The sequence below is a fragment of the Taurulus bubalis genome (assembly GCF_910589615.1).
Source record: "Taurulus bubalis genome assembly, chromosome: 5".
NCBI classification, from domain to species: domain Eukaryota; kingdom Metazoa; phylum Chordata; class Actinopteri; order Perciformes; family Cottidae; genus Taurulus; species Taurulus bubalis.
The window spans coordinates 3,897,140-3,969,228 of record NC_136593.1 but is presented as its reverse complement, the minus strand read 5'-3'; the positions used below and the strand labels follow the sequence as shown (position 1 = coordinate 3,969,228).

Below are 72,089 nucleotides of genomic sequence, written 5' to 3'. Positions count from 1 at the left end.
TCGGCAACCCTGTGATATTTGACCTGAATAATATGAACCACAAAAACTCCAAAGTCAAAAGAGGTTTCATGGGAGGCAAAGCTCTACGTCCCATCTGGGGTTTGATCTAGAAGTAAAAGTGCTTGTTTTTGATCCAAGGCCTCGTAACCTCAGTGGATACTCCATCTATCAAGTCAAATATCTGTTTGTAAAAGGTCCATCCGAAGCTGTGGCACGTATGCGGTATTTTGTTGCATCTTCCACAATCACACGAACTTGTGGTTGTGATGAATATTTTCCATGTTTTCCGGATGTTCTGAGCTCCGGCCAAGAGGCGCTTTGTTGAAGACATTTCTGAAGAGATTGTCATCTCAATGTTGTCAAGAATCTGCATGTGTGTAAATATTTTAGTTTTTGGAGACACATTTCTAGCTGTAACATAATGTGTCTTTCTCTCACCAGTCATTCGTTTGATCAGGAATGATGAGTTTACGGAGCAACGAGTTGCTGAGTATGAGGATGAAGAGAGACCTTAAACCTACGCATGATAGTCTCTCATTGTTTATTTTTTTCTGATCTGATAATTACAAAAGTCTGTCCTCTGTCAGAACGTGGAAGATGAAGAGGAAGTTCACACGACATGACTACAACCCCCAATGCCTTCACCTTCAAAAAAAAGAGTCAGAGCCCCGACCTCCTCGCAATTTGCATGAACTTAAACTTTTTGCTAGGAAGAGTTGGATGAAATTGCAATGTCTAGAATCAAATGAAAAAGGTCCTTCCACAAAGTATTAATTGGGGTTGATGCGCAAGTTTATATCAGGGTGTTGTGTTGCTTTTTATTCATTCAAAATGTTCCTAATAATTAACTTCTTTGTTTGTTGGAACACGTCTGATATTTACATTGTTGTTATCTCTATCTTCACGTGTGGACTTTACACAGGCATCGTGTCAGACTCACATGAAATTAATTATATCGATGAATTTCGTCCCCGATCGGGAGAAGTGGACCAGATGCGATCCAATCAGGATCCTCCTTGGCAGCTGGGACGAATCTCACTTAGGAGACCACACATCTTACTTGGCATGCATACAAAAAACACTAAAAGGGTTAGACACAAGAGCTGGCTGATTATATTTTTCCAGTGTGAACACACAAAAAAAACAGTTTTGGATTTGAGAGTGTGGAATTGGGACACGATCTGGTTTGACAACCAGGGTTTATGGTATTATATAGCAGGTAGGAGAACCCTTCCAGCTAATCCAGTGGCGTCCCTAGGCCAATTAAAAAACGGGGCCAATTAGAATTAGAATTAGAATATTAACACCTCCAGGTCGCACGTGACGTCATTCACCCAAAACAGCGGAGTCAGGCAGCAGGCGCACTTGACAACAGCAAGCTGCTGTCTTTGTGTAGTACAGCGGTTCCCAAACTTTTTAGGCCACGCACCCCCTTCTACATCCCGACCGGGTTCACGCACCCCCAATCTCCCACACCTTAAAAAAAACGCAACAGAGCCTATTTATAGCCGCATAAAATCGGACCAATGCGAGAGCTGTTTGCTCATTATAGATAGATTTAGTCCGCTGTATACATTTCAGTGACACAAGGCGTCACTTTTAAAGAGCATTAAGGGCCGTTCACACCAGACGCGACTCTCAAAAACGCGTCGCTAGCAAAACCATTGTTTTCCTATGGTACGGCTATGGTATGGTCCTATTCTCCCGGTCTTTAAATGCCGCGCGACGCGTTTTTCTAGCGTTTTTTCGGCGCGCTTACAAGTTGAAATATTCTCAACTTTAAGCGCCTTCCGCGGAGTCGCACAGCTCCCTGGATGGCGAGGACACACGCACAGGCTGAAGCAGATTGCATTTCACATTTATTTACTTAAACACAATAAGCCACGTAAAGAACAAAGAGTGGCACATGCATAGGCTCAGAAACAGATATAAATAAAAAAGGAGGAGTCCATGAGGATTTTCACATGCAGCGCAGCAAGAGAGATAGAGAGGGAGAAAGTGAGAGACTCACGTGAATGAGACTGCAATTGTTTTTAGCTGTTTTGTATCTCTTCCAATTTTGATCTAAAAAATGTAAGGGGCTTCTGACTTGCACTGGCATGCTTGGTGTTCAGGTGGCGGCGCAAATAAGAGGCTTCAGACAGCTGTTAGCCAGAACCTCACTGCACAACACGCACTGGCTTAGTGCAATCTGCATCGCCAATCCAAGTGAAGCCCAGACCCAGATAATTGTCATCATATTTCCTCTTTTTTTCCCAGTCTGATGCTCACTCTCGTCTCCTCTTTCTTTCTCCGACTTAATTGTACATGATGACTGAAGAAAGAAGTAAAGTCAAGTGTAGAGTGCAAGTTAAGACAGATATACTGTACAAGACAAATGTTTAAAATAAAACTAAAGATAAATGAACAAGGAAAAAAGATGTAAAGAGTACATTAGTAAAAGTTAAGTACAAGAAACAGACCTGTAAGAGTTACAAATGTTATGTTAAAGAGTATGTTATGTTACATAATGTTAAAGAATATGTAAAGAATAAATACATACGAGTATGTAAAGAGCATTAAATGTACAAAGTAAAACAATGTAAATACTGTACATGACAAGATGCATGGTTCATTAAACATCTCAATGTGTACTGTTGCTGAATGGTTGCTGTTGGTATGTTCAACATGATGAATGGGGCATTTTTGTGCCTGGGCTATTGAGGGAAGTTTGTGAAAATTGCTAGCCTATTTGGTATTAACTGGTAACCATGAAATGCCTCAATCCAGTCCAGAAGAGCAGGTACCTGTAGGGTATGTGGAGAGTGTTTCTATGTCTAAAAATTTCGCTGCTTCACACATCTGGGCTAAGCCCCAGATGTGTCAAAATCCTAGAGACGCCCCTGAGCTAATCCACATAGAAATCTTCTAAACGTTTCTGAAGTCGGTCCCTCGAGGGTCTCACGGTCCAGATAAACTTCCTTTTTCATGAAATATGTATCACCACAGATAGGGGGGCCAGATGGGACCCCCTTAAAGATGTCATTACTCTCATGAGAGACCCACCGCACTTTTTCAGTCTATTTCGATGCGTTTGGTGAAGCGGTATTGATTGACCAATGCTCCCAGTTTGTCTGTTTCACGACAGATTCCCATCACTCCCGACGGTGGGCGAGGAAATCAAGTAACCAATAGTCCTACAATATTGTTGATTTTTTTGTTTAAGGACAGACGGAGTCAATCTGGATCGCTCACGTCTTGCAACTGCCTATGAAGTGGTGGGAAAAACAACTGTTTGGGAGACATTACTTTATGATTCATGAGTCAGTGTTCTTGATGGCATCTGTTGTAAGGAACCCCAGGCTGCAGCACACTTAAAATGAACTTGTTTTATTACAAATCAGATTTATCTATTTAATCGTCAAAGGTTCCAGATCACCGATCCGAAAACGTAAAAAAAATAAAGGGTACAATCAACTATTATGAGGCTGAAGCTCATGTATGGTCTTTATCCAAGCGTGGGTCTGGCTTTGACACCGGAAATAATCAGAATGATCACTTACATCCAGAAGTATGCAGAGTTACGTCTATTTTTTACAGACTAGATGAACTGGTGGATTAGCATAGCATATCTCCGCGCATCATAACTTTGAAGCTCAGTTTCGTTTTAACGAGAAAACTAGCGGCGACACATAAAAAGGAAATAAATGCCAGTTCAGGGAGACTGCGTTTAAACCATTAATCCCTGGGGGATTAATAAACGACACAAAATGTGTTTTGAGTTATGAAATCCATGTGTTTGTCAGTTTCAAGTACACTTTGAAAGATAACATACAAAAGAAAGATTTAAAAAAAGCAATCTCGCTGAGAGTCGGGTCAGAAGAACAAACAATCAGAGGATCAGCGGTTGAGTGGATGCAGGTGTTGAGGTTACGAGCTCAGATCCTGCTTCCGATTTGAAGTACTTTCTGAAAGCCAATATGTCGGCGAAAGCTCTTACCTCACACACTCTGCGGGCCTCATAATAAGTGAGGGTATTTAAGGTCGCATCACTATGACTTCAGGTACGGCACCAAGAGCATCTGAACATCCAAAAGATTCAGCGAACAACAACGTGAACACTAACATGTTCATTACTCGCATAAAAAGCTAATCTTTAATGACTGGACTTCCTCAGAGATTGGCTTTATATGTTGCATGTTCAAACAAATCATAATGAGAATCAAATTGACCCAAATGCCGGTTTTTAGTACACGTTTAGTACACGTTGAGTCAGAGGATTTATTCAGGGTTCATACACATTCTGACCATTGGATTTTCATGACTTTAAACCAAATTTCCATGACCAAACATTTTGTGAAATCTGGGTGTAAACATGAAAAAGTGAGAAAATGTAGTATTTAAACTAATAATGAGAATGCAAAGCATACAGTAAACCTTAAATGACACAAATGAATGAGAGACAATAGTTTGATTAAAAGAATAAACATTTATAGAGATGCCTGTATGTATGCCTGCTTATATTTTGAGCGTCTTTCTTTTAAAAGCATATTCATTATTTCAACTTCAGCGTAAATGAACGTCATGAACACATGAATATAACACATGAATATAACACATTTACATGACCTTTCCAAAACGTTTGGGATTTAATTTTTTTCAAGGACTTTTCCAGGCCTGGAAATAACCATTTTAAAATTCCATGACTTTTTCAGGTTTTCCATGGCCGTAAGAACCCTGTTTTAAAATCAAACCAATTTTTTATAAACCTGGTTGAACCACAGACATAACAGATTGAACCCATTTTTGTAATTTTCTAATCTTGTGAACGCACGCACACAGGTTTGCGTCGATGCAGTACTCACCAATGTCAGCGGGGCAATTTCAGCGGCGTCTGATCTCACAGAAGTTAGCGTGATGTAACGTGGATTCCTACAAAACAGCTCGCACACGAGTGCAACCGCCTGGCGACGATAGAGTGATGTGTTCAACATGGTCGGCGTCAGCTTGGATTATATATTTTATACTTAATATCTGGTCGGTGACGCTTCCCAGTCAGCTCGCTCTCGTCGACTATTGCGGGTTTCCGCCCAATATTCCATCGCTGTTCCTTTTGCACTACGGGATTTCAAGTTACAAATCCCTAACATGTTGGAGCCAGTGTGTGGCCAGTTGGCTTTCCAAAAACAATCTGCCAGATTCAATAAAACGTGCTGAAGAAACTTTCTCCTGCTGTAGTTTAATACAAAAAAACAACATCCACTGTATGAAAATGTATGAACATTCAAAAACAAACACATTTTTGCATTTAAAATGACTTTCCTTCCAGATGCACCGTCACCTCTCAAGTCCCCACAAGACCAGAGATGTCCCTTATGATCCAAAGTTATTTTTGGTGCATGAAAGTGTATATTTGTATGAAGTAATTTGCAGTTTGTCATATTTAGGTTATCTGGTGCGAGCGGTCATGGAAGATAGATTGAGTCATACTCATTTACAATATATATATATATATATATATATATATACACATATATGTATATATATGTATATATATGCTCGTTACATGCGTAGTGTCCTTTCAAACTTCCGTCTCATAGGAAGTTAGTTTTAGGAATCGAGCGTTAGCAACTCAAGTCCCTAGAAAATAACAGTTGTTAGTCACTTGAGTCACGTGACCCGTTTGACATGATCAAATGTCATTGTTTAATTTTAGTTTGCCTTTTTTTTATGAATAAATCCTGGAAGGACATTAAAGCTGAACCTTGAACCTAGCTTTAAAAGGTGCTAAATTCAAAATCGAGAACTTATCTATCAACATGGTGATGGCTGAGCCATGAGGTGGATCTCAGCTATTGGCGCTAACAACGCTAACAGTTATTAAGCTAACATATGAGCGCGGTGGCCATGACCTAGCTAGTGGGCCACGCTCACACGCAGTAACATGCACTAAAAAGAAACAAAGCACACATTACAACTTGGCTTACAGCACACAGATAAGGAGAGCGACTCCATGCTCTGCTCAGGTAAACATTACTCCACGATATCTTTACACAAATCGCTGTTTGCTGCTAAATCAATGCACTGAAGGAGGAAGAGAACCTCCAAGGAAACTGAAACTGGAACTGGAACCGCCTCGGCTTCATCACCTTTCCATGATCAACTACTTTGCTTAATTCTCTCCAGACTTCTGTTGGTGGAAGAGGTGGATTTGTTGTGCTGGAAGAAGCGTTGCATCCCTTGCATGCAGATACACAACTTTTGGCTCAGGACATTTTGGTTTAATGATTGAGCCAAGAGGTGAATGACTAAAGAAGCCCAAAGAAGACGAGTTTTGTAACCATGAATCCCCCGGACCAAAAAGTTATGAAAACCACGTGTTTCCCAAGTTTTGAAAGTACATTGAAAGATATTAAGTGTGTACAGGTGTCTAGGTTATAGGTTCAGATCCTGCCTCCCATTTGAAGTACTTTCTGAAAGCCAATGTATCAACAAACGGCTGCAAATAAGCCTTGAAAGCACTTAACTCTCACACACTGGGGACTAACAGGTAAAGTATTTCAGATATTGCATATTCTCAAACAGAGGAATGTCTGAAAAGCTCAGAAAAAACAACATTTGAGGAAAAACATTAAGAAGTTCAAAAGCTTAAGCGTTTACAGGTGCAGAGGTCGAAGGTTCAAGTTGATCGTTGAAAGCTAGTGGGCTCAAAAAGCTTACGGATGAAGGGAGTTTTAAGAGAGAGGAAAACTCACGCCGGCTACAGTTTACATTCTTGTGTGGCGCTGAGATCTTGAAAATGACGAGAAGTGTTTTAGACTCGACGGTATCCGGCAGTATCTTCACCAGAAGCTAATCGGATCCCCTCTGCCGCTGATGCAAAAAGCAACGTGTGTCCTTGGATGCCGATAACACAACGTCAAGACTGATCTCCGTCCTCGTTCGGCTCGGTCGGTGTTGACAGTCCGCCGTTGTGTTGTTGGCCTTTCCGATCCGGTCGACGCCGTTTGCTCTCGAAGATGAGAATGAACAGGAACACGAGTAAGCGCTTCAAACATGTCAACACCACACTCGTTTTAAGTTGCATGTCACATACTCGCGTGTAGAAGATTTAAAAATGAAATTCAAGGTGAGCAGATGCATGTGAGGGTCCAGCAGGCCGACTTTATAACTCACTTCATCAGGATGCAGGTCAGAGCCGAGCTCACCGGACCGAGTCGATGGTCCTTGTTGCGTTACATTCACCATTTCATCCAAATTTATTGGGAAATTGCTGCTTTATCTTTGCTGTATCAAGACCTTTTGGTACTTGAGAAACGATTCGCGGTAGATTGTTTATTCACGGTTCGTTCTCGTCTAAAACGATGTATGTATTTTTCTTTTTTTGGTCAATAAATCCGTCAACTGGACCCGCTGTCCTTGTAGCCTGCCACATCTCCATTGTTTTCCAAAAACCTATTAAACACACATCGTTGAGCCACACTTTTTGCACTGTGTGACTGGAGTTCCTTCATCACCACTAACCCACACGCTGCAGTTTATTTTCACTCGATCCCACAAACACCGCCTTGCTGTCGGTCACGGTTTGAAACATTTTTAATAACGATTCGTAACTGTTTGAAACATGTGGTGAACGTTGTAGAAACAAAAAAAAGCACCAAAACTACTTTGTTAGCTTGAATGAAAAACATCATTGTCTGTCTTGAACTTGAACTTACTACAACATTTAAACAAAACATAACAAAAAAACGCAACATAAGTACTTGGTTAGGTTTGGGCAGAAAAAGCAGTTGGTTTTATTTAGAGGATAAAAGTTCTTGGTTCACATGCCGTCTCCTGGGGGAACGCTCTGTGCGTTTTGACCCGTCCATCGTCTCGACCGCCTCCCTTCACAGACTCATTTGAGCCCGACTTATGAAACGTCTAAAGCAAACGTAATCACTGACAACATATGTTTACCTCTACGTTTGATTCACGATGCAGTTTCATTGTTTGACGCCGTTTTTGTTAAGGAATCAGGGCTGGTCTGTCAGATTTTTCTCGACAACCTTTCATTCAACCAGACGCTTTGCTGACATCGACACGCATGGGCTGAAATCCAACCTGGGACTCTGCGAGGCTTTTACGATAAGTTGAGCATAAAACCTGCCAATGGTAGCCACAGATGTGGTTAAAATGAACGGCAGCGTGGTCAGAACATTCCATTTTCATTCTTCTGGCTTCCTGTTGCTAGATTGCACCGCCACAATCTACCACAATCTACACCAACCATTGCTCGCCAATCGCCTCTGTGTAAAAAGGTTCTGATGCAAGAGGAACCATGTCAGTGACGAGCCGTGAATGGGAATCGTCCCAGCAATCTTTCTGATGAACACAAAACTACAGCGGGAGAAAATGCTGTCTTTGCTTCTGGCACCAAGGAGATGAAAACGCACCTGTCGAGAATCAAACTGGACACCGTTGTATCCGGACCTGGACTTATAACTGGTAATGATAAAAACATTTAACGGAGCGCTTCTATTTTAACCGCCGCAGCTTTTCCAGCCTTCACGGCATTCGTTCAGCGAGTCCAAGAAACACACCGACCACTTACATGCGTTGTAAGTCGCATCACGTGATGCTACTCGGCCAATCAAATGTGTGTATTTTCTTAACACACATTTGTTTGCACACAAATTTCTCTTTTTAGAAGATGAGAATAATATGGATATCGTGGCTTTTTTTGATCGACCACTTCACACATTTAAAGCTGCAGGACAATTCAGGTTAAATATATTTTCCAAAAATGATGTACTTTATTTGAAGTCACATTTTTCAAAAGCTTTCTGGGATGTATTACATTTTTTAATCCAGCCCATATTTTACTTGAAAAATAAGAAAAACATTTATTTTTTATTAGAGTATCTATTATAATTCATCTAGTTCAATATGAAACCTGACTTGAACTTTCTTTCTTTTATTTGATATTCAGTTGTTTAATTAATACATCCAGATGTTGATACGACTGCCAGGCTACTTTAAAATATATTAATTGTCGCAGAAGGTGTGTGTGTTGGTTTTTTAAATGTGTTTTATTCATTACAAAAACCAACGTAAGAACTTGTGCCTTTCTTTTGTTTCAACTCTGTTTTTCGCCTTAAAAAATAAAAGCACCTTATCTTAAAAATAGGAAACCAGATACATGTCGCTTACGGCAGACAAAAAACATGCAACAAAAACAACAAAATTGATTGACAAACCGCTTCTAACGTCAGAACACATATTGAGTTACTTACACAGACTTTTGCATGAGGAACTTCTCTCTAACGGGACCTCGATGGATATTAATTGAATACCGCTGACCACTTCGCAGTTTCAAGCTCCGGGTCTCCGATCGTGCGTCGGCATTTGGTGTTCTAGTGAAAATGTGTTGTTGCTCTTCATGAAGGCCGGTGTCTGACAGAAGTGTTGACGAAGCAGAGAAACGATTGTTGGAGCATGTTGGGTTTTTCTTTTTGTTGGAAAAAAGCAACGTGGTTTTGATAATAGCGTGTCTGTGCTGTCAAGCAAAAATGCATTCCCGTTGCTATGAGGATAAATAAGAGGTGGCACGAGATGAGGAGAAGACATTTTCAAGAGCTCAAAAGAAAAAGAGGTTTGATTCATGAAAGAAATTGAAAACGTCACCAGATATTTTCAGTTCATGGTCTGTAATCACGAAAGTTCCAGCCTTTTATTTGGATTATTTACATGTGTTGTAAAGGCCTCTGGCACCCTCTCAGTGCAGACAGAGAAGTCAGCGTAATCACTTTCATCACACAGTATACACAAGTCATTAAAAATAACAGCAAAGCCTATTTAACATCAGCATGTAGAAATCAGACAGGAACAACAGGCAAAAGACGGGGGAAAGGTGGAGAAACAGGAGGATCGGAGGAAGAGAAGTAAGAAGAGAGAGAGAGAGAGTCTTTATCTTCCTCTGAAGGTAAACAAGAAACCCAGACTGCTTTTATTCTTTTAAGCAAATTACACTAAACGTCTTATTTTGGGAGCCAAGGATGCATCAGCCTGAAAGATTGTGTTGCATTGTGGGATGTAGCTCACCTTCACAAAAAAAATGCATTGATTGGTGATTATTCATGGGATTATAACAAGTATATACACGGTGGTACAATGTATAGGCTGTGCAAAGGTGCTTTGGAGAACATCGCTGTACAAGTCAGTTCCATTTGGCGTGAAGTGAGCACATGGACCGTCAAGGTCAAACTTAGGTCAATGAGCCTCCCCTTCCAGCAAGTTGTTCCTACACCCGCTCATACAAGCCACCGAGCCATGGGAGCGCCAAGAACTCGTCCTCTCATCGAAACGTAGCGGTCGTAGCTTTGCACACGTGGTCGATGCCGTGAAACAACGGCCTGGTTAAGTTGAGGCAAAGGTCACGGTTTGGATGAAATTAGTAAGTTGGTTTCCGTTGATCTACGTGACGTGATGTAAGCTACCGTAAAAGTCGGGTTACAAGCCGCTACTACCTTCGGTCAGTGTCCCCGTTAGCTCCCCGCTGTAGCCAGCTAGCGCTCCTGGTAGCGCTCCGCTAGTTCCCCGCTAACTTCCGCTAGCGCTCTGCTAGCTCCCTGACAACCACCGACGCTAGCGGGACCAGCCCCGGCTCGACACCCGACTTGGGCAGAGGGGACATGGGCAGCAGCAGCGGCCAGTAGCTAAGCTAAGAGCTAGCTAGCGCTGCTCTTAGCTTGCTACAGCGGGGGCACTGACCAGAGGTAGGAGCGGCTTGTAACCCGACTTTTACGGTAAGTACAAATAACTCAACGTGGACATTTTGGACATGAACATCGCTCTAGGGTCAAAGTCCTGTGTGTGTTTGACGTTGTGGCTCTTCATACTACGTCAGCTGACTTCCTCCTTTGCTCAATCACAGTTACCACAGCCGCGAGAGGTCACACCGCCTGACAGTTAACATAGAAATATGGTCGTACGCTTCTGGTAAAAATGACATATGGTGTCGTTTTTTGGGGGGGAGTCTGTGTCAGAGGGAAGGGAGGAAGAACAGAATAGTGCTCATAAACAGATCAAGACCTGTGTAAATCCCTTCTGAGGTTACTTCTTTCCTTCATCTTGAACAGAAGAGGGAGGTTCAGGAAGAGGGAGAACGAGAAAGAAAAGGGAAGGAAGAAGGGAAAGTTGAAATAAACAAAGGAAAACAACAGATGGAAAGAGAAAATAAGAAGGAAATTAGAGTGAAAGACAGAATGGAGCAAGGAAGAGAAGCTGGGATGAAAGGGAAAAGGAAGAAGAGATGAATGGAAGAAGTCACAGACAAGTCAAGAACATTAAAATAAATAAAGCAGATGAACACAGGAATAAAAATAAGAAGAACTTAGGGGAAAGGAGTCAAGACCGAAGGAAGGAAGATACCTTTTGGATCAAAATGATGTCCCGTTTTGGTTTTGTTCACTGAAAGGCCCTGACATCTTTTTTATTTTCTTGATCAACTTTTTTACTCCAACATGAACACAACATTCCTGGACATTAGCTTTTATTTCACATTCGAGATTCTCCGTATTTTTCTGTTTCATCGGTGCAAAAAAAGTTGGCATTGCACATTTCTGTAAACCACAGGATACGTTGATTATGAATGTTTCTGAACGCAAAATATGTTTCAGAAACATTCAGCCACATATCACACAAACATATGCCGAAAACAGCGGTCTACTGGGTGAAAGTCCTGTGTATCTTTGACCTATCCACTAACGGTGGACTTTTTTGCTGGGTATACTCTGACTTTCAATAATGGTCTTTTGATATAAAAAAAAAGAGAGGGTGTAAACAAATACATTCAACAGATCCGTGGTTTATTGTGCAATGACGACATTTTGCTGTTCTTACTGGTTTGGTTCAAAGGTATTCACACGTTTCCAATCAGGATTTTTGCAATATTTCATTTAACATATTATGGCAGCTGTGGGATTGTTTGCTTAAGTTTCCAGGCCACACTACAACTGCCTTTATGAAGCTTTTCACTCATTATTATTAATACCTCTTAAGGATTTTTCTAGACTTTACCCTTTAATTGTTGCATATTTAATAACTGTTTGCAGTGGACTTTTAGCGGGTCCATTTAGGGAGATGGCAAAGGAAAAACTTTTAATCAAGATCAACAACCTCATAATTAACCTGAATGCACCCTTTACCAGAAAAAATAAATCGATTTACTCTGATTGATCCCTCATAAAGTACAATATGTATTTTATTTGACATTAACTGCCTTGCAAGACAGACATGTGTGGAGTATAAAAATGGGAGTAATGCTAGTGGGCTAAAATAATGTCCAATGTTCGTGATGACACATTTCTTCAGTAGTGGGCAGATTTCATTTCATAACCTTTCATAGCTACAAAAGCAATAATTATAATAGTTGCGTTGAAATAATAAGTACTGAGGAGAAATACATAATTACAGACATTGGCTTTTATTAAGTTTCTATTGGCAGCAATAGCTGCATATTCTTACTTGTGAAACCAAGTTTAGCAAAGTGAAGTCATCATGTAAAACAATAGGGGTTTTGTTATAATTGTATAGAAGCCTAATTTTTGCAAGTTTGACATGTTTTTATGATTGATCTGAACTATTTTATGGTCACATTAGGAAGATGAATGTGCAATAAAACCCTATATGTTGTTTTATTCATAACTCATAATGAACTAAAATGCGTAAGTAATCATTTGAAAAAAACAATTAACCATTTAACAACCGGTAATACAACTTTAAGACAGTGAACATGTGTTCTTAATAAAAATAAATAAATGTTTATATCACCACAGTTTTCCTCTCTTTTTCTAACCTCTGATTCCATGTTGAGTTCTCAAACTTAGAACAGTTCACATTAATGTATTGCTTGAGATGCGGGTGTATAGTGACTAAATAATAAAAATAACCAGAATTTATATCATCTGAACAATGCAACAAAATCAGGTCGTATGAAAGATGTAATCACACTATCCTGCTGTTTAATACACTGCGTTAGAGACGGGCAATAACTCAATATTCATTATAGATGCATCAACGCTCAATGGAATAATGTTGTGGTGGTGGGTTGAACTTTTAAAATCAATAAAAAGTGTGTCAATTACCTGAATAGAATATACAATAGTTCACTGCACTCAAAAGGTATCACTTCATCTTTTGTGTCCTCTTGTGTCCTCAAATAACTGTTTGTCTTTCTGGATGGGCTGGTGCTACCTGCCAATAGCAATAGAGTCAATCGTGACATCGTAACATCGTGACATCATGACATCATGACATCGTGACATCATGACATCGTGACATCATAACATCGTGACATCGTGACATCATGACATCGTGACATCATGACATATTGACATCATGACATCATGACATCGTAACATCGTGACATCGTGACATCATGACATCTTGACATCATGACATCATGACATCGTAACATCGTGACATCATGACAGCGTATCATGATATTGTGACATCATGACATCATGACATCGTAACATCGTGACATCGTGACACCATGACATCATGACAACGTGACATGACATCAGGACATTGTGCCATCATGACATTGTGACATTGTGACATCAGGACATCGTGACATCATGACATCATGACATAAGTGACATCAGGACATCGTGACATCAGGACATCGTGACATCGCAACATCGTGACATCATGACATCATGATATCGTAACATCGTGACATCATAACATCGTGACATCATGACATCTTGACATCATGACATCGTGACATCATGACATCATGACATCGTAACATCGTGACATCGTGACACCATGACATCATGACATCGTGACATCGTGACATCATGACATCTTGACATCATGACATCATGACATCGTAACATCGTGACATCATGACAGCGTATCATGACATTGTGACATCATGACATCGTAACATCGTGACATCGTGACACCATGACATCATGACATCGTGACATGACATCAGGACATTGTGCCATTATGACATTGTGACATCATGACATCATGACATTGTGACATCGTGACATCATGACATCATGACATCGTGACATTGTGACATCGTGACATCATGAAATCGTGACATCAGGACATCGTGACATCAGGACATCGTGACATCATGACATCGTGACATCACGACATCGTGACATCATGACATCGTGACATCAGGACATCATGACATCATGCCATGACATCATGACATCGTGACCATAACCGTCTTCGAGGAGGCGACGTCTTCTTTTCAAGAGGTTGATCCACTTAAAAAAAGACAACTACGCTCTTCGTGATAACGGACATATGATTTAAGTCTCTATCCAGACATGGTGTCATCATGAACACTATTTCATGTTTCACACAATAAACATCCTTAAATCGCAGCCTATTCACATTCCAGTAGTCGTCATTTTTATTTGTCTGCTGGTAAGTTTAGAGCATAAAAAATGCCTCAGCTTCTGTTATTTTTTTGGCGGTCTTCCTACAGTAAGTGGCGCCATTCAACGCCATATGACTCCATAAACCAGCAAACACAACTTCATATTTGGCGTTAAAGCGTTGGGAGGGAGCTATAAAACATAACCCCCCGATCTAATCTGTATTGTTTTACTAACGTAATGTTATACCGATGCGAGGGAAGAGGATGCCGTAGGTTGTAAAGACTGTAAAGCTCTCTGAGGCAAAATTTTGGATTTATGATTTTGGGCGATATAAAATTAATTGAATTCAGCGTTTGTAAAATATTCACATCCTACCTCCTTGTCTCCTTCATTTCCTCCTCTGCTCGTGACACTCTTAAGCCTCTTAGAAGTCCTCCTCCCTTTACTCTTGACATATTTTCATCTTCGGAGCTCTCTTAGGGGTCAAGTGAACCTTTATCTTCATCGCAACTGTCAGGGGAAATTCTTAGAAAACGTCACGATTCTCAGGAATGTCTTTGTACCAAGAAGCTTTATGAACACAAACCATTGATTATCACTGGTGTCCTCTCAGGTGATCGTCTCCCACTGTGATTGGAGCAGGAGAGTCAGTAACAACTGCGGTTGAGTAATCTGTGACTGAAACCAAGGGGATGGTCATGTGACGGCCTGGAGGAACATTTCATAGTTCTGCACGTTTAACGTAACTTTCTGCATCAACTGTTATTTTTAATTGAAAGTTCCAGTCGAACAATGCGTCTGGTTGCTTTGCAATTACCACCGAGTTACGTTGTTCTTTCCAGGGACTCTAGCCCACGTAGCCCAAAAAATTAAGATTTATTTTTATTAAATCATGCGATTCAGCCAAAATGTTGCATGAAGCCCGGCCCGTCACCTTTTTTGTTTTGGGTTTTGGTCTTTCCATTTTTATTTCAAAAGAATTCGCACCCAGAAGGTCTCCAGTGTCGCCCGTTGAGTCACGTTGTGTCCAGCTTTCCCAATCGGCTGTCAACTGCAGAGCTCTTCTGTGTGTGTGTGTGTGTGTGTGTGTGTGTGTGTGTGTGTGTGTATAAAACGTGTTGCTTTAAGATGTTTGGACAGCGGCCTGCTGTTTTACTATCTCCCTGTGGCTCTGACAAAGCATTGAGTCAGTCTGTCTCCGTCACTGTGTTTCTCCTCTGTGTGTGTGTTACTGTGCGTAACTCATCAGTTTATGGTGTGCTCTGGCAGTACCCTGCTGTTTTAGTATTTTCCTGTGGCTCTGACAAAGTGTCAAGTCTGTCTCACTACTGTGTGTGTGTCTGTGTATGTGTGTGTGTGTGTGTGCAGCTCCTTGCTGTTTGATGGCCTCCTGTGCTGTTATCCACTTCTCTCTCTGTCCATTGCTCTCTCTCTCTCTCTCTCTCTCTCTCTCTGTGTCTGTCTCTTCCTCCTCAGTCCACACCACCTGAAACACAGAGGATATATCATTAACAACAGAAGTAGAGAAGCAAACGTCTGCAGCAGCAACAATCACAAATCAAGAATACGGAGACAGATGCGTGGAGCCTCGGCTCGTCTTCGTCGCCAACTAGCTAGCTAGCTAACTAGCTAACTAGCGTACAGTTTGCCATCTTCACCGCCTGAATCTGACGACAAGGCCATTGGTTCTGCAGGTGTTTGGTCGGAAACAAATCGGAGAATTTCTTTTTGCGACCATTATTATTGCAATTCATCATGACAGTATAACTAGAATGCGTGCGGCAGATTTCATGGCAATCCATCCAATGGGCCGTGGGTCGCGGAGACGTCTCACTCCACAAATGCGAACCTCGTGTTGGCACGAGAGGACGCGCCACCTCGTGTGCATGACTGCACCACATTTCATGGCCGTTCGGGGCAACAAATGTTGATGTTTCAACCTGGGCAAAATTGTTGGAACGACCCGCTGACAGACCGCCTTTGAAAGCTATAAAAACCACAATGAAGTGAAGAATTACGGTTTATATGTGTGCATGCGATACAGAGGAGTGCGCATTGGCTTCAGTGAATTCAAGACATCATTAGACTCACGGCGTTTGTTTGGACACAAATTCTCGAATTATTAGCTATTTAGTTTTGTGCCAAAACTGTAAAAAAAAAACACAAAACCACAATAAAAAAAAAATACAAGGACATATTTATTGTTTCCAAGCGGGCAGAGAGGGTCATCGGCACCATCAAAGCGCCAGGCTGACTGATTTAATTGGAACAATGTGTCTGCAAATATGTATCACAACAGCATAACAATAACTTTAGATCCAGGGTCCCTGTCCCGACGGGTCCCGCATCAAAGTCTAGTTTTGAGACCTTTGTTGTTTCAGTTGTTAAATACTTAGAAATTAATGTTTCTCATGGCATTATTCAAGGCAGTGCTCCAGCAAAGAACAACCTTATACAACCTTATCCTTATAATGGACTCAAGTGGGACACGGCAGACTCAGCGTCTCATTTTTTTGTGACTTTATCAGAACAAAAATAATGAAATATAACTGTGTTGTGCATTTACCTGTCTGATCTCAGGTCTTGACTTGCAGATCTATTCCAACATTAAATGTTTTTTTCTCATTAAAAGTTGCAGTATTCGAGCTTGGGAGCATTTCTGTTGCCTTTGAACGGGTCTCAACATTGGCGCTGCCGGCGCCGGGGCGCTGCCGGCTCGCAGCTAACGGTGCTCACAGTGCTAACGGCCGTGCTGACAGCGCTAATGGTGTCCACAGACCTAACGGTGTCCACAGAGCTAACAGTGGTGCTCACATCGCTAACGGTGGTGCTTACAGCGCTAACGGTGGTGCTGACAGCGCTAACGGTGTCCACAGAGCTAACGGTCGTGCACACAGCGCTAACGGTGTCCACATTGCTAACGGTGTCCATAGTGCTAACAGTGTCCACAGTGCTAACGGTGGTGCTGACAGCGCTAACGGTTTCCACAGAGCTAACGGTGGTGCTCACAGCGCTAACGGTGTCCACAGTGCTAACGGTGGTGCTGACATCGCTAACGGTGTCCACAGCGCTAACGGTGGTGCTGACAGCGCTAACGGTTTCCACAGACCTAACGGTGGTGCTCACAGCGCTAACGGTGTCCACAGTGCTAACGGTGGTGCTGACATCGCTAACGGTGTCCACAGCGCTAACGGTGGTGCTGATAGTGCTAACGGTGTCCACAGAGCTAACGGTGGTGCTGACATGGCTAACGGTGTCCACAGAGCTAACGGTGGTGCTCACAGCGCTAACGGTGTCCACAGCGCTAACGGTGGTGCTGACATCGCTAACGGTGCTCACAGCGCTAACGGTGACCACAGAGCTAACGGTGGTGCTGACATCGCTAACGGTGTCCACAGTGCTAACGGTGGTGCTGACATCGCTAACGGTGGTGCTCACAGCGCTAACGGTGCAAACTGTGACAACGGCGTTATCATCAGCAGCCTTGAGCACGCGGTGTGGAACGGAGGCCGTGATGGCTTATCCCCACATCGGATCAGGTTATCAAACAAACACGGGACTTTTCACCCAGGAGACGGCTGTGCGTGTCCGTTTGAACCAAAAAGTCGCCGTTGAATTATTTTAAATTGACATCCGAAACTTAAACCACGTGACAAAGTGACTTATTTTAGTCAAAACCAGTAGTTTTGTTAAAACTGGGACCGTAACCACCGTAATCCATCGAGTTCAACAATGTGTTTTATTTTACAGCTGAAGGAGTCACTTGCCCCGGTGCGACCGCACTGCCTGCACTATATTATAAGAAATAATCGCAGCGTGTCAATCATATTTATGCTTCGGCTTAAAGTTTGCATCAAACAAGACACGAACGACGTAAAGATTTACTTCAGACTTGACAGGTGCTGGTGTATTTACGTCGCGTTGGCAGGAGGGAAACCAGCTGGCTGCTTACAATCTTAAAACAGATGCATGAGATGGATATCAATCTCTTCTACCTGCTCTCTGAAGGAAAGCAAATAAACTTAATTACTAAAAGGTTGAACTATTCCTTTAACATGTCACATTTTAAGAGGTGAGGAGGAATTGAGAGGAGGGGGAAAAAGAGACGTTCTGGAAGATCCCGGAAAGCTTGAAATAGCGAAGCTGAACCATTTTCAAATATTTGAAGTTTACGGTTTACAGATTTATCGTTGTCCCTTTTGAAGATGATGAATCGTGGACACATCACATGTGTGTAAACGGAGCCTGCTGGGATTAAAATATTTGAATCGCTTTCTGATAGATTTACTCACTTCCACTAAAATAAAACCATTTTCATGCTCGGATAAACAGCTTTAAATCAATCAGAAGCGCGCTTTAAGGCGACTGTTTAAAATGATGTTTTTTGCTACATAAGTAGACCGAAATAGAGCTATTTTGTCTCTTTAAGAGGGGTCATGGGGTCTTTAGGGGGAGATGGCAGGTCAACAGTAGATGTCATGGAGAAGTGGCGTACGTCGTCCGAAAGCTGGGATGATTCATTTGAGATGCAGCACAGAAATACAAATAAATAAATAAATAGGTTTAGGTTGTTACCATTTGTATCACAGATTTCACGCTAAATTTAAATTTGAATACCACTTTGATAACAAATGACAAACAATACATCTTTCTAAAATGCCACATTAAGAAACCACATGGAACACGGTAGACAATGTAGCGAACGTCCACAGAAAGATGACGCAATAATATTAACTGATGAACTTCTTTCACAGGGAACGAATAGGTTCGACTCTCGATTTCTCAAAATCAAGTTATGAACTATAAGTTGAGGCCGACTCGACAAGGTTTTATGACCCGAACCTCCAGGGTTTTACGATCAGCCACATTCCAGAAGACACAGAAGCATCCAATTGTAATAAACAATTACTTGATATTCTAGCCGTATTAAATCCCCGTATTTTATTTATACTATATATATATATATATTTTGTGTGTGTGTTTATTTTATCATTTATTCATTTATTTTCTGTTTAGTTTTACAGTTAGTCTCAAAAATATAAAATGTTTAAAGAATTTGATCATTTGAGTTATGTGTGTATATAAAATAATAGGTCCCTGTACACCTTGTGATTCTGATTTAATTAATTAATTATTATAATGTTTATACACTATTTTTCCAAAATTGTGTGCTGTGCAAAATGTAATATTCTGTTAAATTCTGTTAGTTAAACTAATGGTGGCTTATGGCGTGAACTGAGGACCATCCTTCAATGATAGTATAATGTAAATAATAATTAAATTATGAATAATCTTTACATATATTGATATTCATTTATTATGATTTGTTAAATCTGCTACAAGCAACAACGCTACAATTTGTAAAAGGTATCAAACACTTTTGAAATTTAGAGATTTCTATAATTACATTTGTTGTCAATTGGATGGTGAACTGTTTAGAAAGCCCTATTATCAATATACCAATATACCAATATACCAATATACCAATATATATATAGGGGTGCCCAATACGTCGATCGCACCAGTCGATCATAAAGGTAGTGCGGGTAGATCGCATCCCATTAAAAGAAAAAAATCACCACGGACGGTGCGACTAGATGACGATCAGTGGCTGCTGGACTTGGCCTTTTTAACCCATCTGACCAACATGTCGAATGAGCTTAATTTAGAGCTGCAAGGAAAAGACAAAACCGTGGTCGATATGATCAGCTCAGTTAATGCTTTCAAACCAACATCTGTCCTCAAAGCTGCAGCGCCATGATTTGTGGAACTTCCAAAAGCTGGCGTCAGACAGCTGGAGGCGTAACTTGACAGAGCAGCTTGACAAGTGTCTGTCAGGGTTTATTCATGTGAGTCAGCCTTTTCCCACATGAGAAATATTAAGACCAAACACCGTTCCACCATGACTGCCTGAGGCTGGATACCAGCAGCTACTGTCCGGGCTACGCAACCCTGCTGGTTCCATTCAGTGAAGTCATCAGAGTAACATGAAATGACCCAAAATGTACAGAATCGTATTGTGTCATGAGGATCTCACGTCTGTGGCTGCGATGATCTCAGAGAGAGATCAACAGGTAATTGTTTACAACGACAAGTGAAAAAAAGTCTCAGCTTTCTAGTCATTCCCAATGTATGTTTTAGGAACCCCACAGTATGCAGAAATGTTCAAATACACCATTTTAGAACAGGTGAACATCACTTAATTTATACTGCATACTTTTTTTTTTTTTTACAAAACTGCAAGGGGTTAGCATCGAGTGGACATAGAACCAATTGATATCCACATAGCTTGAGGTTTGAGATCAAGAGACGTTCGAAAACCACATGGTAGTTTCCCCTTGCGTAATATTTGATATTTGGCATTATTCAGCCCCCTTCTGACTACCTTGTATGACATCGTTGGTAGTCGTAGTTATTAAAGCCAGAATCTTCACTCTAACTTTACCTTCAGTAGTCAGGGAGATTCATCAGTATCACCGAACCTTCACCAGTCTGTTTTGAATCTGGACATTTACTCAAGTACTACACTTAAAAAGAACAAATTAGATCATTACAGTATTTCATACATTTAACTCCACTTCCTCTCAGAGGGAAATGTGCTACTTTTTACATGATTAGATTTATCTAACAGCTATTGAGTTGCTTTGATTTTCCATAAAAAGCGTAGTAAGCGTACTGTTGTAGATTAAAGGCCGCGCTTACCCTCACACATGCTTTCAGTTAGGCAGCTGATTAGACCGAGTACTGTATGCTGGGATTTATGTGAGGTCAACATGGACTGATAAAGTTGTAAATCAGCCCACCGCAAACTAACAGGAGGGAAAATAACTCACGATAATAACTTGTGTGTTCTTCTAATTATTATCTTTAAGAAAACGTTACCGTGACGAGATTAGACACCCAAAGTACAGTTTTCCTGTGAAGGATTTTTGAATGCAGGACTTTTGGTTCAAACATACCCAGCATGCACAGGAACGTCCATTACAAACAATTTGCAGTGCATCACCCGACATCAAAAGGCTTCCGCCGTCCATCAATTGAATCGCTCCAACACCACTGACCCCCTTCTAGTTTTTGTCCTCTGGGAGGCGCTACTCGTCCCACCAACGGGTTTATTTCACACTATGCTGTTGACACTGAACTCCATCACAGACCCACGCACACAACACATAACTGTGATGCGGAGGACGCTGTACGATTAGAGGGAGAGCGTTGCTGTGAATAAGGTGGATGCTCAGCAGGCTCCCACATGGAGAATCGTAAAGCTGTCCAGGAAAGACAAAGGACAGAGTGCAGTCCAAAGCAGTGAGATTAAACTGAGACACAACTGAAACAGAAGGGCAAGACAACATGCTTTCATTCCAACTCGGCACACTGACTTAGGTTTAGGCAACAAAATCACAAAAACACTTATTTACTCATTTCTTCTTAATCAGCTGATTACAGATCAAAGATTCCATCAGCCAATCATTTCACAGCTGTCTGGACTCCACAGGGGGTCCTCACACTTTTTTCACCGCCTTAAAATATTTAATGTTACGATGGGGCCTAATCTCAGAAGACTATTTACTTTTCTAATCCAAATGTCAATTCAAGTATCAAATCACTCAAAATGAAGGCTGTTTCTCAAAATCCGTTCTTCTCTGTTCTTCTGTTCTTGTGTTCTTGTGTTCTTCTGTACTTGTGTTCTTGTGTTCTTGTGTTCTTGTGTTCTTCTGTACTTGTGTTCTTGTGTTCTTGTGTTCTTCTGTACTTGTGTTCTTGTGTTCTTGTGTTCTTGTGTTCTTCTGTACTTGTGTACTTGTGTTCTTCTGTACTTGTGTACTTGTGTTCTTGTGTACTTGTGTTCTTGTGTTCTTCTGTACTTGTGTTCTTGTGTTCTTGTGTTCTTGTGTTCTTCTGTACTTGTGTTCTTGTGTTCTTGTGTTCTTCTGTACTTGTGTTCTTGTGTTCTTGTGTTCTTGTGTTCTTCTGTACTTGTGTACTTGTGTTCTTCTGTACTTGTGTACTTGTGTTCTTGTGTACTTGTGTACTTGTGTTCTTCTGTACTTGTGTACTTGTGTTCTTGTGTACTTGTGTACTTGTGTTCTTCTGTACTTGTGTACTTGTGTTCTTGTGTTCTTGTGTTCTTGTGTACTTGTGTTCTTCTGTTCTTGTATTCTTCTGTACTTGTGTACTTCTGTACTTGTGTTCTTGTGTACTTGTGTTCTTGTGTACTTGTGTTCTTCTGTTCTTGTGTACTTGTGTTCTTGTGTACTTGTGTTCTTGTGTTCGTGTTCTTGTGTACTTGTGTTCTTGTATTCTTGTGTTCTTCTGTTCTTGTGTTCTTGTGTACTTGTGTTCTTGTGTACTTGTGTTCTTGTGTTCTTGTGTTCTTGTGTTCTTGTATTCTTGTGTTCTTGTGTTCTTGTGTACTTGTGTTCTTCTGTTCTTGTATTCTTCTGTACTTGTGTACTTCTGTACTTGTGTTCTTGTGTACTTGTGTTCTTGTGTTCTTGTGTTCTTGTGTTCTTGTGTACTTGTGTACTTGTGTTCTTCTGTACTTGTGTACTTGTGTTCTTCTGTACTTGTGTACTTGTGTTCTTGTGTACTTGTGTACTTGTGTTCTTCTGTACTTGTGTACTTGTGTTCTCTTGTGTTCAGAGCGCTGCAGCTGGAGTCCTCACTAAGACCAGGAAAGTGGATCACATCACTCCAGTTCTGAGGTCTTTGCACTGGCTTCCTGTCAAACAAAGAATTGACTTTGCAGCTGGTTTATAAAGCACTGAATGGTTTAGGGCCTGAGTATGTTTGTGATCTGCTGCTACCTTATGAACCATCCGGCCCCTCAGGTCGTCTGGGACGGGTCTACTTTCTGTTCCAAGAGTCAGAACTAAACATGGAGAAGCAGCGTTCAGCTTTTCTGCTCCACACATCTGGAACAAAGTCCTGAAAGCTGCAGGTCTGCTGAGACCCTCAGAGACCCTCAGCTCCTTAAAGTCCACATTGAAGACTTTTCTGTTTGCTGCTGCCTTTAACTGAACCAGATTCAACTACTGCATCTCACTACTGCATTTTATTTCTTAAACTGCACTGCAACTTTTATTCAACTTTCATTTTAATTTTGCTTTTTGATTTGCTTTTTTGTGCCGTTGTTGAGTCACGGAATGTAATATTAGGATGTTTTCCAGCGAGAAGTTAGTTGTTTAAGCTTTAAATCTGTGGTCAATTTGTCAAAAATCAGCCTACTTAAAAAGATACGCTGACGATTTGAGGTCCCACCAGCACCGGGCGCTCAGCGCTCTGCGGGAATCTTTGAAATGATCCGCTGCCTCCAACGTCTCTGTAGCGATTAACCATGAGATATCGTTCGGTTTTGGAGGATCTAACGAACAATCTTTGGTCTCAGAGTTTACTATTTGTTCACAGTAACGTTAAACCAGTTTGACTGAGGGTTAAGATGTGTAACTTCATATTTTCAAGGCCAAACTCCAAAGTCTGTAAAGTCTGTACTTGGCATACTTGGTAGTGAGAAATGGTCAAAGTCTTTCCCAATTGAAATAATGACACGGACGTTTAACTTGTAGTTACTTGTCAGCCTGCTGCGTCTGATACGGAGGCTAAAAGACGCCTCGTGTCAGCGGATCATGGAGTCAGGCGAACTACACTCTCCTCTTCCCCCGCAGGAGCTGAAGAGCAGAGATGACGAGGGGAATGGATCCCCCCCGTCATCCCCTACCTCCTGAAATGTCCTACTGGTAACAATTACCCATCGTGTTGGACAGAGTTTCTGTCACACTGACGGCGTGGCGAGACGCCCGCATGAGGCAGAGGTTCCCGTCGCGTTCGAGGCAGGTGGTGCTCGAGGCAGCGGTGTACTTAAGGACCGTTTCTGCTGCTCTTCATGCACTTTAAATCAATTTCACCCTTCACATAAAACTTCAGCTGCAGCTCATTCTTTTTTTTTGGGGTACTTTTTCCAAGTTGTACTTCACCCGAGGAGCTTACTGCCAGTGTGAAGGGTTGAATTCCACTCGGTACTAAAAATGTGTGGAACTGATGTTCCACTCGGTACTAAAAATGTGTGAAACTGATGTTGGACAAAAGCATTCCTATAAACACTAATATTATGCAACTGTGACATTGACATATGCTCTGCATGACCCACAATGCCCTGTTTCCTTCACTTGGTTTAACCTACTGGAATCTCCAGTTTCTCTCACTTCATCAGCTAAAGGCTTTGACCCGGCTGAAGAGAGCCATGAGTCAGCCAAAGGAATGCACACACACACACACACACACACACACACACACACACACACACACACACACAAAGTATTTACTGCAAAAAAACCTCGAGTAGCAGGTAACTTCAGACAAATACAGCAGTAGGAAACACCGGCACACCACGATACTGTATTTATGTATTTCACTGGAATTATTTCAGCCTCAGATGTTTTTTCACAGCTATATTTATTCGTGAAAAAATGCACAAATAACCTGCCAAATAAACAGAAGACAATATTCCCAGTCTTAAGCACACCGATGCATGAAGAATTGTTTTAAATGGCGCTCTTTGCTCGTTGCCGCCTTTATTAAATCATCTTTGGCCAATACGTGAGCAGATCACGTGACCACGTGAATATAAATGATGTGCAGCTGCCGGGCCCCGGATCACGTCCAGGTCTCTCCAATTACTTTGAGCCGACGAGATTACAGATGTGAACAAATCACTCTTTTCATCTCCCTGAAAGCGAAGCTCCCTCCTTTCCTCTCCGCGGGGCGCACCGGAGGCTGGTGATGCGCTGCACCTCGGCCAGGAGCCCCGCAGCTTTCTGCTTCTCCAGATGACTTGCCCACAGCGGAGGCGTTGATTTAAATGCTCTCTTTTCCGGGCCGGCCGGGCACCGTAACAACGGCGGCAGAGCGGAGAGGCGTCGCGAGCTGCCTCCTAGACGTCTACCGGTAAGAGCTGCTGCCTCCTAGACGTCTACCGGTAAGAGCTGCTGCCTCCTAGACGTCTACCGGTAAGAGCTGCTGCCTCCTAGACGTCTACCGGTAAGAGCTGCTGGTTCCTAGACGTCTACCGGTAAGAGCTGCTGCCTCCTAGACGTCTACCGGTAAGAGCTGCTGGTTCCTAGACGTCTACCGGTAAGAGCTGCTGCCTCTTAGACGTCTACCGGTAAGAGCTGCTGGTTCCTAGACGTCTACCGGTAAGAGCTGCTGCCTCCTAGACCTCTACCGGTAAGAGCTGCTGGTTCCTAGACGTCTACCGGTAAGAGCTGCTGCCTCCTAGACCTCTACCGGTAAGAGCTGCTGGTTCCTAGACGTCTACCGGTAAGAGCTGCTGCCTCCTAGACGTCTACCGGTAAGAGCTGCTGCCTCCTAGACGTCTACCGGTAAGAGCTGCTGGTTCCAACGTCCACCACTTTGGCCTCGCTTCGGATCCCTTCACTAGAAAGCTACGCCCCCCGTCTGACATGGACCGGCTGCTGAGGACTCTGCAGCACCTCCACACCTCGCTGGTCCTTCTCTCTCTCTCTGGAGGTCGCCACTGACTCTTCAGGGAGGCTGTGATGGACGTCCTCATCCTCAACTCGACTTCACCGGTGCTGGTGTTTAGAATTACAGCAAAAAACATGGTTCCACATCGCAGCTTGAGGGGAAAAGTCTTCAAGAATTCAAGGAAAACATTGGGTGAGTTATTGATACACAAATGGCCATTTTGTGGGAAGAAGGCCGGTGGCTAGAGAGGGATAAACCTCTGGATTCCACAGCTGTAACTAAACTGGGAATTTGGTTCTCACGTGAAACTACTTTTCACGACTCTTCTCTTCTCGTGGCAGAAACGTGAACAGTTCATTTGTTCCCGACATGCCATTCGAGGGAGTGATCGCTCACTTCATAAACTGCTCGTGGGTCTTTTCCTTGAATTAAAAGCAGATCATCCGCTCGGTGAGAATCCATTTTTCATCCACTAAAAAGATAAAAAGAGGGCAGTTCAGAGAAGAGAGGGAAGATTGAGGGAGTGTGGACCAGGTTAGCGAAAGAGCTCAGATAAGAAGAAATGTTTATGCAATCTTGAAAGCTAAAACCAGGAGAACCTGATGAGTTCCTTAAAAGCTGAAGGCCAAGGGTCAAGGACAGTTTAGGTCTTCCAATGTCAAGAGCTTCTTTCAGAAGTAGTCTTAATATTGGCTTTGTTTAAATGTTGTACCTTTTATCTTTTGTAAAGCAGTCTCTTATATACAATACGCAGAAACACAGACATAAATATTTGGCCATTCTTCTTCTTTTACTCCGAACGGAGAGCTAACGTCTGGCTTAAGCCTCCGCTCCACTCGCCTCTGGGACTCCCTTGAAGCCGAGGTTTACGTTCCATCATTGGAAGACAAATTAGCATCCACTACAGCGCTTGTTAAATTACATTTCATTTAGCTGACACTTTCATCCAAAGCAACTTACAATGTGCAAGTGCATTCAACCACGAGTACAAACTCAGAACAACAAGTACAATTTCTTCAAGACAGCCGAACTACAAAGTGCTATCAGTAAGTGCCATTTAAGTGCTACTTTCTTTATTCAAGGTGTAGTCGAAAAAGATGTGTTTTTAGTTTGCGGCGAAAGATGTAGAATTGAAACACTCCGGAACTTTAACAAAGTTAATGAACAAGTCATTTGTTAGCATGCAAACAAACTACAGCCCCCATGAGAGTCTACTAGCAGGCTCTTACATCATCGTACCACAGTTTATTTCGTGGTACCCAGCAGCACTCTCTTGTAACGCCGTTTTAGCTGTAATCTCTGCTGTGTAAAAGCTTTAACGGGGCTTATGGGAAATGCTGTTGTGGAATGAACGGCATATTAATGTTCCAAGGCTGCATTTGTAGCAATTTCCCTCATTACAAATGTTGATGGGATGTCAATGACAGTGTGGTTGAGTTGTTGGTAACAGTGCTGCTTCAGATTCTTTACTTGGAAGCTGGATCACTTAAAACATTACTTGAGACGAGCTCGCTCATTACAGAATCAATAAAAACAAAAACGGCAATTTTAATGCCAGAAAACACTTAGTAAAATAATTCCCCCTTTTAACAACAAACTGGGCCTCATGTACACTCGTAAAGCTTGTAAAATAAATCATAATTTGGAGTAGTGTAATGCTGTAAGCCAATGAAAGATATGACGTCCTGCTCCATAAAAGCAGCGGGGCAGCACGGAAGGGCCTCGACCTCGGAGAAGAAAACATTTGTTTTAATTTGGAGTGATGCGATCAAGTTCACGAGCTGGACTTAAATCTACATTTATGGAAGAACTTGGGATGCAGCAAACGCAGAGGCTGAGTTTTCTTTTTTCAGTTCAAATGCCTCTTTGTTCAGCTGAGATAATCAGTTGGAGAGATACTGATGATGTCCTGGGTCATAGACACTCAGGGCCTTCTCTTCATCTGTGTATATTATAATTATCAGCAATAACACATGAGCAACCATGTTGCCTTTGATCAAGAAGCATGCGTCTTCCAAACTCTACGTTAAGTAAAAAGAGCAATCTAACTAGCCGGTTCCTCCGCCTGACGCACAACCAATGAATCTGAGTAAAACTAAACACGCCATGGTGATAACGAAGAGGAACTTGTTCGATGACAGTTGCAGAAACTGAAGAATACGTGTGTATTTCTTTAACAACATAAAGAGAAGCTGAGCTCCATCAAAATTGACTTCAACCCTGTCTCCTACAAAATGACGTTTCCAGACCACTAAACTGGACTCTTACAGTACCGTAAAAGTCGGGTTAAAAGCCGCTACTACGTTCGGTGGGTGTCCCCGCTAGTTCCCCGCTGTAGCCAGCTAGCGCTGCTGCTAGTTCCTCGCTAACTTCCGCTAGCTCTCGCTAGTTCCCCAACAACCACAGAAGGTAGCGGGACCAGCCCCGGCTCGACGCCCGACTCGGGCAGAGGGGACGCGGGGAGCTCGCAGCAGTAGCGGGGAGTTAGCAGCAGCGGGGAGCTAGCAGCAGTGCTAGCTTGCTACAGAGGGGAGACAGTACCGTAAAAGTACCGTAAAAGTCGGGTAACAAGCCGCTACTACGTTCGGTGGGTGTCCCCGCTAGTTCCCCGCTAGAACTCTCTGCTGCTAGCTCTTCACTAACTTCTAGCTTGCTTCAGAGGGGAGCTAGCAGCAGTGGTAGCTTGCTACAGCTGGGAGCTAGCAGCAGCGCTAGCTTGCTACAGTAGGGATAACCACCCACGGTAGTAGCAGCTTGTAACCCGGCTTTTACGGTATGTTTAAGGGAAACCTTTTTTTATTTATTATGGTTGCCGTTTCAAACAGTTCGACGCATTAGATTAACTCTGTAAATTGAAACAAAACCAAAACAAACAAAGAAAAGGCACTAGTTAGTTTGGGTTAGTTAAAATAATTGCTCGGCCTTAAATGAATAGGAAATTGAAGAAAACAAAGAAACACGACAAAGATACTTGGTAATGTTCCGGCTGCATATGTACTTGGTTTCAAAAAGGACACGGACAGCAGTCTTCTTGGTGAAAGTCCTGTCTTATTTGATCCGTCCACTCATTTCTGACGCTTCAAAAGCAAACACAATACATAACAAAATATGTTTAGGATCCAATCTGACTCCAAACTCATAGGACGATTTAATTAAATCAGTAAAACCTTTCAGACTCATTCGCTCTCCCTTTAATTATAATCAGTAGATAGAAAAATGATTTTTTGTTTTGTTTTGGAATATTTACCTATGATATAGTACAGCCACGCTGGCTCTTTCATCATGTGCCCAGAAGTTTTACAAGTAAAGATTGTATCTACACGTTCTGGAAGTTGTTTGTCAAGGATTTGTACCCAAAGATTAGCTGGAGGAGGCCGAATAGTGAGAGGAACAGACTACTGTGTGGTCACCGGCGTCCCTCAACTGCTCAAGACTGGGTGGTTGTAACGCACAGCTGTGTGTGTGTGTGTGTGTGTGTGTGTGTGTGTGTGATCGCTTCAAAGTTTTCTATGGAAATGAAGCCTGAGGGTTTTTTTTGCAATAAATTCCTGTTTAAATATAGGTTTAAAAAACTAAAAAAAACATCCCAGTTTGATCTGCTGCTTTATTAAAAGTTGCGCAATATTGATTGTTGCGTTTTCAAAGCGTTTGTTTGATATTTCTCCAACTGTGTGAAAATTATAGAAAGTCTTGAGTCTTCAAAGCATGACGCAGCGTTGCAGAATTCATTTCAGATGGGTTATAATAATAATAAATATGGCTCAAACGCCACCGCTTTGCCCTCCACCAGACCCGGTACGTCTGCGTCTGCCGAGTCCAACGCGGAGCTTTTTCTACAATTAACTTCCCTTATAGCTTGCTAGCATATTTCTGAGAGGTGTCTCCTTTCACTCTGGCAAACGGACATGGGTTGTGGTTTTGAGTGCGTTTGAAACACTCACCTCTCACGGGTGAATGGAGTCCATCTCTGATGATATGCGACTGTTCTGCTTATTGACAAAACAACAAAAGAAAAAGACCAGAGTCAGAAAACACAAACATGTGCTGTGAGCGTCCAAATATTCTGTAAAATTGGCCTCAAATTACGATTGAACATTTTCGCTCACAAAAAGGCAGAAAAAGAAGTTCCCTGGAAGTTTAGTTATTTACTGGAAATCTTTTGAGAGTCAAATCAAGGTTATTCATTGACAACTATAACTATACGAATGAGAGCAGAAGATCAAAAACACTTGAAATACATTTGTAGATTAAGTATTATGATGGGATGGCATTATGAGCATTGAAGAACTATGATTAAAAAAAGCATTATGTCACGTAAACTGAAATGCATCAAGTAGACGTGTGGAAGTGACCTTTTGACCTCATATATTTAGGCAATAAAATTACACGTTTAGGGTTAGGAACAGAAGGTTAAAATAAGTATAAATGTTACGTAGCTTGAGTTAAGATAAGTTATTAAGTGTGCTATTTTAGTAAGCACACTTAAAATATGTACGTTTGTTAAGTAGCTTAAGTACATTAGTACATATACATGTAAAAGTAACACAAGTACAAAAGTTAAGTGTGTTATGTACATAATGTAAGTTAAGTATATTTAAGGTAAAGCAACTTAGGTATGAAGTCTAAAAGCTGCGTTTGTTGCATAGCTTAAGCTACATCGTAAGTTAAATGTATATATATATATTTATACATATATATGTATGTATAATATATGTGCTGTATGCGGCACACACATATATATATATATATATATGTATATATATATATATATATATATACATATATATATATATATTTGTACAGTACAAATACATACCGACCTAAAATATTATGGATATTATTACATGTTCCAGTGAAAATGTAAGTAAGATGACTGGAATTTGCCTATTTCTGTATTAAATGATCATTAAAATGTAAGAAGGCGACGTCTTCAAACAGTTTGTTTTAAATGTCCGACCCTCCACAAGTCAGTGACGTTCAATTAACCACAAAAACAACGAAATGCAGCAAAATCTCTCATTTGAGGCGCTGGAACTTGTTGAGTTCCTGATGGTTTGTCTGTCGTTGTGTCGTTGGAGGATGAAGCGACTTCTGATTTCAGGCTTCACGCTCTTATCCACGCCAGTAATATTGATTGATTGTCGTGGAGGGCGGTCGCTGCAGCGCCGTTTGTGAGCAGCGAGTCCCTCCCACCGCTCTGCGTGGGCCAATGAGCACGCTGCATTGGGCCGACTGGTTCCCACTGATCTCAAGCCAGTGGTTCTCAGAGAAAACAGCTGGAGGCTTTAATATCTCCTTTTTTTAATATATATTTACTGGTATTCATATGTTGTTGATTCTGCTTTTCCTCTGCAGCTGATAATGAGGCCAGTCTCACTGTCAGAATACTTATGAGTGAAACTTTGTCTATAAAATGGTACATTTCAGACAAAGTGATGAGTTTGTGTTTATTATTGGCTGAATGGAAACATTTCATCATGCAGGATTTGTAGTTACGAGTCTTTGGGGGAATTATTAATCTGGTTTTATTGTGTTATTACTCAGGTGAGTGGTATTTTTGTATGAATATGGACGTATGAATGGGTTCAGCAAGAAAGAAACACATCTAGGGATCATGGTGCTGCAGCGGTCCCTCATTAAAAACTAATTGATGCATGTTATGAATGCTTAATAATACAAATAAATACATGAACATCTTTCGGGAAGAAAATGTTGACGAAAATGAATTGCTTGAGCTTGAGCTCGACAGTTCTCTGATCAGTTATTGACACTAATTATTAATGTGTTGATCTTTTTGATTCACAATATCAGAAACATATTAAAAAAAGATCCCTCACAGGCTTTTATCCCAGAGGGTCTTTGCTGAAATCTGCTTGTTTAGTCCGACTAACAGTCCAAAGCCCAGTTTACCAGAATATAAAAAAAGAAAAAACGTGACAAATATTGACATCTGGGACATTGGAAAAAGAAAACATTTGGAGTTTTTGTTTAATTAACGACTTAAAGAAGTCATGGATTATCATCAGCTCATTTTAATTCATGTCTTTATTGTTATACCGGCATGTGGTCATGGGTGTCGTCCTGCGTGTGCTCTAGCTCCTCTTCCTCTTCCTCCTCCTCCTCGTCTTCCTCCTCGTCTTCTTCAGCTTCGCTGTTCTGTCTGTGCTCCTCCTCGTCCTCCAGCTCTGAGCTCGACTCCTCCCCTTCCTGCCACGCCTCCTCGCTCTTACACTCCCCTGCCTTCCTCAGCTCTGCACACACACACACACACACACACACACACACACACACACACACACACACGCACACACACACACACACACACACACACACACACACACACACACACAATGACCCAAAATGTTAGAAAAATTTGGAAAGTACAAGTTGATCTAGACACGTCAAAGCTGCTCGGATTCTCCAAGGTCGCATGAGAGGAGCTTCCTTGTTTCCTCTCCTATCTCCTTAAGCAGAGAAAACACACACTTTTCCTTTATGGTTGAAAAGAAGAGAACTGATCTAAAGCAATGATTGAGAAAAACAAAACTTCCCACAAGTGTCGTGTGATGTGTGTGTGTGTGTGTGTGTGTGTGTGTGTGTGTGTGTGTGTGTGTGTGTGAGAGAGAGTACAAGTTAGAACAGCAATGCATCCATGATAAAAAAAAGAATGAATCACTATTTTACGTATCCTCTTTATATTCAGATGAACTCCCTGAAGACACACCAAAGTGGAGACGACACACAATTATAAACCTGCCTAAGTTTGGGACATTTATTCAAATTTAAGTTATTCAGAGCAAAAAACAAAAATAAGATATAATCCAAAAGGATGAAAGGAGCCCTCTTTAAAAAGCACCATTTCTCACAGGTCACAAAAAATGACCAATAACACAGAAATGTATAATAAAGCACTGAAAAAAATCAAGATATTTCATATTAAAGACAAGATTAAGTACATTTTAATGCCAACAAAGCAGCCAAGTTACTTCTTAGTTGCAAGTACAATATTATTTATTCTCAATTGAAGTGGCCATGATTATTTTCAAATGATGTGTATTGCATAGTATACACACACACGGACAATACACTTGTTTACAGTACTGTTATCTGTTTGTCTGTGCACTTTATTTGATATTCTATTGTAAATGTAATGTTTCTATTGCACTGTGTTGATTGTTGTTGTTTGTTGTTTGCCGAATGCATGCACCACCCGCCAAGACTAATTCTTCGTATGTGTAGCATATTTGGCAAATAAATTATCCTTATTCTGATGTAGTGAAATATTGATAACATTCAGGTTTACAGTTTCAATTATTTTCAGTAAACCAGCACACATTATGTGAAGACGGCTGCTATAAATGGAAGTCCCCTCGTTTCTTAAAATAAATAAATTACAAAGCACATTTGCAAAAATATTTTAAGAACCTAAACAAATTTGATATGATTAATAAAAAAGAAAAAGCGCAGAAGAGCTTCACACTTGGTTGTCTTAGCTTGATGTCCACTGTTGGTAAGGCAGGCATGTATGTGTGTGTGTGTGTGTATGTGTGTGTGTGATGTAAACGCGAACTCTCGTTAAACCCTCTGATTGACTGTCAGCATGTGTTTCTTGTTCCGTCCAGACCTTTTAAAAGACACTTTAACTACAGCCTACACTTTAACTGCAAACTATATCTTTGAGCTTTCCTCACAAAAACGTAGATGCGCTGGAAAACTCCTCAATAATTACTGGAGAGGTTAATATCTACGAGCGGGTCGCCTCGTAAACGTACTGGCAGACAGCAGACGCTGCATGCGGTCGGCAGAGGAAAGGCGTTCGGTTCCCGTTTCCTTTGGTTGCTGTTGGACGACCCGGCTGCTGTTGTGCAACATCTCACAGAAACACACCGACTGGCCGCTCACCAGGGCGTCACCAGGGCATCACCAGGGCGTCACCAGGGCATCACCAGGGTGTCACCAGGGCATCACCAGGGCATCACCAGGGCATCACCAGGGCGTCACCAGGGTGTCACCAGGGCATCACCAGGGCATCACCAGGGTGTCACCAGGGCATCACCGGGGCGTCACCAGGGCATCACCGGGGCGTCACCAGGGCATCACCGGGGCGTCACCAGGGCATCACCAGGGCGTCACCAGGGCATCACCAGGGTGTCACCAGGGCATCACCAGGGTGTCACCAGAGCATCACCAGGGCATCACCAGGGCATCACCACGGCGTCACCAGGGCATCACTAGGGCGTCACCAGGGCATCACCAGGGCGTCACCAGGGCATCACCAGGGTGTCACCAGGGCATCACCAGGGCGTCACCAGGGCATCACCAGGGTGTCACCAGGGCATCACCAGGGCGTCACCAGGGCATCACCAGGGCGTCACCAGGGCGTCACCAGGGTGTCACCAGGGCGTCACCAGGGTGTCACCAGGGCATCACCAGGGTGTCACCAGGGCATCACCACAGCGTCACCAGGGCATCACCAGGGCATCACCAGGGCGTCACCAGGGCGTCACCAGGGCGTCACCAGGGCATCACCAGGGCGTCACCAGGGCGTCACCAGGGCATCACCAGGGTGTCACCAGGGCATCACCAGGGTGTCACCAGGATGTCTCCAGGGCGTCACCAGGGCGTCACCAGGGCGTCACCAGGGTATCACCAGGGGGTCACCAGGGCGTCACCAGGGCGCCACCAGGGCGTCACCAGGGCGTCACCAGGGCATCACCAGGGTGTCACCAGGGCATCACCAGGGTGTCACCAGGATGTCTCCAGGGCGTCACCAGGGCGTCACCAGGGCGTCACCAGGGTATCACCAGGGCGTCACCAGGGCGTCACCAGGGCGCCACCAGGGCGTCACCAGGGCGTCACCAGGGCATCACCAGGTCACAGAAACTATGTGTTCTTGTGAAGTTTAGGAAAAACATCACGGATGGGCCGTGAACTAATATTTCACTATGACCCAACGACACTTCAGGTCTCTAACACCGAACCCCTGGTGGAAATAAACTCAAAGAACACTGAAATCTCTTCCTGTGTGGCATCAGACACATGACTTACGTTAGCCAATGGAGTGTTTGTGTCACTAACTCAGGGCTTTACGGTCCGGTTATGTTTTGAGAGTTGGTTTATTTGACTAAAAAAAAGACTCGCAAATTCCTCAACTATATCATATTTAAGTTTTTGTTCTTTTAAATCGTTTTTTTAGCATATTGATTATACCTTATTATACCTGTCTGCTGCCGTAATCCTGGAAATTCTCCTATTAAATCAAATTGTAGAGCCTCAAACCTTAAACTATTTAAATATTCAAGCCACTAGGGGGGCGAACGGTAGAGCAAGTTTGGACGCGTTCTGCCACAACAAATCCAATGCTGTGTCTCTTTGATCCATTTATTAATTTGCAAAGTCCAATATACTTGAACTGAATAAGTCTTACATGTTGCAACACGTACTTCAAGACAGGATACAGCACTACCACCTTGACCACGGTCGAAAACTATTTTGCTTCCCATCCACACACCTGTTCCCATCACCTGGCACTCACTTTTATGCTCTTTTAACTGAATGTGCCACCCTGTGTCCAAATACAGGAACTACATGTCCCCACTACACCCAGTGATGCCCTCAAACAATAAACCCCATTTTGGCTCCAACTAAATCTTATCTCTTATCTTAACCCAGTGGTCGCCCGCAACCCTCGCGCCCCACCTGTAATACCTACGCGCCCCACTAGAGGGTCGCGCCTCACAGTTTGAGAAGACTGTTAGTTAATTTCTTGAACGTTTCACACTAAAACTGCGGCCAGATCTTTACACTTTTCACATATCTTACTCTGTGGAGACTCATAAAACAAACATAACTTTGCTTTATTGTCTGAGTACTTCATTACTTACTTACTATGTTTATGAAAATGCTCGTAAACATAATTTGGAACCAATGACAGAAAATGAAAAACATGGTTAAGAACAATTCATTTCTATAAGCCCCTATATACGTCTACACAGCACTATACAAGACACACATAAGTGTATTTTCTTTTTGTGTTATTGGATTATTATAACAATTTGTTCATAGTCGGCGTCTCTTGGGCCAAATCCATAACTTCACAATGGAAGCAACTGTGTGTTTCTTTGGCTCTGGAGGACTTTATGCTAAAGGAAAGGAATACATTTGTTCGCGCATGGCCAATACAAAATATAAAAACTCGACATATTCCTAATAACAATGCCCCCCCTCTCACGTTTTATATGCGTAATATGTTATGCATATCTGTGTGAGGTTTTTAAACTTCAGTCGTCTTGTTTTTGTAAATGTTTGGATCCTGGAAATCAGTTATGGCTTTTCTTTTGCCCAAACATTTTCAGTGGCGACCCATGTGAACACCATTGTGACCGATCCATCACAACACTTTAATATTAATACTCCAATTCCCAGCAATGAAAGGTTATATATAGATATATGAGCTATATCAGAACTGGAGATCATTTCTTTACTGAAAGAAGAGCAAAGAACTGTACGGAAGAAATTGTGTTTTCTATCTTTTCCCCTCCTCCACCCCGACTGGCTTCTGTAAGAGTTTGATTGACAGCTGGTTCATCCAATCACCTGCTATGTGTCTTTTTGGGCCTGTCCTCGTCCCAACGTGTTGTTGAGTTAGCGTGTTTGTTTCACACGTACTGTGTGTTATGAGGTTGTGGTCGTTTTGATGTGTTTCTGTGAGATCACGTCCACCAGCAGAGCAACGAGGAAACCAAAAGTCACCGTCGTAATGTTTAGGAGGCGGGGCGGTTACGAGACGCTTTCACCACCGCGATGACGCAATATGAGTAAGAATGAGCTCACGTTGAGATGGATACGGAACATAAATGTCAGTTAATTTCTCGTAAGACTTGATCTATGTAATTCATTTTATTCAGGCTTTTATTCAGAGAAGTATCCTCATGACATGTCACAGCTAAAGAATGTAGGTTTCACAAAGCAGTTATTTGCTCGATTGGAACCAATTTTATATGTTGGGGCCATTTGGATTTCGGACTTTGGGGCTCAAATCTGTCCTCAGCCTTCAGAATGTTTAAAATAAAACACTGAGGTTAATGTAAAGCGTTTTGGATATGAATTATTCAGCTTCCTCCGCTCTAGTTTTTAAACCACACGTGTGGCAAGCAACAAGTTCAGAGGTCACTACACACACATACGAACAATACTAGATTAGAGATTCCCGTGGCTTTCAGAGGCTCAGGTTGACCACATCCATCAGACTGCAGGTCCAGAATCCAACAGCAGCTGGGAGAAATATTACTTGGCCTCGCTCTGGGTCCTTGTCTTTGCTGTTATCCGGTATTTTTTCCCCGATATGATTATATTTAACATTGCATCCACTACGTGACATGGACAGGTGTCAGGTGATGATGACCCCGAAGTCCAAACGTCCCAACACTCTGATTTAAAAAACATGCAAAACTGATTTAAATCGTCATTCTAGTTACTGCTTTGTAAAAGTAAATTACTTTTCTGCATGAAACTATGCTTGATTTACTTTGAACCTGCACTCAGACCACATTGTATGATTATTTATTATGTAAGATTAACTTTGTAAATCGTTTGGAAACCTTGGATTGGCGTCTATTTTACACAACTTTTAAGAAATCAGCTATTTCTAAATGTTTTAAAGATCTGTTCTGGGATCTGTGGCACTCTGCAAGGAGGGTTCAAGAAGTATTTTACATAGTTCAAGAATGAATGAATTAATCATATTTTTATTCATTTAGAGACGATGTTCAAGACCAATCGATAACTCTTCGAATCTGCAAACATGCCTAATATCTTTTTTTTTATACATTTCTCTGTTTTTACTTGCTAAAGAAGGTAAAACAAAAAAGCAGAATGTAGAACTTCTAAATTACAAAACATATGAAAAATGTCAAAAATATTGTCTTCTTCCCACAGCTCACTTACACGTCATTGCACATTATGTGCAGATTTATGTAGCTCTTTATATAATTCACTGAGTGCATAATGCAGATTGTACCATATTTTCTGTCTTGATAAAAACTGAGGAGCTTGACCTTGAAAGTACTTCTGTTCTGTTCCCTCTTTTTCTTTCTTTTTTCAGCATTTTTCCATTGGCAGAATTACTTTATTTCAGCAGGTATTTCATCACGGGTTCATAATGAGAAAAAAAAAAGATGTGGCCCCAGTGACTTTTTTTCATTGAAACATCAAATAAGCCTCACATGTCTTTCAGAATACAGCGCAGAGAGTAACTTCAATGAGGAAAGTCATATTTCATCTTCTTTCCGGCATATTTCTCTTGACGTGACAATTCCATTTGTGTCTCCAGGAAGCTGAGACGCACACGTGGCTCCCAGAGACGAGCTAAAAGGGACGTGAACTGCTGACCGGACCCCGGCTCTACATCTGAAGTACAGCGTCAAATATTCCAGAACATGTGTTCCATAAAACATCTTTATTTAGTCAGAGCTTCAAACTCAAAAATCGATCAGGACTGTCTAGTTTAGGTTTAATCAGATTAGATAGACATATATATATAAATACATGTGTGAGGGTATGGGACTTATTTATAGTACGGATCTGCTCCTTTTAAAATACTGTCACTTTATCAGTTTTACATAACTCTGGTCTAAGACATGACGGTTCAGTTGGGCTTCAGATCACGGACAAGGATCCTCAGCTCGAAGGGACTTAAGGGCCCTTAAGAGTTGAGTTAAGAGTATTATTATGCATTACATACCATTAACAGAATATATATCTGGGTTCAACGTCACTAAAACTCTAAATTGATGTTGAATTTACGTTGTTCTAAAATGAAAAACAATATAAAAAACACTTCAATGTTTAGTTTGACTGAGTCCAACATGGCTACTGGTTTCATGCACCTCATGACCTTCTGGCTTCTGTATCTTTGTGTGAATACTGCAATCAATATGTTTTGTTTTTACTGTACTGTAGCTTTAACATTGTAGAGCTTGTGGTAAATAAACTGCATTAATATCATAAATAAACGACCAATAATGAAAGAAAATCAGTTTGGCATGCATCATCAAACAGCTGGATAATAAAGGCCGATCTGTATTGGTTCAAAGGTGTTGGATTTGTGTGTGTGTGTGTGTGTGTGTGTGTGTGTGTGTGTGTGTGTGTGTGTGTGTGTGTGTCACCTGAGGAGGTGATGTGTGTGTCTTCTGTGATCTGCTCCAGTCTGCCCAGCAAAGCTTCGACGTTGGCTTTAATCTGAGTCAACTCGGACTTGATCCCCTGAAGCTCTGCACCTTTCCCTGCTGGTAGAGAGGTATAGATGGATGGAGAGAGAGAGAGAGAGAGAGAGAGAGAGAGCAATAGGGGTTAACAAGTCTGCAGAGAGCGAACCAGACCTTTGCCTTTGTAAAAGGTCAGAATCTTTCAAAGACGGTTACGTTTTCTGGATTTTTCTTGAGGTGATGATGCACTATGATGTCTGTTCCTATTAGACAAGGGCTCGGCCCTGGAAGAGATTCACTGGATCTAGAGACGTGTTCGTAAGATACTCCAGCGTGACTAATGGAGCCAAAGCGAGCCATGAAATCAACTTGCCACAATTCATTTCATGATCACCAACAAGAGACGTCTTAATGTCTCGTCCTCGCCGCTCGCCCCTTGAACTCTATGGGGAAACTTCCAGAGTTCAGAGGAAGATGTGAAGAGGAGGATTCATTGGGACCGAAGAAAAGACCTGAAAAGACAACTGAAAGTCCGACTGCGCTTGTGTTTGTATTCGTTTGCTGTCAGAACTGAATTTCACCTCCTGAAGAAGGAGGTTTTTAATGTGTACAATTAAACAGCAACGTTGCTTTAAATGTTGCAGCCGCAAGGAATTGTGCCGATTCTAAAGGAGATGAGAAAGGAAGCACTGAAGCACCTTTCTTTGACCAACTTCTTCCCATGGCGGACACTTTGATAGACTATTCATGGCCTCAGCCATGGACTGAATACTACATTCTCAATCAGTATGTGCTGCATACTACGTAATAAATGAACGATAAAGTATGATTTGACAAGCGATCGCAGAAAAATTCCAAACAAGCGTTATTTGGATAAACTCAACGGTTACTTTTTCGCATGAAAACAGATTTAAAGTTCACAAAGTGACATAGTAACAGCTTGTAATCTGCCTCAAAGACTCACAAAGACTCAAGGCACCCAGACGCAAGGCATTGTGGGGCAGTTGAGTAGCGCTCACGTCTCACACTCGTATATTCTTGCTTGTGCATTATAAATCCAGGGACAACTACGCACTACATACCAGATATTACATCAAACGTTACGTTAGCACACGCTAACACCTGGACCTTCTCAAGATGGAAGATCATAATTTTTTGGGGGGTTGAGGGGACTTTTCCTGAACTTGTCTTTTCATCTTCCTGCTGGATTTGTTAGATAGAACAACTAGTACAGTTGCGGTTCCTCCAATCCTCCGCCTGTGGTTGGGTACAAGTGGAAAAGTCCTAAATGACGGCAACAAAAGTCAGGGAACCCAAAAAAAAGGAATCATCTGGGAACCATGAATATGTATTCCAGATATCACAACAGTCTTGCCAACACAGACGGAGATACCCTGCTGTGGGTCAAAGTGATGGATGAACTGTTTTGAACTGGTTACACAACTTATTCATATTTCTTATAACCGCAGCTCTGTTCAATTCCTTTTGGAATGTATACTTTCTTTTGATCGCTTCCGATCAAAACGATGGTTTCTTATTTGTGTTGTCTGTCGGGTGACCACAGCCATGCAACACATTCTTATTGGTGCTTCATTTTTACTTACTTTGCAACTTTATAACTCTTAAGAAAAACCTTCTAAACATACAATATATTTGTTATATTTTACATTGACGATGTAAGTTGTGAAATGCAACATTATATATATATATATATATATATATATATATATATATATATATATATATCTCCGGTCTATAAAAACATTTTTTTAAGTCCATACTGGCATCTTGTTATCGACGCCGAGACAGAAATTGGGCTCTCTTTCCCGAAAAATAAACGTTATGTTTCATTATTTACGAGGAAAGGATGGTTGAAGCAGTTTTCCTCCCTGTATTGGACACGATGATGATATTTACGGCCGGGCGACCAGCTCTAGACTCAAACCTTTTCAATGCCGCATATATATCACCCGGCCTTGAGATTCATTGCTGCAGAGTTATGGGCCGGTACTTACTTTGCCAACAAAAAGCTGTCTGGTGTACGTGAGGCGGGATCACCATTTGTTCCCATGTATTTATAAACCTCAAAGTTAATCCTGCGGAGACAATTCCAACGTGTACTCGCTCATCCTGCTGACTGAAACTGTCATTGCTTTTCATTGTGTTCTGTTCGTGGCTGTTTTTAATTGATAAAGCATGTCTTCTTTGAATGCTATTGGATTTAGGTTGCGTCTGCATTTATTGTATGTATATACAATTGACAATGAGGGTTGTGCTTTCCAAGGTTTCAAATAAAATAAATTAATGAGCGAGTAAGTCTAAGTTAAACATTGGAAACACACAAAACAGGGTTTGGATAATATTTTTTGTCTGCTTTTCTATTTACAAATGTATTTATAAAAAAGATCTTTGCCGTAAAAGTCGGGTTACAAGCCGCTACTACCTTCGGTCAGTGTCCCCGTTAGCTCCCTGCTGTAGCCAGCTAGCGCTCTGCTAGCTCTCCGCTAGTTCCCCGACAACCACCGAAGGTACCAGGCCCAACCCCGGCTCGATACCCAACTCGGGCAGAGGGGACGCGGGCAGTAGCAGCAGCAGCGAGGAGCTAGCAGCAGCAGCGCTAGCAGCAGCAGCGCTAGCTGCAGCAGCGGGGAGCTAGCAGCAGCAGCGGGGAGCTAGCAGCAGCAGAGGTAGGAGCGGCTTGTAACCCGACTTTTACGGTACATGGAATTTTAACCATATGTTAGACATTTGATTTACCTGTATAATGCATCCATTGTATTTTTTTTGGGACATATTTTGTTTGTTCTGCAAATAAAAAAGAAAAGAGAAAACTATTGAGATGTCTCTAGTGAACCACTGGAAAGAGGCAGAGAGAGAAGAGGTGATTAGGGAGAGACGGACCAAGTGATGAGTACATTAGTGGCACGAGAGAACAACTGAAGCCATGCAACACATCTGGTGGTTGTTTTTGCTTCACTACAATTAACTCAAAATGACTACCATATTTCCCAACTGTGTGTGTGCGTGTGTGGTTGTTTCTCAATCCACATTCACATCTCTGTCTCTCTGTCCTTTCTTTCTTTCTCTTCTCCATCTTTGCTTCGACCATAGTTTCGTCTGGTGTCTTGCTGCTCACACACACACACACACACACACACACACACACACACACACACACGCACACACACACACACACACACACACAGTTCAAGCACAAGGAGGCAGAATAGTGCCTTCTTCAGGATGAATTCAATTGACTCATACATGGTGTCTCGTAGCTATATCATCTAAAGAGGTCATACACCTTCATATAAGCCTTCTGTTGAAAGTCTGTTGAAAGTCTGTTGAAAAAAGTCTAGGATTCGAGATATACATATTTTTTAAAGAAATTGTAGGGAAATTATTGGGGTCAAAGGCCCATGGGAGAAAAAAGCTTATGGCTGAAAGCCTTGGGCCTGAAATCAGCAGCCAAGGTGGCCACTTGAGATTAAAGTTACCAGTCACTCTGAATTTCCAAAAATATAGTTTTCTTGAAATAAAACAAACCAAATGCAACAAAAACTCACTCCCAACTTGTCAAACACAGACGCTCGGTCAGTGGCCCCCAGCTTCAACATATGTGGCTCTGGGTGGGTGTCTTTCAAAGTTAGCTTTTGTCTTCTACAGAAAGTTAGGGTTTAGGCAACAAAACCACCTAGATAAGGAAAAGAGTCACATTAACAGGTGACCGGCAGTCTAATTTTATCGCGTTAGCGTGGAAGTAACTTAAATGGCGTTTCTCGATCAAGGCGAATGACTCATGTTTCGCGGTTGTGTAAATTGAAAGAAACAAATCATCTGCATATAAGTTAACTGTGTTCCCATTATAAAATGTATTTCCTTACCTAATAAATACATTATTTAACAAATGTAAATCCGTGCAGGTCTCAAGCATCTGGCTGGCGAGGCTTTATGCATCGGTCTATAAATCACAGCTCTACAGTGCAGGCGTTTCCACAGTTTGACATTGACGAGAGGATCACCTGGGCAGATCCTGGTCTCCTCTGACGGGATAATTGATATGCCATGCTTGTTTAGTCCGTTGGCAAGCACTTTAAATACCACCTGTCTATCAGATTTGTGCAATGCGTTGGGTCCAAAGCCGGGCACGCCTCCTCCTCCAGTTTTAATAAAAGTCAGATGTTGTAAAGCACTTGGGGTAAAAATTTAATTCTCCCTGAAATTCGAAACATTTCGGAGGACAAGAGGAGCGAAAGGCACAAGGGAATGATTCAAATGTGGATGTTTGACAACTTAAACTCAAAGTGTGGCTGCTTGGATCTTTCTGACAGGATTTTAGAGTCCTGGTGTGCGGGGAGTCAATGAAACGAGTCTGAGACGTATATCTGAACGCGATACTTTAGTTTAGAGGTCAACGTGCTGTACAACTTTGTCTTCACTGGTTATTTATGCATCTAGTTAACTAATCCAGAGAGTTACTTTGAGCTGCAGTGGTACATTTGCAGAATCAACACCATAAATATGAATTTAAGGTTTTATATTAAAAGTGATGCAAATTATATTTGAGGGGTATGACATGCAAAGACAAAGTCAATCCACAAATAGACTCAGATTCAATCTAGAATGCATGAATTGAAACAATTCTGCATGGCTCAGTGGTAGAGCAGGGTCATCCTTCAATCAGAGGAGGATCGGCGGTTGGATCCCCGGTTCTGCCATGTCAATGTGTCCTTGGGAAAGACGCTTAACCACAAATTGCTCCCGTAAATTGGGCCTATGGTGTATTAATGTGTATGTTGGGCATGATGGGCATGTGGCATCCTGCATGGTAGCTCCTCCCATCAGTCTGAATGAGTGTGATTGGGTGAAAGATGACACGTAGTGTTAAAGCGCTGTACAAATACAGGTCCATTTACCTTTTAAGCTTAATACAAAAATATGCTCTCACACTGAAACTTAAAGACTTTATGAACTTGAAATAAAAACAAGTCGTCATTCCTTCATACGACATAATTAGTACGTCGTCAATGGCGATTATGCTGATTTGGTGCAAACATCAGCAGAACATGAACAAAATAGGTTGCGTCTCAGAGCCTTCCCAAGCGACTCAAATCAACATTTTATGATCTGCCACCATTATTGTTAATGTCCAGTAAAGTGTAGGCAACTAAAAGTCATTGGTTAATGTTTCTTTTTAAAATGATAGCCAGCAAAAAGGTAATGTTGACGCAAACCCCTATCTCTCAAAATTTGTCAAAGAAGAACTCCTTTTTGAGGATGTTTTGTGTTGCTGTGTCAAAGTACCATTACTTCTGTCTTTGATTCAGATCGAAGACATTCTTTGCTTTGAGCAAACAACCAATAGTATCAATGTTTTCTGATGAAGACCGGCTTGGTAAAAAAATTATAAACAGGACGAAAAGGTACCTTGCCAACAAATGAGTTAGAGGAAGTCAAAAAACATGTTTTTAAAACATCCATCATTCTGATGTAAGCTCACTGTATCTATCATCAGAGCTGTCGCTGCTCATTTAACACCAGGAGCACATTGGAGTCTCTGTTTCAAGGTTCGGGTACATGATAGCCCGCCCATGCCTCTGGCCCCCTCCGTTTCCCCCTGTACCGCCCTCGACGAGGCCGGGGTGAGCGTTAGCCGAGCACAGTGGGAGCAACACATTAACAGAAGGCTCCTGCATGGACCGGTCTCCGTCCTGTAGGTACGGCAGGACTGCGGAGATGACCGTCCATTCATATGGTTCTATCTCTTGGACATCTCTGGCTCATTCTCAGGGTCTCATCCCCGAGCTAAGTGATGCCCCGGGTAACGTGGTGTTTTCTTGACCCTTGCAGGCCCATGGATCGGTCGGGATTAATGTGATTGGGTCAATGTTTTGTCACATTTATCAGGCTCCAACCACTGTACCCAATCAGTCCAGCAGATATATTGTAATCCTAGTTCTATAAGCAAAAGCCTCTTTGAAAGGGGACCTTCAACTCTTACCCCACTCGCTGAAGAGGGTGTATGATGCTGGACAGTAATGTGTGCTGCCATATAAACGGGTTCAGACATATATAATTATACCTTTTAAGTGCCAAAGAATTGTGAAGTGGGAATAAGAGAGAATGAGGAGAACATAGATTCTGCGTCCAAAATTCACGGCCAACCACCAAGACTTCTGAAATCCAAACTTGATAGAGCGCCAGTCAAAGCAAAAGTCTAAACGTTCCCAGCGTTACCATTGTCTGCATCTCATTTCCCTATTGGATTGTCACCACCATGGTAATTATGTCAGTTTTAATTTTCATTAACAACACCGTTTCTTGTGTGAATTTCTGCAAAATAAATCATGTAACTGAGGAGTCGTGCAGGGCGATGCATTAATCTCCAAAAGTAAAGCTACTTCAGTTTTCAATCAACAAGGGGAAACACAGCTTAAATCAAAAACTGCTGTTTGTAAAAAAAAAAAAAAAGAAACAAGAAAAGGGAGCTAACGGGAATCAGCATTTCTCTCCAGATCCACGTTATAGATCCAGGAGAATAAAATAATGGGACAACAGTCGCAGTGAGGCTTGAATGGAAGGTTTGGATCACAAGGGTGGAGGTTGTTGCTAGGGCGAGGAAATGTAAGAGGAGGAAAAATAAACCGATGAGGGACATACAGGCAGAGAGAACGAGTTTGATGCCATGTGGTGTTTTACATCAGATTATTGGACTTACCCCAACAAGATGATTATACTGGTGTACTTCAATATATTGAATTTTTACATTCAGAATCCAAAAATGTTACTATTTCCCTGTTTACTAAAACTGCCAACACAACAACTAAATTTCAACATAATTTACTGCAATTTCTAATTTTACCAAAACAATTAGCCTTGTTGCTACTTCAGCTACAGCTATGTAATGTTATTGTTTACCAAATACTTAAACCGATACAACCTTTACTGAGATCATTGCATTTATTATTGCATGTTCCAATTGACCCTTCACAAAAGTCCCGCCCTTCAAACGCAGACTGGCATAGCATAGCATAGCATAGCATAGCATAGGGGGGGGGGGGGGGGGGGGGTCCTACAACTAGCTCAGTTTTACAAGATTTTCTTTTCAGGCTGGCCTGCAGGATTTTGAGCTCGTCGTGCTTAAACGTTGTGTAATAGTGATGATCTGAGAGGTTGGACCAAGTTTCTAAAACGCACAACATGTTTACGTTAAAACTCGTGGAGCTAAAATTACCAGAGTGTGTTCGCACATAATTTACTAGATTTTGCACGTCTATGCTGCTGAAGGTAAACTGAATGTCTACACATGCTGGGTTGGCTTCATAGTTGAAGTTGTTCCTTAACTTCAGTGTCTTTGTGACGTAGTGGTTCACTTTGACACTGTGATCCGTAGACCGAAGCGTCTATCTTTATCTTATTAACCTGTTTTTACTGGTATTTCAGTTTGACATTCCAGATGCATCCTTCAAACGCATATTGTAGACCTTTTCACCGGCTTCTCTTTTAATTCTTCCAAAATTAGATTATATTTATTAAGTGAGTGCAGTTAGTGACAGTGTGGGCTCGATGGTAACAGTTGGTAGAGGGGGGCGGGGCTTAGCAGAGGGTCAGTTGTAGAACTCATCACTAACATTTATAAAGTTTTCAAATAATTCACATTTGAACAAAACAAATATAATACATATACATTGTGTACGGGTGACCACAATTTGGAATATTTGTTTAATTTTGATGTGTATACATTTTACTTGGATTTCTTTGGTATTTTATCACCTTCAACTGTTTCACAAAATGAGAATTATGTTATTTACGGCTACTATCGATGTCAGAATTAATAAATAGTGTCAGAACTTTGGCTAACAGATACAAAACAACTTTTATTTGTCACGTTTTCAGAAACACCTTTGAATCAGTGGTGTTGACGGACAGACTTACATCTCCGTTTGTTTCCGTTGCTGGTGGGGAGGACGGAGGCGTTACGCGCCAGCAGTTTGACGGGCAAGGATTTGACCCGTCGTACCAGAGGCACCGCTACCCGCTGGCGTTTGACGGGCACCACCCGAGGGACCGGAGACACCCTGCCGTGGAACTCAAACAACCTGAAGAGAGCGAGGAGAGGGGAGACAGAAAAAGGAGGGAGGCAAAGAGAGGCAACGAAGAAAGAAAAAGGAAGAGGGTTGGAAAGGAAGGGGAAAAGTTGAAGAGGAGAGGTCAGATGAGGAGGAGAGGGTGTTTGGAAAATTGTTAATGGGCTAGTGAAGCGCTTTTTTAGTCTTCCGACCACTCAAAAAGAAAAAAGAAACACACTGTTTGCCTTTGAAAAAAGGTTTGCTTTGCGAGTTAACTTAGTCGTTACCTAAGTATCATTATCTTCTACATTTCAGTTGTGTTCTATGGGGCTGTTCCCTCTATTCTTATGTTCCCTCTATAGATCGCTCCACCACTACTTCCCCTCCCTCTTTACACCTAGTTCCACCAACAGATGGAACTAAAAATGTAAAACACTTCTGGTTTTGTCTCTTGAGAGGCTCGGCCTGGATTTTCCTCCGAGGCCTTCGGCTGCATATGTGAAGAATCCAAACAGCTTTTTGTGTTGAAAAAAATATGTATGTTATAGATGAACACATCCCACTTTTCCCCCGATGCCATGATCACTCTCATCTGTACGCGCTACCACGCTACTCTCCACTGCTCGTTTTATCCCCTCTCTCATTACCCCTCATCTGAGCTGCTTGTGTCTGTTTCAGATAAGCGATAACAGAGGTCAGTAAAGAAGTCTGCTGCTGTTATTGGGTTACTCTGAGTCTCAAAATAAGGATTTGTACTACAGTTTAAGTAATGCATTAATTTACTCTCGTCTCAAATTGAGCGTAGAACACAAACCAGAGCAGAGGAACAGCTGGCGGACTCGGTCTTCTCATCTTTACTGAGGAAACTTCTGAGAAAATCAAGATGTGTGGTGTAAGAAAATATGAGACTGAAGTAAATGTATTCCATGTCAATTTTTCTTTTCATTGAAAGCACACTTTCAATGGACTTTCAATGCTGTCGTAGGTTTTGTTGCCGAAACCCTAACATTTGGGACGGTTTGCCATTTTGTGGCCTAAACCGAGCATGATTTCCTCATGTGTTGGACAGGCATTTTGGTTAAATGCCTGAAAAATGAAACCAACACACTTCACAAGAGTTTCCATGAGACGATTCTGAAGAAAATAAAAAAAAAGTCTTCCTTCAATGTCCAGCATGAGTGACCATAGTTTGAGTCAAGACATTGACTGGAAGTCAAAAGTTTAAACTTTTTGTACCCTATAGAAAAACAATCTACAATAATACAGATAAACTACGTTTAGGCTATTAGCATCACTTCAGTTCATCATTATAATAATGATAATAGACTCTATTTGATACACCCGGTCCCAGTGGGTATTGGCTAACTCATTGGGTTGAGGATGATCTGATTTGGGAACCATACCGTATACTCATGAAGATAAAATCCGAGCGATGCACAGACTCAGATGCACACTTTGAGACGGCTGACTGCATCTCAAGACTGGCAGGAAACTGTTACACTAAAGTTTTGAACATTGTTTCCCTGAAGAAAGTAATCTGTGGACCACATGTTGAAGAAAAAAAAAATCAGAGGTGAAAAACAATAGAAAAAAACAAGTTTGAAAGCTGGCAATGAAATATCTGGCCATCTCGAGCCTTTGGAGGATACTTTAGTTGCACTGTCCAAAACCGATCCAACAGACCTTGTGAAGCACACGCCAAGAACTGCTGAAAGATATCAGAAGCAGAAATGCGCAGATTTGGGTTTTTCTAAGAAGTGTGTTTAGTGTTACTTTGGGACGCATTTTGCTGAAGGTTGAATGTTTGGTCTGAGGGTTACATTAACGCCTCCAGATTTTATGTGGAGGAAACCTTTGCCATTCTCACTGTGAGAGGAAACTTTACAGATGTGTTGGGTGATGTTCAGGATATCTGTAAGAGCAGTAAATGAGAAATCATTGCTCAAACTATTCAGAGGTTAAAGACCTATGGGAATTTGTTCCTAAACACAAAAAACTAAATTCAAAAAAATTAAGAAAGGTATGTATTGATAGCCAAAGTGCAAAACCTGCAAAATGATCCAGGAAAAGTAGGGGGAAACTCCTATCTGCCCTATTTTTCTGTTTGCATTTTTTATTGGGTATTCTTAACAAATAGCATTCTGTAAGAAAACAAGTTTTTTTGGGTATTCTCAAAAGTGTTTTTTTTTCAGATAGGAGGTTCGATTGTGCAGAAGAACTTGAAATTGTAAGTTGAAATTGTGTGGAATTGTATAAAGCAAGTTTTTTTCTCATTCTTGGATAATTTAACATAGTTGGTTGTAGGTTTAACAACTCGTATAACTTTAATCCGTTTTTAAGGCAGCAAGTTTAGTCAACTTGAAATGTATTGCAGGAGCTCTTTGGAAACAATTAAAAAGTAATGGAATTTTCTCGGCTAAAGTTCGTATTGTCGAAACATTTTTCAAGTCACAAGACGATTGTTTGACCTCATAGCTACAGTTAAATATACAACCTCTGCACAGTCCCTGCTTTTTAATGTTTAGTGGCCAATATTAAGATCATTTTCATCTGGCTCACACAAAGGGTCTGTGGTCTTCAATATCTAATATTACAATGTGTCACTTCATGGGTAAAAAAAAAACTAACGCGGAATTTCTGGAATGGTAACCAAACCAAACAAATACAAACAAATGAAGAGTCCCTTTCTCCAATGAATGAATATTTGGGACAGACGGCAAAGTTCTAAACCAAAAAAACCTCAAGGCTGCTCTGTGATTTTGTTTTTATGAGGATCAAAACAAAACAATTGATCATTATTGTGAAATTCATGTCTTTTTTAAGTGGTGGTGTGGTGTTGTTTACTTCCTGTGAATTCTTTTGAAAAAACACTATTTGACACATTTGGCTGAGAATTGGTTGGGGGTAGCGATCTTACGCACATTGCAATGTTGATGCTGAAACTATATATATATATATATATATATATATATATATATATATATATATATATATATATATATATATATATATTTCTCATAGAGCCCTACTGTATATTGATAATGTCATAAATTGGGCATCACGTTTGTCTAGGATGTAGCCAACTTCTCGCCCAATGTCAGCTGGGATCCACTTCAGCAGCGACCCTTAGAAAAGACAATAGGACAATCATCAAGGAGGGATGAACATTAACAATGTTTAAATTGGGCAACATCTCTGTCCACCATTCGTAGCAATCCCTCCGAAAAGAGAATGCACCGTAAACCGTTGATTTCTCATGACATTTTTCGGTAGTTATCTACGTAATCTGGAACGAGGTCATGGGCGGAGGTGGATGGTTCCAACAAACAGCGATCTTTCAGCCAGGAGACCGCAGTACGTTCCCTTCGTGAAACGAGAAGTCAATTAATGTTTTTGTCACGTATATTTGTCTCCTTTAGTGACGTCAGTTTTGTTGTTATTTCGACCCCAAATGACAATCTATTCCTCAACTTAACCAAGTACTTGTTGCCTCAACCGAGCTGAGTTTCCTGCGAAGACTGAAGTTTATTTTGAAAAGACTGCCTTTTGTAAAATGAGGAGTAACCTTTTTCGTAGGATATGATACGAGCTGCTGTTTGAAGATACATTACCCAGTGCATGCCCCAGCAAGGAGCTGACTGGCAGACTATATTTACTGAAGTTGAATAAAACGATCTGCACACCTGCTTGTTTAAACTTTGTGTTGGCGTAATTGGTTTGACGTTTTTCACACAGAGGTGCGTTGGGTACCAAGAAACCGATTAAACTGGTCACGTTAAAACAATAACTTCCAATCTTGACATAATTATCCAAATCGGACAACACGTCTTTTAATACACCGCCTCAGTTTGGTCATAGTTAATAAAAAGCAGTAAAACATGCAATGAGTTGTGAATTCTACCCGGGTCACGAAAGTTGACGATAGTTTGGGAGATCTGTGTGGAATATGATGATTTAACTGAATGATTTTGACAACACCAACCTCCCTTTTGGCTCAACTATTTCCAACTACATGAGACATGTTCCATTGCAGGCTGTGTTTTAATCATTTGGGACAAGAAGCTTTTTTTTTTTATAACAGCAGGTCCAGATGGTTATGTGCTTCACTCCCCCACCTTAAAATGTGTCTCCACAAGAATAAGAGTAGACAAAAAGAGAGGTAAAGAAGTACGTGGCTTAATTTAAACATTTGGACGAAACTGATCTGCGACACTTAGCGAATATTTAAAGCAGACGGAAGTTTTAATTGCAAGATTTACCGTTCAGATCATACTTCAGGAGTTTAATAAACTTCGATCAGAAGCTGAGCAGGAATTTCATGGCTGCCGTGCCCCTCCGTTTGGCCTTCCACGCCTCAAAACATGGTCTGCCCTGCAGCCATCAGGACTTCTCCTGCTGATTTTCTTCAGTTCTCATTGAGCAGCATCGAGTGATCAGAGCAAACTAATGCAGAACTTTATACTGGAGGACCTGCGTTCTTGTCCCAAATGTAGACGTTATGTTTGAGACGTGTTTTCCGTACCTATAGAACTAAAATATAACCACAAATCTTTGATCCATATGGTTCACACCTTTACCTGTATTAACTTTGTCTGTTGGCGAGCGGCACAACACAGTAAGAGAGAACTATAAACACTATTTAAACAGATAAAAATAAACAAATTAACTATGGAGCCAACTTTCATAGCATACTTATTGTAAAAGTTTATGACGCAAAAAAGTCAACAAAATTGGGTAGGCAAAAATCATCCGCCTCTATTTCACAGATATTGTATATTAAAGTATTGCAATAAACACAAAATCATCACAAACTTGAATTCATTATTTTGTGGCCTTTTGGCTGCCTTTGATGTTGGGAATACAAAATAAGTAAGTTACCAAAGACGAAAGATACATAAATTAAAGGGTAAGTGGGGGAAGAAAAGATAAGTAAAGTGTCTTGCATAGATAGCATGTATAGCATACATTACATTCATGGGCTATAATAGGGAGTGTGTGAGACCGCCAGATCACATGAAAGGTGTAAATCAGTCCTGAGATCTGCAACCTAGTTGTTCAACATGTTTCAACATCTGTTAAGACAGATGTTTGTCCAGTAAAGCTCAGCATGATTTCTCAAATTCTGGTATAGGGGCTGATTTGGTGGGATGGATGTATAGAGGTTAATTAAACCAGCTGGTGGCCAGGAGATCACCAGGTTGAATTCTGGTCTATTTTGTTTTTCTGAGCGATGGGATGAGGCGCTCACACATCTGGAAGGAGGGCTGAGTAGCAACGCCTTTCCTTTTGACTAAATAGAGCCAGTTGAGGGGGTGATTAGGATGCCCCCTCCCTGTGGAGGTATTCCGGGTACATCAAACAAGACGTGGACCTCGAGGCAGTACCAGAAGGTTCTGGAGAGGGTTTATATGTCCCAAAAGCAGTAATCCGACAGTGCGGAAGTTCCAAAAACTGCATTTCCTCAACAGGCCAATGGAGGCTGACTGCAAGAGAGTCAATCCTTATAGACTCCCATGTTAAAAAGCCCAACTGTATAGCTGAAATAACAGCCTGGTACAAAAACTGTTTTGATTTCTATAGCTAATATAATAATCATATTAAGGCTTTAACTTATGTTTGGGAAAGTGTAGATGGACTTGCTGTAAAGCGCCTTTCTAGTCATCGTTCACTGATTAACACACTCGTTCATACACTGACGGCAGAGGCTACACCTGCACATCAGGAATAAATCAATATGGACTGCAGGAGCCGGGGATCTAACCACTGATTTGTCAATTGGAATTATGAGTGTGCAATTTGCCCTTAATTGGGTTATTACGGGCCCCTTTGAGTGACAGGTAGGTGCCGTCTCAGGTCGCCCACCGCCAGCTGGTACACGAGGGTCCGCCTCAACTCCACCAACAGTCCACCTCTTTGCTCATTTTTGGATTGGTTGGGAGTTAGGGCTGTCATCTCTGCCGTAATAGCGACGACCCAACCTTCAGTTCCCAGCAGCTCTTCAGACAACTGTGTGTAACGTTGCGGAGACTACGTCCATCTTTTATCTAGTCTATGATAACCCGGTTTGGCCCGGGACCACCTTGGAGTTCCCAAAGAGAAGCTGAAGGAGTAATTAAGGAGATGTCTGGGAGGGTGTCTGGGATACTTTGTTCAGCCTAAGGATCGAGCAGAGAATCAAATGTACTTTACTAAAATTACACACCAATGCTGTGCTTCATTTGTCAATGTAATCCCTCAATGTCCAAGATAACATTAGACTTCTAGTAGATAAAGTCATCAACTTGACTATTTGCTGTCAGATACTAAACCGGCCCCCCTCCCCTGTCTGTATACTTCTGGCCCAGGTCTGTTTTTCATGAACTGGTCATGGCTCTTTAGTACAGAATGAAGGGAGATTCTGATGCTAAGGCATGAAATTATATTGTAGACAATGATGTGCTTCGGACTTTGCGCCAACATTTCGGTTAGGGCCTCTGAGGAATTTTGGCTTGGAAGAACTTGACTTGAGCTCTGTCCTAAACTCCATCCAGCACCGATGTGATGAACTGGAACACCGACTGGGAGTCAGGCTGCTAGAAAGCCAACAATGTTGTGTAATACGTTCATCTCTGCTGCATTTTGAGCTGTGTTAGCTTCAGTCTGATAGTCATTTACTTCTCCTCATCTCAGTAACATCATCTGAATGGGAGCACGGTTCTGGAGCCAGGCTAAACAAATCTCGTCTAAAGCCTTCCTGGAAGAGTGAAGGCTGTTATAGCAGAAGATTAACGACGATAGTTTTGGATAGATGTGGTTGGTTTGGGGCGTTCACTTGCTTTCAGCCATTTACCTCTGCTGATGCTCCGTCAGGCCTGGTGTGCAGCTGCATTCACTTCTGCTTGTTTCAGAGTACTTTTGCTTTTAGTCTGGTTTTCAGTGAGACACACAATTGGTGAGATTGAATTGATCATTCTGCTGCTTGGCCATGCGACTACTCCTTAGTTGCCTTGTCGGTTTGCTTCTTTTGTTAAATCCCGCCTCTCAAACGCAGATAGTGTAACATTGGCCATTTCTGACTAGGTGGTCTGACAACTCTCTATACCGCATTCAATCGTTTCAGGTTTTCTGGATGTCGTTAACCGTTGAAGTTGGAAAGAGATATGCGTATCTAAGATGTTATGTTTCTACATAAATATCTGTGGAGCTCACACTAGCAGAATGCATTGGCACATCATAAACTAGCGTCAGCACTTCTGCGCTAGCTAATGAAGGTATACAGAATTTTCTTTGACCCTTCAGTCAGATAACAGCTGGAGCACATTATGCTTTCTTGATGTTTCTGGCTCACAAGTGGGTCATTTTGGTCTGACAGTGTCACTGGGTCACCTGCTTAAATATGAGGATATTTTGGTTAACTGTGGTGAGAGATTTAAAAGCATAAGAACTGCAGAATCTCCAGAGAAGTTGCCAACAAAAAATGTATTAGAATTTTTAAAAGTGCAAATTCAGTGCTGTGAAAAGGGGAATGAGATGTCTGCACCAATAATCGCAATCAAGTTGAGAAAAAAGTAGTGGAATTTTTCGCAAGTTTCTGAAGAAACAACACAAGCAGTTTGGGGGTTAAGAATAGCATTAATCTAATAAAAAGGAACAAGAGTTTTCTAACAATTATTTAAAAGAGCAGCATTGACGATTTTCTGATACCTGCACCAAGTTTCGTCAAAAGACGCCTGCAACTTAAGTAAGTCTTTGACCAAGAATGATTAGTACATATGAATGTTTAACTCTCTGACCCCATAATGAATTAATTGAATCCTTGCTATATTTAGGTGGTTGGTACATCACAATGCACTGTACCGGGTGAATCAAGCTTCAACATGTGCAGATCAAAACTATAGAATAAATTCAACGACTGTTTCCTACAGTTACAGCTTTTCATTCAAACAGTCAGCACTCCCTCATCGTCCAATAGTCCTTCCTCTTAGAGAATAAAAACATTGTACAAACCAGTGGTAGAAGTTTCTGAGAAAGAGCTAACCTCCAGGTTTTCGTCATGCACAAAAAGAAATCCAAGGGTTAGGGTTAGTGGGTGAAGTGAAGAATTTGGAATAAATGTCTTATTTGCGAGAGATACATAATTTACTGAGGATAATCCGGTTGGGTTGTGACAGGTTACATCGACAGATCGAAGCCCAGAAATGTACCACAGTGGTTGAGGGAAGCATCCGAGGACCGGGAAGCCTCGCGGTAGATGGATAAGGATAAACCACATGGACCGGAAGTAGAATGCGGGTTGAAGTCCCAACCCCAACAGCAGAATGATAAACGTTTGGAGCCAGAACCCATGCTGTATGCTCAACAAATCCCATGAGGGTAAAAATCTCTGGCTGAACCGTCTGTGATGACAGGCAATGTGAGTGTTTCTGATGTATAATTCAGAAGATAAACGGACCACAGCTCTTCTTCGGTCCAAGGGGAGAAACCTAGATTGCCCTTCTTCTCTGTATCAGGCAGCTTTGTTTCAGACGGACAAAGCTTGATGGGCTTTGACAGGAGTCAAGAGAGGGTTTTGGAAGGGTTGCTGTTTCTCTCACGAGCACGACTGTCTTTCTGTGAAACACCAAACCTCGGCACCTCAACGGTTTCAAAACCTCTGCATACAATGACACTGGATAACCCCACTTTTCTTTCTTCCCAGGCTGAAATGCAAGAATCCCATCCTGAGATCGGAGGCATTTGTTGGTTTTGACATCCGGGATCATCTGGATACATTGTCGCTGATTCATCTCAGCTGGACATATCTACTTTCTGTCCTGCTCAGAACACACACTTAAAAAACAATAAAGCCTCTCATGAAAAGCAGTGGAGATGTACAGCACATGACAGGATCCAAGGATTCCTTTGTTCAAGGAAGTTTAAGGACGAGGCAGACTGATTCCGTTGTGTTTTTTTTTTTTTACCCTCATAACAGTGTTTGCTTTGATGACTACCCTCATCTGGTCTTGGCGGAACATTAATAGTTCCCACACTGTGACACAGCAGCAGAGGTCAATGTAAATGGATTGAATTTGGCCAGATGTTTTCTCAGATTGGCAAGAGGTGCAGGTACAGGGAGAAGAAAAAATGAAATCCCCCCCGTAAAGCAGATAATCCCCCGGTCATGTAATCCGTGGAGAATCTTTCGTTTGGCGTTCTCTCTCTCTGTTTGTGTCTGATCGGTTCAACTGTGTTTTGGATTGTTTTCTATTTTGGAACGAGTCTCACTGTTCTTGGACGCCATTTAAATCAGGTCTTCTTATTTGATAATTAAATTATGCACGAGGGGGGAAATTTGTCAAACAATTGCATGGCTTTTGCTCCCACTAAGCCAAACAAAAAGAGGTTAAAAACACACCTGCAGCTGCCAGGCAAAAAAAACAAAACATCTGTGCTCTGATTTGCAGATAATAAAATTGGGTAATGTGCAGACATTTGGCGTAACATTGTCAAATAAGCCTCACTGCAAAGACAAAGATCAGTGCATAGAGCCACACACAGTTCCAGTGAAATTGAGAGCGTCTTCAGAGAGTTTGGTGGTAATTTACTGACAGACCGGAATGTTTAAATAACAGATAGGGTTTCTCTCCATCATGTGTGAATTCCTTGCCTGAAGTATTGAGGAATGTCTCGGCTCACCTTGGTAGTCGGGACCTGTGGCTGTAACCTTTTTCTTTTTTACTATGTTCTCTACAGTTATTTTTGCCACGTGAATAATCTCATCAGGCACAAAGAAAAGGGCAAGTTGTGTGCATGTTTGCGCTGTAATATCCTGAGCTCAATGTCTTTTGTGAATGGGAGCTTGATGGGGGTTGTCCGTGATGACCAATCCTCGGTGCTGAGAGGAACCGAGGTCCTTTTCCTTGTTCGGTTCGCCACTGAATTTGATTTCCCCTCCTGCCCTACCAACTCATCAGTGTTCGTTCAATAAAATCCGTTCCTACCCTTACCTTGCCGTCCCGTGTCTGCGCTTGGGTCCAGCCCAACAATAAATGGCTTTACAGAGCAGCAAAAAATAATGGGTGTGGGTGGGTGGATTGCATTTTAAAGTAATAATGTAATACGATTTTCATTGCAATAAATGTCTTTTAAGTCACCTATCCTTCACCGACTGAGTTGATCACCATCACTATGGTGATTGAGCCAGTGGCTCACTGACAAAAGTATTGCAATATTTATAAATTTGCAGCGTTATGAACTGGGTATCTAAAAACAAACAGTGTGCAAAATGAACATTTAGTGTTGCTGCAGCTTCACATTTAAGGCATTTTAAGTGTCAGAATACAACAACGGCCTGACAGCGGAGTTCTTTGAAATATTGCGGGGAGTAAATGAAAACAGGCATGACTGCAGTGAGGTGAAGATCTGCAGGTGACAGGCTGCACAGCAGAGTAAAGCTATATTAACGCTCTGATTGTTGAATTTTTAGCACTTTGAACTGTGCACAGACGGATACATAAGGCTCATCTTCTACAGTTCATCATATTCTGGATTTACTTGTGTGTGTGCTCAATTTGCATCACTGTTTCTTTGATTTTATTCCTTCCTCTCACCTGATTTCTAAGACCTACGAGCATCTCATCAATCATGTTTGGTTATTGTTAAAGATAAACCCCCATGGTCAAGACGAAGGGGGAAAAAGTGCTTCAATGGGCACATTGGCTCCATTGTTAGAGCTCGACGTGTTGCATTGCGCCTCTAAAGAACATTCTGCCACCTGGCTCTGAGATTAAACTCCCGCTGATAGCCATAAACACCAGAGCCAGGAGTCCAGTGCTCAAAATCCGGCTGCAGCTGATGGTGCCGACACGACGGAGAATAATGCTGGAAGAACCCCAAATACCATCCTGTTCTCTTACCTGTCGTAGAAGTCTTCTCTGTAGTAGTCGTAGTCAAACTCGTAGCCACTGGGGAAGAAGCACAATGACGCAAAGTGATAGCACCAAAACCAACGTCAGGCGGTGCGTCCCGTAACACGAGCATGACACCACGTTTAAAACACGTTGTAACAGAAACACGTTGTTGATGGTTTCCCGTGCAGTTTATGTGTTGCATATAACCAAAATTTAAAAAAACGCAATAAAGGCAATAATTACAAACTGTGTGGGAGGCCAAAAAGAAACCACGACATACTTCTTACCCCAAGAGACGGAGAGAGAGACATAAATATGGACAAGACAAAAGAGAAACTGGATTCTTGTGAATGATGCATATTATGTGTCATGTTTATGGACATATTTTACAATTGTCCTGGTTAAAGGGTTTTGGTGGACACAACAAAATCAGAGGTTATAAAACAACTACATAAGTGTAAATCATGTTGGAGCCTGTATTTATGCTATTATGTGATCATCATGGCTGCTGGATTTCTGTTTTTTTTTGGGGGGTTGTCTGTCAGTCCCATTCTCATAGAAAAGCAATATATATGGAATTAATTTTGCAAATTTGGCAGAAACGTCCATCTGGACATGAGGATGAATTTAAGAGAAATTTAAGTAGTCAAAGTGACTGGGACCCCACATCCTTCACATTCTTGTGACCGCCATCTCTCAGGAATGCCTCGAGGGAGTTTGACAGACTTGGATGTAAACTGTTGTTAGACGGATGCGTGCACGTTTCTCATGAAAATAGATCAAAGTGAATCAAATGACTTTGCAATGCATATGCGATCGCTCCTATTGACAAACCCTTAACAAATTCTACAGATCTTGAGATTTAAATATGTGACTGCTGTCAGAATGGCTGCCAGCTGTCTTTTGTGTCTTTCCTTGCCCTTTTTAAACCACCACTTTGAGACACAAAAAATGTGTTTCATATACACGCTTTTCAATATTTTCTTTACCACCGTGACACATTTGAAAGAGCATATTCTAGTAAGTATTAGCACTCAAGAACAGGTAAATTGTTTGTTCCTTTTTTATATTAAAAAGGTTTGGAGCCATAAACCCTTTGTCAGGGCCGATGCAGATATTTTAAACAATAAAGTGTGACTTTTCACAATAATATGGACTTTGTCAAGCATAAAAATCTTTTTAAACACTACGCAAACCATCTCAGGAGACAAACAAAAGTCTAACAACGATTCATTTGTGTCCAGGTTTAGCAGCTGTTTAAAGCGTTGCATCACACCTCTTTAATACATGGGAAAACTCTGAAACTGATTACTACCATAACAAGGATCAATTCAAATTATTAAAGTGTCCAATAAAAAAGAGATAATAATAATCTAACAAACTGTTCCTGCAAGTCTAAAATACTCATGACAGCCGTGATTCCTGGAGGTCTGATAAGTTAAAAATAGAAGCCGTAGAATTGTTCAGGGTGTCATTTAACACCTTCAGGTCTCGGCCTCCTCCTCCTTCGGGTGTTGTTTAACACCTTCAGGTCTCGGCCTCCTCCTTTCCAGCGTAAAACCTCAACCCTCGTCCATTAAAGTGGTTTGGATATTCAGTCCCTCGAGATCAGCTGCATTTTCTTATGTTTTGTGTGGCCTTTACACATCTGAGGGTAAAATATTCTCTCGTTGGCCTTAGAATGCAAGCCTTGAAAAAGCACCTGCACTTGTTAAGAAACACGGATCTATCGGACAATGAACCCAATTACATGGCATTGTGTACCTGTAGAGAGAGGCGGCTGATCGCTTCAGGATTTTGGGTCTGTTTGGCCTCGGTTCTCCTGCCATGTTGATATCTGAAAGACAGAAAAAGAAAATAGCAGATGGACGCTTTCCACAGCTTCATGAGGGAAATCGACCAAAAAACAGGACCACTAAAGGGATGATTATCAAAAGGTCCCTTCAAGAGGGTAAAAGTGAAACTGAAAAAAAGAAAAGAAACCGGGGTTAAACATAAGTGAACTTTTGAAGGGAGATATGGTGGATGATGTGTCGCTTCTATTCTCCAGTAGAGGGCAGTGTTAAGCCATTTTACAACATCTTCTCGACAGTCAGTCAGGGCAGCACCCAAAGGACCCACGTTGAACTGACAACTTTGCATGTATAAATAATTAGACGGAAAGTAAGACATCTGATTTCCAGCTCTTCGGTTTGAGACTTTAATCTGTTGTGGTGAAAAAAAAAAGAAAACCTCCTGCACTCAAGTGAAGAAGAGATACCACATTAACTGTTAATGCCCTGCTTTACTTAAAGAGATGTGGTGGCAACTGGAAACGAGGATGAACCCCTCCTGTACAATGGGAAAAAAAACTCAACTTAAATATAGTCGGGATTTAAGCTGTTTCAATATATTTGAAAATAGGGTAATAAAGAAAGGATGAGTACAAATATATTTAATCTTAATTACAACAATAACATGATTAAGGATGAAAATGCATTTTGTAACCCTCTCGATATTTTGTGTTCCTGGTCCAAAATGTTTGAAAAGTGAGGAGCTTTTGGCCAGTTCTCGCTTCTCCAAACGCCTGTTTGAGGGATCAGACTTGGTTTCGAGGTTTAGGTTGGGGTTAGTGTGGGGCATTTAGTTGTGAGGGTTGAGGTTAGGATAAGGGGTTAGGGTTAGTGTGGGGCATTTAGTTGTGAGGGTTGAGGTTAGGATAAGGGGTTAGGGTTAGTGTGGGGCATTTAGTTGTGAGGGTTGAGGTTAGGATAAGGAGCTGGGAAACGTTGGATGTTAAGTGTCCTCAAAAAGATAAAAGTACACAGAACTGTGTGTGTGAAAAGATCATTTAGGCATATTTATGTATATATGTCTGTGTGTTTTAGTATGATTTTAAAGGTTAATTAGCTAGCCCAGTAACAACACTCCTCAACACACACACAAATACACAATCACCTAAACACAGTCCCCACAATATTACTGTGTGAACAGTGTCCCCATAACATGGGGAACACGCACGCACGCACACACACACACACACACACACACGCACGGACGCACACACACAGGGAACATTTCCCAGAAGGCTGCGTCAGTGTGTGTGTGTGATGAAGCTGTGACAGCTAAGGGGCTGCTAAGTGAAGCGCTCTGCCAAACTGCAGTGTGTGTGTGGGGGTTTTGCTGTGGGGATCATATTAAATCTTCTTTTTCTTCTGTGCCACTTAACTAACCTTTTCCCTCTTTACATGGCTCCCTCTCTTCTTCGCTCTCCTGTTACATTAAACCCATGTGTTTTGTGTTTTTTGTCTTTTTTTCCAGTAGATATAATGAGACGCGTTTAACCTTTTTAAAACATAATCACTACCTTTTGCGTCTTTGCTTGGCAAGCACAACGTGACAAACAAATAAACCGTAACACGATAATGACGATTGTTTTGGCACTTCACAAAAACAGCAGCACCAACAAAGTGCTTCACATAAAAGATGTGATAAAAAGCTAAACATCATCATAAAACATCTCTAAAACAGTCCGTAGCAATTATACGGTCGAATTCATTTACTTTCACATGAAGCATTCGCAAAGTTAATTTGGTTTGAAATGTTTTAAAAGGCTGTTGTAGGATTACTGAGGACTATTGATTGGCTTCAAGTACCAAACGTTTTGTCACCTTCCCTTTGCATCTGATACGACCCACAATGCATCATTTAGCGTTTTTTAGTAAGTAACTACAGTGTAAACCCAGGCGATCAGAGCACAAACGTGTGTCACAGAGTGTGAAGTGGTTTTGGAAAGATTCAAATGACTTGAGGAAGAGTCGATGAGGTATGTTTCTGTTGCGTTCAGGGACTTCCGAAAAACAAGACTCTGCAGGAGACGGAATAAAAGCACAGAGGCATATGGATTCGCAGGTGGACTCAGGTGTGTGTTTGTGTGTGTTTGCATCCTTTGCCTATAGGTCATAAAGGGGAGATCAATAACAGTTTTGGTTGGATGAAGGTGTGTGTGTGTGTGTGTGTGTGTGTGTGTGTGTGTGTGTGTGTGCGTGTGCGCGTCCTTGCAGAAACAACTGGACTTCTGCCATTTTCACACCTGGCTGCGGTCAGAGTTCTGGATCACTGCCTCCAACATGAGGAATACATGCACACACACACACACACACACACACACACACACACACACACACACACACACACACACACACACACACACACACACACACACACATTCCCCTTCACGGTGAAGTTAACAGGCTTGAATCTTCAGCCTCCGGCTGCTGAAAACTCACTTCCACTGCTCATCCATCCGTCCATCCTTTTATCATTGTTCTCCTCCTTCCCTTGATCTTACGACACATTTCAAACACATGAAGCTCCATCATCCTGCTTTATGTTTGAAAGGAATTTCAGGAGGTTCAGACATTTTTAAAGCTTTTATTTATTTGTATCTGCGTGGGTTTCTCTGGGTGGAAACAACACAAATGAACCCTAATGGTGTGTTGGATAAAAACAACAACCCACAAAGCAGTAGTCTAATCAGCTGAAGAGAACAGACCCTGGGGAGAGTCCACATGTAACTCGCTTCACAAACGGATATTGAATTACCGATCGACGCGGTGTGGTCCCTGTCCTTCAAATAAAAAGGGTTCAAACCAGCTTTGCACCGTGCGAGAAAGTCCAACTGCACGTCTAGCCTGTCGGGTCTTCTATTGAGGTCGACCGCGTGGGACGCGGCACTAAAAATGTACTGAAGCCTTTCCGCTCTCCGTGTCAGCAACGTCGCGGTGCTGCGGCGTGGTCGGAAAATTCTCCCCGGAAAATATCCAAACAATTGTTTAACAGAAACAAAAAGCATTCATGAAGGATCCTCTACGGGCCTCTGGCCAAACAAAATACATCATTTTCCGCTTTGTTCCTATTCTGGGTGTCTTTCGTCTTCAAGGAAGTCGAGGAAACAAAACCACTGAAGTAGGTTCAAAGAAAGATCGTGTTGACATTTGACGTGAATCACTATCAAGTCACGTGACTGGCGGGACAAACGAGTCACATGACTAACGACGGACGTGAAAAAAATGTCTGACGTTCACTCCGTGCCTGAATTGGCGAGAGAAGAGCGAGTTAATGTTGTTGGGCGCCAGCTGTTAGCAACTGTTAGCAGCTGTTGGCAACTGTTAGCAGCTGTTAGTAGCTGTTAGCAACTGTTAGCAGCTGTTAGTAGCTGTTAGCAACTGTTAGCAGCTGTTAGTAGCTGTTAGCAGGGCTCTCAAGTTTTTAAGACAGGTAAGAGTTGTTGGGCGCCAGCTGTTAACAGCTGTTAGCAGCTGTTAGTAGCTGTTAGCAGCTGTTAGCAGCTGTTGGCAACTGTTAGCAGCTGTTAGTAGCTGTTAGCAGCTGTTAGCAGCTGTTAGCAGCTGTTAGTAACTGTTAGCAGCTTTTAGTAGCTGTTAGCAGCTGTTAGTAGCTGTTAGCAGCTGTTACCAACTGTTAGCAGCTGTTAGCAGCTGTTAGCAACTGTTAGCAGCTGTTAGTAGCTGTTAGCAGCTGTTAGTAGCTGTTAGCAGCTGTTAGCAGCTGTTGGCAACTGTTAGCAGCTGTTAGTAGCTGTTAGCAGCTGTTGGCAACTGTTAGCAGCTGTTAGTAGCTGTTAGCAGCTGTTAGTAACTGTTAGCAGCTTTTAGTAGCTGTTAGCAGCTGTTAGTAGCTGTTAGCAGCTGTTAGCAACTGTTAGCAGCTGTTAGCAGCGAGTTGGCAACGTTTGGAACAACCAACTTCATCACAGGTGTCGTCCAATGATATTAAAATGAATTCCCACGCGCGCTGCTCACAGTGACCGGCTGCGTAGCTAACGGCTCAGAAACAGAGGTTGCATTCAGTTACATTATGGTGCGTTCAAGCTCCAAATAGGGAAAAAAGTTTTCAAATGTAATCTTGTAAAATGTAGTTTATCGTGAGAAACTTGAACAAATGTGTTTTCACAGCTGTATAAGAAAAATATTGGAGACATTCGTGACTCGTCTTAACGCTAGCTCTAAGCAGCATCATTTAATCAAAACAAATTTATATAAAAAATTGCAATAATTTATTTCCATATCATTTGAATTGTGTGTTTTTTAAAATCAAATAACCCCTTAAGATAATATTAATAATAACAAAGTTAAAGAATAACATTTTAAAGTTTAGATTTTGTTTTTGTTTGTTTGTCCAAATCCCTGTTGATTTTTATTAAAACATTTTCCATTTCGTACGTGAGTTTGGCTCTCGGTCAAATAAAAGATATCTCACTGAGCAAGTGTTTGATGCTCATGTTGATCGGGCACATTCTCATCCGATGGACACGCCTCCTCTCCGGATGGACCCCCCACATGCATGTGTGTTAAAGCGGACACACACACACACACACACACACACACACACGAGAGACTACTAGAGAAACGTGCCGACAGCTGAACATAAACCAGTTGTCTCTCTTGCTGCCCCGGCGAGGGGAAACACTCGGCTCAGCTCTGATTTCCCCTCTGATATCTTATTGCACAGTAACACAGAGGAGGTAAACAGAGAGAGAGAGAGAGAGAAAGAGAGAGAGAGAGAAATGTATGGAGTAGCGCTCAGGGGGTCGTCAACGTTTCTGCGGTCGCAGCAAGTTCACTTAATTCAGACTTTTGCTCTGAAGACATTAATCGCTTTTTTTTTACCAGCCAGGAATGTTTTTTCCTTTTTTTTTACATTCAGGACTAATGCAGGAAGTCCACACATCATTACATATAATACTACGACTGTATTATAATACTACTACTGTCAGAGGAAAACTTCATATCTACTGCATTATACATTACTATACTGTGACGTTCTTGAAGTGTGAAGGCAAGGGTGAGTGAGTGTTTTTTCTCTTACACTTTAAACGTTGAACTTTTGTATTTTCCCTCATTTTTATTTCCACAATATATACAGAATAGGAACAGATGGTTTGAAAGTCATCTGGAAAAACCCTGTTTGGAAAAAAGGACTTTCTAAAACTACTTGGCAGGTGAATGGATGCACCATCTGTCAATGAAACTCTTGCCTAAGCCAGTCGAGAGAAGAGCTCTTTTCTTATTTTCACATACAACTGATGCTACTGCAGCATCTGTGCTAACCCTCGCTCACGGCCGTGGTTACTGTCCGTGTCACGCTGCCAGTAGCTCCTCCCGGGAGGCTGACCGGTCCGTACGGCTGTGGTTCAGACACTAATTTACTTGAAGCCTGACATGATTGAAATCCCCGCCAGGAGAGTCATGCCATGCCGCGGCGTGCGTGCGTGTCTGTCCTCGGCTAATTGATGCAGTCTGTGCTGCAAGACACTTAACCCCCACTTAACCACACCGATCGGGTGAATGACATGTCGTGTTAAAACGCTTTTAGTGGTCGTAAGACGAGAAAAGCTCCACACAAGTACAAGTCTATTTACCATTACCATCTGTTCACCCTTTTGGGTGGCCGGTTACGGCACACAGCTGAGTACGTCGCCGACACTCCACCGCTGCTACGCGGGCAGACAGCTTGGTTTGTTTTTATTGAATTATTGTATAAAAATGTCTTACAGGACGAATTCGAGCCGATTGCCAGCACACATCGGCGAGGTGGAAGCTAAGCTAACCCAGCTGGGACCTCAGGCTTCTCCACTAATCAGCCCACTGCTGGCTGTCTGATGCCAGGTCGCAGGAAAACAAGATGGATGAAAGAGGGGAGGAGGCGGAGTCTGTGTTTGCATCGTGGTGCTTGGGCAGAGTCGAGGTCGATGGACAGTGTTTGTTTCCTCGTGATGGGTTTTGGGTGTGAATAATGCATAATAAAAAAGTACCACTGGTTTTGTTAACAGGTAAATTAACCTGTACAGCGCTTTTCTAGTCCTCCGACCACTCCAAGCACTTTTACACTTGTCATCATTCATCCACTGATGGGAGGAGCTACGGTTGCACCATTAGGACTAACTAGCATTCATACAAGAGCAGTTTTAGGGTTAAGTGTCTTGGCCAAGGCGGACGACCCAGCCCAAGCACCACGAGCCGAGGATCGAACCACCGATCCTCTGATTGAAGGACCACTGAGCCACAGTGGCCCATTGTTACAAAGGTGCTACAACGGGTTGTGCTGTGAGGATATCCCTGTGTTGTATAATGACAATACATTATAGTGTTTAATCCACTGATGGTGGGTTGTATTCCGTTAACCACAGTATTACCTGGAGGAGAACTCTTTGATCTGCACTCTGCACCTTTCTATCGTTTTCACTCTTGTGCTTCACAGCTGCCGTGTTAGTTTTAAAGAGATCGCACACAAACCAAAACAATCACGAACAGTTTACCGTCACGTGACGCGCTCGGTCTCATCAATTGTGCTTGTTTACTTTTTTAACGTCAAAGTTGAAAATATATTTTCTGATGAAACACCAGAGACATTCTGAGGCATGAAAACATGCTCTCATGTTTTTCTGAACATCCTTCTCAACCTGCTCAGCCCCCAAGGGCACAGTCCTGACTACTTCAAGTGTGAATAAAATAAAGGTAAAGGCAGAGCTGGCTCTGGTTTCTCTGCAGCCTGCAGTGTGAATAGTGTCCCGGTTAACCTCCAAAACAGTAACCGAGGGTAGTGCTGAAATTACAATGAATTGATTTGTAATTTGGCATTAAATAATTCAACAGCTTTTTTATTAAATGTTTAACCGTCGCAAATATCTTTGGGTTTTGACGAGTCAAATTAAATAAAGAGCTCACTAGGGCTCTGGGAAGTTGTGATGGATATTTTCTACGGTTTTCTTTCATTTGATTTAGTAATTAACAAATGAATCAGTTAACTGATGAATCCATGAATTGAAACCGGAGTACAGCGGCTATTTCACCACCAGTTACACGCTCATTTAGAAATTGGCATCTTTGTAAGAAGACATTTTCTGATACCTCAGACTTCATGAGTTTTGACATTCTTCTTGTAAAACATTCGGAGCCCAGGAAATACACTTCAATCATTGATTAAATGAGATTCTTGTTGTCTACCGGTTTGTAGTATCGAAACATGACACACATTGTTTTGAGAAATGGAGCAAACCACCACTCAAATCACTCGAATGCCAGACATAATGTGCACTCCACTCTCCACGTTGAAAATCATCCTCATCTTAAATGGATTGAGGGTAAAATCAGTCAAACTTGGGAAAGAAATAACCACTTTGGCAATCAAACTCGTCTTTTCCTGCTCTGTAAGTACAGCTATAATTGCAACGTATCCTCGTACAACAGTTTGTATGACGCAGTACAAACAGTCATTTCCTATATTGTGCGATCTCGGTTAAGTTAAGCTAAAGGATTGTGGTGTGGGTTAAATACAAGTATGGTAACTTATTTGGAATTACGTAAATTACACAACAAAAGGAAGGTACAACAAATCAATGTGGTCTGTTTGTTTGACTCGTTCCTTCAACCCCCAACCTGCTCCTCTTCATGCTTCGATCGCCTGACTTCCTGTGTAGGTATGAGTTGTTTCACGTGGACTCACCCAGCGTCTGTCCGGCCAGCACCCGGCCGTTCTCCCCGATCACGGCGCCCCGGGCGTGCCTCTCGCCGGCGTACTGGATGAAGGCGTAGCCTTTGTGCACGGAGCATCCCAGGACCCGGCCGTACTTGGAGAAGATGCTCTCCACGTCCGACTTCTTCACCACGGCTGTGTTCAGGTTGCCGATGAACACCCGGGAGTTGATGGACCTTGGATCGGTCTTGTTGGTCACATTACTGGTCTGGACCTTCAGCGACATGCTGGAGAGACGGGCGAGGATGAATGGATCAGGGAGGGAGGGAGAGACTCAGAGAGGTGAGGATCTGGAGAGATAATAAAAGAGAACAGATTCTTTGGTTTAGCACAGCTGCAAACAGACATTTCAGACTCATAACTGGACAAAAATCGCCAAACCAGCCGGGAAAAGCAGGAGTGAGTAAATTCCTGTCAACACAAGAAAGATGGAGGTTTACAGTCAATGACTTTCTTTACCGAGCAAACATACTGTTCATTCATTCTTTCAACAAGACGGCAGAACCTTGGTGCAAACATACGAGCCGTGCTTCTACAAGAATGTAATAAGAAGAGAGAACACAGCCGTGGTGTGGCCGTGTGGACTTCTCTTGAGGCAGCCTTGGCGAGTTTCTTTTTACAATAGTCTGACTGCGTAGAGTTCACTCAGAGGGTCTGTTATGTGGAGCCGTCTCTCCAATCGACCGCAACAGAATCCTGCCAATCTTTTGCTTTCAACGTGAGCAAGCAATGAAAGAGGCAGATTTTTTTTCACTTAGTCTCACTTATAATACTCAACCAACGATGAATTCTATAACTGAAGCGACAGACTTTCAAAGCAGATACGTCTAATAAGCGAGGTCATCATCTTTACCTTTACTCAAACCGCAGTGAAAAAGGGACTCAGACCAATAGAAACACTCCTGTTGAAAGGGAAGCGGCAGTCAAATCCAAACATCTCTTTGCATTAAAGCAAGAGGGGAAGGAAAAACAACAACCGCCAAGTTTGCTCTGATCAGAAAACCCTGCCGCTTCATCGCATGAGACGAGCTCAATCGATCACAGCGCTGCATTTGAAAACCAAATGTAGTTTCCGTCTCCATCCTCGCTGGGTGCCAATTCCCTCCATCCACCGGACTAATGAACACAAGCTGAGTAGACGGAGGGAGGAGGGTAAGATGAGGGAGAGGAAAGGAAAGGAAAGGTACAAGAAGGAACGAGACGATGAAGGATTGAAAAGGAGCAAGAGTGATGAGAGACGAGTACGGATCAGGGGTCAGGCGTCGGTTTTAAAAGTTTTAATAGGAAAATAAAAACCAGAGTAGAGATTGAAAAACATTTGAGCTTTTAAAAGGGTTCAGTTGGTCGTAGAAAAACAAAATACATGGTGACAATAGTTCTATTACTCAAGTAAAGACCTTTTATACCCTCAAGTCACAGTTTAAGACTCATTACAATATTCTGGGTAAATCCATGTTGATTAAGAGACCACATCATTGGTTCCCAACCTTTTGGCTTGTGACCCCTTCAAGTGAAGCAATATCTATCTATGATCCCACAGTGACTTTTTCATTAAATATAGATTTTTTTTAGAGGCCTGAAGAAATTGTTTGAAATGTTATCGGCCCTTTTGAATCGGCATCATCAGCCTCATATATAGATAACCCAGAACGGGCCGCCCAGACGAGGCCCTTACCCGTCCCCGACTGCTGCAAAGCTCCGGGGGATTAAGTGTCACTCAAACTACGGCTTCGTTTCTATTTGACTCTCACATTTCTGTGCAAGGGGGGTTTTGCCTCTGAATGCCAAGTGCGTGCATGTGTGAGTCGTGGTACGGTCGCCCTACAGTGGCGGGAGTGAAGCCTGACGGATGACTCAGCAGAGACGAGATGTTACGGAGAAGAGCGACTTCAAGAGACAGAAAAGAGCTCCAAGTGTTGAGTTACAGGTCGCACACATCTCATACACTTTTAGTTTGTACAGTGTTGTTCATCGTTTTTCTCTTAAAAAGGTACAGTGATCTGTTAGCTGCAACGGAGCATAACATTTCCAAACAGTTTTCATTGGTGTATCATCACCTGAAGCTAGCTACGGTAGCCCAGAATGGACAAACCAAACACTGGCCCTAGTGAGGACAAAACTGTGGTGAGGCCAGCCGCCGAATTCGGCCTTGAATCAGATTGAATTCACAAAAATGAGGACTGGGAACATGACTTGCACCTGACTGCTCTGAGACTTCACTTACTTGAGAGATTTCACTCGAGGCTGCTTTGATTTGAACACATCTGACGCAATAACACACGAATAAGGGTGTCAAAAAAAATGTATTTGTTGTGAAATTCACCATTTCACAACTTTGAAAGGAAAAAAAGGGTCACATGACCGTTAAACAACCCAAAAGACTTGACTTAGCTAAAGACTATTGACTTAACTTGACCTCAGGGACATAACACATCTGTTGACAGGCCTCTCTGGAGAGCTAAACATGAGTTTAGAAGATAATAAAGCAATGTTCACATCCACTAACACGTGTGTTGAATGCATTTTAAATCCAGCAGTGTTTACGTCCACATGCTCGCAGTCTTACTGCAGCAGAACTTGGTCCGTTACCGCCACCTGTTGAAACTAACGGGACTCGAAACTAAACGGGGACGAGCTCATCGAAAATAAAGTAAAAACAAACGTATCTATTGGACCACAAGATGTCAGAAACTGATCACAATGGTGGAACATTTGCTTTTAAACAGAAAAGAAAGACAGAAAGCAGCTTTAAGAGCAAAACCTCTGTCCCGGCTCGTTGAGCAGCTCTGATAAGGACATGAAGCCGAACTCAAACAAAAGCAGTTGCATAAACATTACACAGCGCGTCGCCTCACTGCTGAAGGAAAAAGAGCAACAACAACAAAACAACAACCTGAGAGCTGCGACTGAAGCGTCGACTCCAAAACAAAAGCAAATCAAATATGCAGTTTGAAAAGCATCCAAAAAAACAACCAAATATCAAGACACTGAAGTGATCCCTGCAGTGATCCCTTCAGTTAGACAGTTGCGTGTGTGTGTGTGTGTGTGTGTGTGTGTGTGTGTGTACATACAACACCACAGTTAAAGTAAAATATTAAATAAATGAAGAAAAAGCACAAAATAAGCCACCTAATCGGAGTCTTCAGCTCTCCGTTTCTCTACTAAATGGCCAAAAGTATGTGGACAGCCATTTCAGCCACATGATGGATTCGGACCTCCTCACATATCGTTGTAGTTTGGACGTGCAACTTAGTTTGCCCTCGTTATACAAGTCCGTTGTCTCTTTTATGTGAATATTTACGTTGCATCCTGGCCATCTTTAAAATAGAAGTATAATAATGAAGTAAACATGTGACCACGTATGAGTCCCTGGGTATTAATCTGCTGTTATTACAGCCTCCACCTAGCTTTCCCACCACATGTTGGCACCTTGCAGCACGAGAGCATCAGGGTGGCCCAACACTGATCTGATGGTAGGTGATCAGGTCTGGCTCACAATCTGGTTCATCCCACAGGTGTTGGATTGGGTCCGGGGCTCGGTGATGGCCGGTCACAGTCGGCAACATCAAACTGTGAATTGGTTTCACGCTCCTGGCTTTGTGTTGTCATGTTGAAAAGGTAAAGGGACAAACTCAAACTGTTGCTGTTGTGAAAAAGAAAAACGAGTTTCTGTCCTGATACCTTCGGCCCTGAACTGCGTCTTTGCTGAACTTTGCTTTCACACCTTCCCGTCTCAGGAAAAATGAAAAGGCTAAAAGGTCAGGCTTTGTGTGTGTGATTTGATGATCTCCGTCCTTCCTGCCCGACCTTCCCGGTGACAGAGCCAACCCCAAACCTGATTGGTCGAACACTAATGAATCAAATTGAGCCGCGTGTGCGTTTGTGTGCGAGGAAAAGAATAGTGTCGATCCGGCAAATCCAAACGTGTGAGTGAGCAAGAGAGAGATTCCAATTTATGCGTATGTGTAATGTGTGTGTGTGTGTGTGTGTGTGTGTGTGTGTGTGTGTGTGTGTGTGTGTGTGTGTGCATTTGCAAAGAGAAGGAAAAGACTCGGGGTTGAATGCAGATGCACACACGCAGGAAGTTGCAGGCTGGCATTTTATGAGTTTCGGTAGTTGTTTATTATATATACTGCAGGGTGCTCACGCTTACGTCCGCACACACACACACACACACAGACACACACACACACGTGAGCCTCCTGACCGACATAATAAGCAGGTTTCTGCTAGATTCCAGCTGAAGCTGCAGCCGATTACGAAGCGATAACAACACTTAATAGTTTTAAACCGCTTGACGTCTTTGTGGCAGAAACCTCACAACGCAGCTTCCTGTGCGTTAGCATGAGAGGCGACACAAAAACAAGAATCTACACACACACACAGTATGAATAGAAGGTGCAGTAATAGCCACGCTTTACACGCAGCCTTTGGGGAACAGTGGAAGGCTCCTGTGCCTCTGCAATAGCTGTGTAAAGCTCAAAGAGCTCATGCTCTGTAAGCAAATTAGCTTTAAAAGCTTCCTCCTCGCGGGCGTCATGGTTTCATGATGCA

The 72,089-nt window shown here is 42.0% G+C and overlaps 1 protein-coding gene across 1 annotated transcript; it reads right to left on the bottom strand.

Annotated features, from left to right (window-relative positions):
- Positions 1 to 29,800: 29,800 nt before the first annotated feature.
- Positions 29,801 to 67,761, bottom strand: raly (RALY heterogeneous nuclear ribonucleoprotein; the record flags this gene model as incomplete). The annotated part of the gene is made up of 7 exons (XM_079218046.1): positions 29,801 to 29,842; positions 31,914 to 32,107; positions 39,023 to 39,142; positions 46,997 to 47,160; positions 58,005 to 58,052; positions 59,763 to 59,835; positions 67,506 to 67,761. The coding sequence occupies 7 exons, from the start codon at positions 67,759 to 67,761 to the stop codon at positions 29,801 to 29,803; spliced, it is 897 nt and encodes a 298-aa protein (XP_079074172.1).
- Positions 67,762 to 72,089: the final 4,328 nt, after the last annotated feature.